Source organism: Podarcis raffonei, chromosome 1 (genome assembly GCF_027172205.1).
Source record: "Podarcis raffonei isolate rPodRaf1 chromosome 1, rPodRaf1.pri, whole genome shotgun sequence".
NCBI lineage: Eukaryota > Metazoa > Chordata > Lepidosauria > Squamata > Lacertidae > Podarcis > Podarcis raffonei.
Genome location: NC_070602.1, coordinates 31,093,203 through 31,162,705, shown reverse-complemented (window position 1 = coordinate 31,162,705; position 69,503 = coordinate 31,093,203). Strand labels below are relative to the sequence as shown.

Genomic DNA, 69,503 nt, shown 5'->3' with positions numbered 1-69,503 from the left:
ACCACTGTATAAACACATGTCTGGCTAGAACACGGGAGAAAGAAGAACTCCAGCAGGCCACAATGTGTTGGCTAAACTTTGCCAGCTGTTTTAATGATAGCAGGACCTATCACTGGAATGTGGAATGCTTAAGCATCGGATTTAATAACTGAGTGCAAGGTTAGTGCATTTTGTGCATTTTATTTTTTTGTATTCCTTTTTATTTGTCCCTAATTTCACAACATCTCGGACAACCTCTTGCTTCATAATAACATCCCGCTCATCCTGTTTATTTTATGATAAACTGGGCACCAAAGCTATACAATTTAGGAATGATAAACTGAAACTACAGTATATAATGTCAGCAAAACCTAAGGGATAGAACCGGATACTTCTAATGGGCTTAAAGTATGTTTACTGCAACTTCCAGAGAAACTGAGGAAGAGTGCTCAAAATTATTCTGCCTGACAACACCAAGGGGCACATTAGAAATACACAGACGAGACTAATAACAAGCTACATTTGAATATAAGAAAAGCAGTGCTAAGTTACTTAAGGGTTGCAGTCCTATCTATACTTAATCAGAGCAAAGCTCCATTGAATACAATGGAACTTACCTCTGAGTAAACATGCATAAGGCTGTGGGCTGCTCACAGGCAAAATTGAAGTTCTTGTGAAGGTTTACAGAAGCTTTTACGAAAGTTTATTTACAGGCACACAGTTTGGGGTTTGGAGCTTTAGCAAAATGGGGGGTTGAGACTAGTCAAATAGCAAACATAAGAGGATACAGCTGGGCTTGTGGAAAGCTTAGCTTTTCGTGTAGGGGGCTTGGCAAGGTTTACATCAAAGGGAACTAACCTGTGACATCCAGACATTGCTTGGCTACAGCTCCCAGCATCCCTTCTTACTGACAATGCTGGCTGGAGCCAGTAGAGGTTGGGTCCCTTGGCAGAACAGTCATGTATAAATATGATAAATAAAAACCTGGAGGGCTCCAGGTTAGCGAACCCTGGATCAAATTGTAGGTCACCCTTCATCAGCCTAGTGTGGTCCAGATGTTTCCATCAGCCCCAGTGAACATGAGAGTAACACAGCATGTAGAACTGACAATGGATATAGTGGCCATTTAGGAATACCAACAGATGGAAAGGAGGAGGTTCCCCACCCCAGAATAGTGCCTTTCATATACTTTACTCCATAAAGTAATCAGCCTATTGATGGTACTATGTGCTCTTTACAAAGTCCAATCTCAATCATTACACTGGTATGTAGTGGAGATTTGATGTTGACATTGGCCAGCCTCTTCCTCAAGCGATAGCTTTGTTTTATAGTCACATGTACCAGTTGCCATGATAACTGCGCATTAACCTTGGTTCAGCTCTTTGGGGCAAGTGGAGGATTTAAATGCATCTGGTATTTCCCTATCTAGTTTGGAAATTATTTTGTAAATCGGCTTTTTCCAGGACGGGTCCGAGTCCTTCCCTGCCCTGACAGCACTAAAGAACTCCTGAAGGGTCAGACTAGCAACATCCAGGAAACCATCAGGAACCTACAGACAGAGAAGAAGAAAGTTAGGACTATGAAGCAGCCACTGGTCAGTTTGACATCTGCATAGGGTGGACTGATCTTCATCAAAGTGAATGTCCTGCAAAAAAAGTTTGTTTCCTTGCTTAATTATATTAAAACACTAATTGAGGAGAGGGGAATAAAGAACATTGCTGTGCACTAGTTTGAAAAAAAACATGTTGATCTGTGTGTACAGACAGATGTACACGCTGCCGCTTTAGATGACACGATTGTACAAAGGCGTGTACAATTGCCACCTGCAATGTACAAAAGCATATCGTGTGAAAAACAACAACTCCAGTGTGCTCCAAAGACTAAATTTCTGAACAGCCTAAAGTGTTCTGTTTCACTGTTTATTTCCTAATGTTGCAGGGAGTTATCTAGTTCTGGTAAAAAGGGCATTTTCTCATAAAAAATGCCACAACAGGCAAAATAAAATGATTTGGCAAGTGTAACCTCACCTCAAAATCATTCCCTTTGTTGTAGTGCACATTGAGGATCCGGAAAAGCTCAGAGTCCCTGGTAACAATGAGGTGACTGGGATCTGTGACATCCTCCAAGACGGCTTGCCTGGCAAACTTTTCCATCTGGATGTAATAAAATTCACGGAAGTTGCTAAACCACTTGATGAGCTGGGAGGTGATGCAGCGGGTGAACTATGGAAAGAGCATGTAACATGGTATTCTTGGATATGTACATCCTAACAAGCACCTCCCACCTGTGTGGATGGGATATATTGAGACACATTTTGGAGGCATAACAATGAAAACACCCATGGTGAAGGAGCATGAAGACATGAGCAGAAACAGTGAGTCATGGGCATATGACTCCCCTAATGCAGACAGCTTGTCTTCTTAATTAGCAGGTTCCCCCTTGCTCCTTTATTTTGGAGCAGAAGTCACTTTAAATGAAAGGCGCAATGGGAAGAAACTCCCAGATAGATTGTGTGGCTGATGTGATCCTCTAGATTTTGCTACGCTACATCTCCCATCATCCCTGACATGCTGGCTGAGGTTGGAGTTCAACAATACCTGGCGAGGCCCATGTTAACCACCCCTGAACTAAAAGAATAATTGCAGGGAAAAACACGTCCTTTGCTAATCAATACATAGGTAAAGGGACCCCTGACCATTAGGTCCAGTCGTGACCGACCCTGGGGTTGCGGCGCTCATCTCGCTTTATTGCCAAGGGAGCTGGTGTACAGCTTCTGGGTCATGTGGCCAGCATGACTAAGCCGCTTCTGGCAAACCAGAGCAACGCACAGAAATGCTGTTTACCTTCCCATGGGAGCGGTACCTATTTATCTACTTACACTTTTGATGGGCTTTCGAACTGCTAGGTTGGCAGAAGCAGGGACCGAGCAACGGGAGCTCACCCCATCGTGGGGATTCAAACCGCCGACCTTCTGATCAGCAAGTCCTAGGTTCTGTGGTTTAACCCACAGTGCCACCCGTGTCCCTTCAATACATACTTTCAAGCAAACATATTAGTAGGTCTTGCCCACAAAGATAAGCACTGCCAGGTTTTTACTGGGAATATATGCATTATATCAAAAACCAGGTCAAACCTCTGTTTTAATTTCTTCTTCAACTTCTTGTGGAAAACAATGCCTCTATAAGTCTATAGCACCAATGGGCCATCCATTCCTCCCCTCCCCCTGCCATCCATTGTGAATAAGCATAATAATGTTGCTGCTCTGTAAACTGTCACTAGGGACCACCAACGCTACACCACTGATCTCCAAAGAGGCCTTGCGCTTCACTCATGAGAAAAGGCAGGGAAATTCTGTTTTGTGGTATGCTCTGATTCCAACCTGACACCCACAACCTTACGGAGGATGTACTGATCCAATCCAATGTATTATTTTAATTATTTACATTCCACCTTTCTCCATCAAAATCAAACCTAATATAGCTCACCAATAAACAAACAAACCCCAGAATGAAACATTTTATCCAAATGAGAGGCTGGGGACTAGGCAGACAGGCAGGAGTGGTACAGTCTAAAATTATTATTTATTTTGTAAGTATTAAATTTGTATACAGCCCTTCATCCGTAGATCTCGGGCTGCTTCACAACATAAAACTACAATATAAAAACACAAATACATAATAAAACAACAAACAAACAAACAAACAAACAAACAACAACCCCTCACCCACCCCCCAATTACAATTATTTTGTACACACCAGTATGCGTATTTGCTAGCTGGTACTTCTTTCTTGCAATACCTTTCTTCCTCTTTCAGTTTCTTGGAACAATGCATAACCTGGTATGTAATAAATTAACACCTGCACATATTTTTACATTAACTTTGGAATAAAAGAAGCCAAATACTTTTACCTGGACATCTAGGAAGTAGGTTTTCAGCAGAGAGGATGTGGGATAGCGAGAGAAGAAGAACATCAGCTTAGCCTTTTTCAGATGGCCAGGCGTCAAAGCTTCCTGGATGTAAATCGAAGTCAAGGAAAAAGTTGCTTGCTGTTCCCAGTCCCCCTAGCTAACATTAGTTGGGGCTGTGTAACACTCTACCTTGCGGAACAATTGCTGAACAATGTTTAAGGGCTGCCAACTCCTGATGCAGAGTTATTGCTGGCAAATGCTGTTTCTTGTTGTCACTATATAGCAGTGATTCCATGTCTATCAATTGTAGCGGGCAGGAATCAACTTGTCACAGCAAGAGGAAGGGGAGGAAGCTGAGCAGTCAAGTTATTGAGTGCAGGTTCTATTGTCCCTGTTAGTTTTCTCAATGATCAAAGCTATTACAATGCAGGATCTCACCCTAGGTCAGGAGTTATTCATCAGGAGTAGGATCTAACCTAGTGTGAGATCCTGCATTGTACCAGTCACTTGTTTGACTTGCATTTATTTTTCTGGAAATCTCTCTTGTTCCATAGGCACATGTAGTGCAGTTAAGCTTCCCAGATCCAGATCCTAAAAGAACCAATCCTAAAAGGAAGGCAGAATTTGTTTAGGTGTGTCTTTACTTGAAATGGTGAGGGAAGCTTCACCTGAGATAATTTTTCCTTCTGCACAGCTCTTAAAGGTGTGATAGCTCTCTAAAGGTTTGGGCATGATGAGAGCCCTTAACACAATGTTGAATCTTGGATAGTTCAGATGCTGAGGTCAGGCTTTTATGGGCTAATCTGACAGAGAATGTTTAAGAGAGACAGTGCCTTTACTAAGGAGAACTAGGCAGAGCTAGATGAGCTGCAAAGCCTGTTTTTTAGCCTAGTGTTACATTGCTGTTGCTAAGAGATTGAAAAACCAAGTTGAAATATATGGTACTTACATATAAACTAAGGACATTAACAAACCAAGATACAATTAAGTTAATAAAACCTCTTTATGGGCCTTTGCAGCAGAAAAGGGAAATCTAACAAGTATTTTTGCTATTATTTTGCTCGCGTCAGCCAATAACTAGGTCCTTCCTGGGTATTTTAGCAGGGTGGGAGTAAATAATCTATTTTGGTCACCTCTATACAAGTTACATACAAAAACCCTCATGTGTTAATGTTTCTGTTGCTCCATTCCTGCAAGGGCAGAGCCATTTGATGAATGAGATAAACTTTTACTTACTTCTTATTAAATTCTATAAATTTATTCAGAGCACAAAGTAGCGGAGTTGTCCTGCTTCTTCATGTAATGAGGGAAACCTGTAAGATTCTGGTTACAGAATGTCAAAAGACGTTATTTCCTGCTCAAATATGCTAGCTCAATGTGATGTGAAATGCTACAGTCCAAGTGTATGAAAAACAAAAATCTCATTGGGGTCATTTGGTTAGAAACTGTTTTTGGAGGACGTATTTTGGAGTGGGGTGATGAGTGCACAACCTGTTTTCCCCTGCTGCAATGCCCCTGATGCTGCTTTCTCTCCTGAAATAAAATACTTTTGACTGGATGTCTGAATCTCAGTAAGGATGGTGCCAGTATTAGTGGGGGGAAACAAAAAAAGTGCATTACAGTGGTACCTCAGGTTAAGTACTTAATTCGTTCCGGAGGTCCGTACTTAACCTGAAACTGTTCTTAACCTGAAGCACCATTTTAGCTAATGGGGCCTCCTGCTGCTGCCACGCCACTGCAGCATGATTTCTGTTCTCATCCTGAAGCAAAGTTCTTAACCTGAAGCACTATTTATGGGTTAGCGGAGTCTGTAACCTGAAACATATGTAAGCTGAAGCGTATGTAACCTGAGGTACCACTGTATAGTTAGAAGTAATATGCACTGGAAGGCTGGTGAATTTTCCTGAGGATAAAAAACAACAACAACCCAATGGAAACTGAAAAAATAGTTAGAAACTAGGAGAAGCTGCAATGAACAGATTTGCCTACTACTAACAGATGCTGATGATATAGGAAGGATATATGTGTTGAAGGAAAGTACATTCCATCCATCATAGCTTGCATTTCAGCCAACTCTGCATTTGAAGCTGGAAGAGAGGCCAAACTTTCAATTTCAGCAGATTTATAGGGTGTTGGACATCGTTGGTGTCTCATGACAGATGACTTCAATTTGATTGGTCGCCATGGCCTATCTAAGCATTCTGGAGAAGGGACCATTTTTGGAGACGGGCTGCCCCAAGGGCTATTCTGACCACATAGCAACATTTGGCTAAAAATACTGTTTCCTTGAACTTCAGAGGTCATGACCAAGGGATAATTCACGGGTGGTACTTGGCAGGGTTTTCTCTCCATTTTTGAGCGGATGGGATAGGAAGGAAAAGCAGGAAGTTTTTCTGTGGCTACTGAAATGGTGCTTTTATGGGAAGAAATCTTAGGAAGCCATTTGCTGGATGCACTTGCTGCAGCACCTGTAAATTCTCTCCCAGTAGAGGATGCTGTTACTGTGGGACTACTTGGCAGATGGGGCTGAGGGTCTGGGGATTCAGGCAATACTTGCTTCAAAACAGAGTCCACAGCCTGTGTCACCACCTGTATTAACTCACGTTTCAATATCTCTGAAAGAGCTCTGTCTTCTGAAGTCAGACTATGCGAATCTGCTGTTCTAGTTCCTTTCTCTGACCATTCAGATCCTCTCGTCTTGGGGATGCTTCTACAAAAACGATCTCTGCGATGGCCGCTTGAAACACCTTGACTACTGCTATCCAAGCTTTGTCCAAACTTCTCCTTCAGCAAACCCAAAGTCTTCTCCATACTTCCTTGGCTTGGACTGGAATCATTCAGCTCATGAGGCTGAGCAAACTTCTCTTGTAGTTGCTTCAGCTGCTGCTGCAAAATGTGGAGCTGTTTTTTCAGCTGGAGGCATTCTTCCGCTTGAATACCATTTTGGCCAGCTCTTGCCAGAGAAATATCGTGCAGACTTTGCTGCTGAGGAACTCTCTGCTTTCTCTTGTTCTCTCTATAGCTCCCCTTTACTTTCTCTAAATGGTTTTGATCTCCTTCCACTTGGATACCAGGCACTAAAGGGTTTGGTGTCAGGCTCATTCCCCGGATAATATTTTCCACCCTGGCCCTCTTAGCTTGCAGGTGTTCATTATGGAACTGACTAGAGTTAATCAAGCCACAGTCCGGACTCGGGGAGGAGGCTTCCCTGGAACATGTGCCATTCCCAGCACTTTGGAACAGCAGTTCAGTTTTCTGTGAGGAAGGGAGAAGAAAGCTAGGATCTAGTTCACCGTTAGGTTCTGGCTGGCTGAGGAGATGTGATATTATGGATGCATAGTAAGAAGCAGGGGAAAAGAAACAGTCTCTTTCAACACAAGTGTCTCCTTTTTGTCCACCAGCATGTCCAGAAGTAGGTCTGTAATCACAATGATCAGCAATAGGATTCCCATTCATATCTATTTCTCCTTTGAGATGCAGGGTTAGTATCCAACAAAATAGTAGGAGTTATTTGGGTAAGGAGATTGTAATACAGGCACAACTTATGAATGCGACACAATAGGTGATGACTTTTCTTTTTAAAAAAACACTTTTGAAGGCCAGAAATCTGGAGCGGCAAAAGAAAGGAACAGAATATATACTATCTAGTATTTTATAAAAATCATAAGCCTTCCATATGTACGGAAATGATTCTTTCCTTTATTCATCTTCTATCTCTGTTCAAATACTACAGTCTGTCTAGAGAAAACAAACAATAGAGCTGGAAGAATTGGAAAATTTTACACCCAGCCCCAAAGTAGTATATCATATATTCTAAGAAGCATCCCCCAAGAGATCCTACAACATTCCCATTAGCCTATAACACTGCTAAACTGTTCATATAATGAGTAAGAATTTCTGAACATTTAACTGAAATCTACCCTCCTATCTAATCACAGCATTCTTTCTGGCACTCTTTTGCACCTTCTGTGCCTATTTTGGCTGCAGTGAATATGCCAATGTTGATTGAATTTCAGGAGTCAGATGTACACCAGGGTAGGTCCTTTATGGATTGAACCCCCACATTTGTGCCAATGCAAGCATGCTCACCAGTCGTGATCATGTTATATCTAAAGTTACTATCTGCATCCTTATAGTCTCCTCCAGAAATCTCTAAAGAAAGAATGTAAAAACACAACTACAGCGCTGTGAGAAACTATTTCCATCAGCTGCCAAAGGTACTTTATCAAACAGCCAAATCTCTCACTGCATACAGAAGACATTGAACAGTAAGACATTATCTCAAGATATTGAAAGAATCTGATGCCCTTTCCAAAACAACCTTTCTCAAAATTTTCTCAAGAGGAATCCTGACAAATTCATCATGACTCGGTCCTGAATTCAGACCCAAATTTCTCTGAGACACGCACCAAATGTCTGGGTACTTCATCAAACTTTCTTAAGATCTCTGCAAATAGTCAGAGTATTGACACTTCTTAAATCCTTCTCAGCAATCAGACGCAACCCAAATAATCAAAGTTGCTTTTTCATACCCTCAACTGCAATTGGAAAGATTTTCAAAGGAGATTCTAAAAGAAAAAAGCATGATAAAAAGGTATTGTCAGAGATATTTTAAAAACAAGTTGTTTCTACAGTCTTTCTAACTAAAATCTGCAATTAAACCTTATGGGGGGAACCCCACAAAATCTCTCCACATGGAGATTGTGTAGCATTGACCACTTACCTTGGCTGGCAAAGGTATATGGAATGCTACTCTGTACTTTTACAGCATCTGCAGACCCGTTTACTGAGAAAGAGGGCACTGAATCACTGGTGTTGTCATTAAAGATCCCTCTAACTGCAGCACCAGTCACAGGGCTGTGAGGAAGGCCAACAGCAGCCAACCAGCTTGAGGAAGCCTATGAATATGTAAAACAGAAATGCAACCCTCAGGTGCAGTTCACATGTGGGATTTAACATTTACACCATGGTTGCTCTCAGACAACCTGTTTATTCAGTATTCATTTTGATTTGCTTGCAGGGAGATTAGATGGCAGCTATTTATTGAGCATTCTTTCTTATTTGTTTGTGTGGAGGTTAGTTCAAGCAAAAGTTATCCTACACTTTATTGCAAAAAGCCAAATTTAGGGGACATGGGTTTGTTGTGGAAGAGCTCCAATAGCACAACCTTCATTTGATGGTATGTGAATGAATTTCACCTCAAAGAGTCATTTGAACAATAATTGCTCTTTCAAACAAAAAATGGAAGTTACTCTCAAGTATTGTCAGCCAAATGAGGACTTGACTGACCAATTGATCAGTGCTGAGTCTCAATAATTTCTGAAACCACCTTCTTAGCTTTAAATATAATAAAAAGATACAAAAAAATTATTTTTAAAAATCCTTAATTCACAGTAAGGTGGCAGATGAGCCAGAGGATTCACTTCATTGAGTCTCAAACAGCTCTGCTTCCCTCTACCAACCAAATGTGGTTTTCTGCCCACCAAATGTGTGGGTGGGGTGTGGAAAATCCCAAAAGGTTTTTGTTTGCCTCCCACTTTCTGCCCTAGGCGTCATGAGTGAGTGATGGGGCTGAGGATAAACACTGCTCTTCTTCAAACCTCACCACTTCCCAACAGGGGTTTGTATTGCTCTACCTTGCAGGGGGCCCCATAAACTTTGCCACTTTGGCTAGGTGAGTGGCACTGCTAGCCTGCCATTAGGCAGGGGTGGGGCAATCTCTTCAGGTGGCAAGTGTGGGGCGGCAGCATCCGGCCATTCCTCCTGACCTTTTCCTCTCTGCTGGAAGTCAGAAATGTGGGTGGCACAAAGCCTGTCCTGAGCTCCCTAAACAAAGCCTCCTGTCTCAGGTCAAATGAAAGGCTCTGTCCTGTCCTCAGTGCCATTCCAGTAAGGTTCTGCGTGTGAAGCAAGGCACAGACTTGTCCTTCACCTCAGGCTGCAAAACGTATTGAGCCAACCTTGGCGGAAAGACTATCCTGTCTCGCTTATGAGCTCTCAGGCATTGGGCTGCCCACCGTTGGAAACAGAAGGCTGGACTAGATGAATCCTGGATCTTACATACAGCAAAGTAACTGTTGCGTTTACAGTGTGCTTGTGCATTAAATCATGCTGCAAAGAAAGGGCAATGACTTAGATCCAAAAATAAGGAAGGTCGTGGCAGGAAACTTGCCTCCCTTTCCTTCCTTTTTGCAGCCGCCCACGCAAACCGCGAAGCAGACGGGGGTGCGGGCCATAGCTGTCAACTTTCCCCTTTTCTTGCGAGGAATCCTATTCGGAATAAGAGAATTTCCCTTAAAAAAAGGAAAACGTTGACAGCTATGGTCCAGTGTGGTTAACTTAGGGAAGTTCTCAGAAGGAAAGTTTCCTGTCCAGTTCTGCCCCCTGCAGCCCCACTTCCCAGAGCACAGCCCTCGTTCTTCGGGGGCTCGCCTCTGCAAATGCTTTTGAAGGGGTCGCACACGACTGCAGGAATGGAGGATGCAGGGCAAGATCTGGAGCCCACAGAGATAGAAAAAATAGAGTGACAACTTGCTTAATGCAAATATTCTACAGTTAGAAAGATCTTTCTTTGGGGGGTGTTTTGCTTGAGGGAGGAACAGCATGCTGGCACAAGCACAGCCGCTACTGCTGCCCATTTGCTTCATTTGCGCTCCGGCAGAGGCTAAAAACGGCCTTTGCAGTCGACTCGGAAGCTGGACGCTACGTGCTCCTCTTCACTCTTGTAGGGTCTACGCCGGCTGCCGCTATCTTCGCCCTCAGGGCCGTTCCGCTCCCCGACTTCTCCTCGCCCCGCCCTCCCTTTGTGCTTCGGGGAGCCGCGATTGGTACAGCCCGCCGCGCCCTGCCCCTTTCTCGAGCCGCGGTTGGTCGATCCCAGGCTGCATCCGGCCTCCGCCGGGCCTGCTTCCGGTGTGCGCCCTGGGGTTCTTCCTGCCGCCGCCGCCTCCTCCGCGATGCTGCTTCTTTCTCTGGCCCGGGCTCGCTGCCTCAACCGGGCGCTCGGGCGCTCGTTCTGCGCCGCGCGGCAGGTACTGCCTCCCTCAGGGGAAGACGGAGGGGCAGGTCGCGGGCTGGGGCTGCCGCGAAGGTGCTGACGGGCACCAAGGGCAACGGGGGGACGCGGGGCGGCGGGGCGGGGGAGGCCGCAGTCGTGCCCGGGGGAAGGCTGCCCTGCCTCGCCTCGCCCCGCTGCCTCTTGCCCGTGGCTAACGGAAGGCCCCGAACGGGCTGCTGAAGGCGAGCGGGGAGCGGCTCTTATCTTGGGGCGCCTCCCGTTGCCTCCGGGCCCTGCCCGTTTTCAGGGCGAGGCGAGGTCAGGCATGGAGCTCAACGGCGGCCGTCGGCCACCTCAGAGCCCAAGGCCGGCAGGGGATCCTGCCGGGCGTGAAGGTGGCTCTGAAGGTTGAAGCGCAGCGCGACAGCTTGGCGACGCCTAATATCACGCGTGGCTCTTGTGCCTCTGTATCGGCGGGTGTCGTCCCCCTACAGCAGCCGCCTACGCGGTAACCGCGAAGGTTTGTTGAGCAGGTGTGACCCCGGTTGACCTCGCACCGCGGATGTCTGCAAACGATGCCCCTCTCCGCCCGGCCCGGAAGCAGGGGTCACCTGCTTCAATGCCGCACAGCGCATTTGTCTTGTCTAGTCGGAATGTTTATGCATGACGGGATCCTCGTTAATGATCGTTGCAAATAATTGCCTTGTCCCCCCCCCCTCCCCAGTTTTTACTTGTATGGTAACGGGCGCCAAGATAAAATGCCACTGTCTCATCACCAGTTGGCATGGTACAATATATCTGTTTCGCAGCAATTATCTGGTGACATCCTAATTAACTGTAATTAACATTCAGCCATCACAGTTTCCCCTCTTCTTGTTTATTACTCTTTTTGGGATGGATAGATTTGAGCAATTTTTTGAGCAGCAACAAAAAGTAAAATACCTGTTGGGGCATGGTAAGTAGGAACAATCCTAACCAGGCAGGCACACTGGCATATTTCCAGTGTAAATGAAGCTGCATCATAATTGCTGTTGGCTGGATCATTTTCTGCCCTTCCATTGACTCGTATGGGCTGGGTTTTAGGCACACCTGCAATTTTGGTGGTGTAGGTACACTGAACCCTATACAGGATCAGTGATTGGAGGGAATTAGGATGCAATGTTTGCCCCTCTTCCTGACCTTGACATACCCTTTTTTGGCCTCAACAGTGGTGTAACTTCTGCCAATTTAACTAACACTTTCAGCTAATGTAAGTAGATATGCCAGAGTAAGTCCTTCATGTCAGCTCATTTGGACAGCAGGGAGGGAGTGTTGGGAAATATGCCACATCGTAACCTCCTCTATCCAGTATATCTGTAAGTTAGGATTGCACAGTCAGTCTGACTGAAAGCATTTGACTTTGAAACACAGTTAACCAAAAGGCCAGTGGGAGAACTTGAGTAAAAGATGGAGATATGGATCAAGAAAGGCTGTTGTAGTTACAGTATGTCAAATAAGGAAGAACAAAGGCACTTGAAAGGTCAGATGTGAGTGTTGGGGTTAAAAGAAAGAAGAACTGAAGTAATGGACAAATTTGGCATTGTTGTAAAAACAAAAGGCAGGAATATAAGATGAATTCAAAGTTATTGATTTGAATGATGGGAAGTTTGGATTCAGTATATGTCCTGTTGAAAAGAAATGTATGGGAAACGTTTTTGCAAGATGAGTACTTCATTCCAGAGAAGAACTATGAGGGTGCTGAATTAGTGACTACCTCACTATTGAATCTTTGACGAGAGGAGCAGCAAAAATGTATCAGCGAGCTGCCTACGCCTAGAAGGAACAGCTGAAAGGAGTAGCTGAACATGGAAGGTCTTAAAAATTTGTGGACAAAACATTATCAGAAAGAGAGAGTGTATAAAGCTTTCAAGGTAGCAGAATAAATGGGGAACTTGCTGTGCAGTAAATTGGGGAGGAGGTAGCTGAGAAGGAAAAGACACAAGGTTTTAATTCACAATAATCAGGTTATCATAGCATAAGAACATAACAGTCCTGCTGGATCAAAACAGAGTCCCATCTAGTCCATCATCCTGTTTTCACATTGACCATCCTGATTCCTATGGGAAGTCTGTAAATCAGCCGTAAGTGCAGCAGTACTCACAAAGAATTGTAAAATATGCTGACAACCAATGTCATTGAACTATTTCAGCAGAGTTCAGCTTTCTCCTACTAAGGTTTTTAGGGCATCTCCACTTTCACTGTCACTATCCAGAGAGAAGTGTCCCACACTAGTTCTCTCTATCCCACCATGTTTCCATTGTGTCCACCATATCTATGTTCTCCCTCTCTGGGAACGGGTCCCTTTTAAGGAATAGTGTTTCTCTTTACCAGAGTAATTCTCTGAACTATTCTCTGTGATAGCAGAATAGCTGTGTGTACAACACAGTTACCCTGCCGTTGAAGGCCTTGCCCACCAACATCACTTCCCTCCCTATGTTAGCTACTTTGGCCATGAACAAACATATTCCCTGAGACCCAGGAGCTCATCAAAAGATTTAGTTTAGTTCCTGGGAATGAGGATTTCTGTCAGGAATGGACAGTGTGGAGGTTAAGTGGGGATTGAGGTGAGGATAGGAGTAGATTTTTAAAAAGAACTGAACCAAAAACTCAATATTTAGCTTGGAGTGAAGATGAATAAGGTTAGGGGACAAGCTCAGTGTTTCATTAAAATGCACCTGTTGCCCCCATTTTAAGGACCCCATAAGATCAGCCAGCTAGAACATGACATTACTTTACTGCCCCTGAACCAGGCATCTTTACTTTTGCAATATCTATAGAAAAAAACACATGTGGCATCTGAACAACAAACAGAGCAGTGACCTATATTGTATTTTCCTCATGTATACCACATTCTAATCTGTCTCCTTGCTAATCATGTATGCAACTTATCCACTGCTTTCTAGACTTTGCTTCATCTAGGGCCAGAAAACTTTTTTTTCTCTTAAAACGATTATATTTCAACTGAGAAATAAAAAGAACTGACATGTATATGTACACACAAGCATTGCTATAGAATTTGTGTATTCTAAGGGTGGGTGGATGTGTCTGTCATGTTGCATAGGGTAATCATAGCCTTTGATTCAGAATGCTATGTGATCTTGGAAGTTTGGTGTTTGGAATAAAGATTACATGGATAACAACGGGGTCTGAGATTGATCAGAACCTCGCCATTTAGATTTGTGTCACCATATCCACTCCCTCAAACAAACATTTTAGAAGTGTTTTAATGTGTGAATAGCAGTGTAGTCATGTTCATTTTGTTTCTTCTATGATTTGTTGGGATGATATGATGTGATATTAAATGATCTGTTTGTTACTCCTGGTGTGAGTAGAGTTCTTTGGTAGAATATAATATATCTCACAAGTTTTTGTCACAGCCAAGTGTATTACTTCATGAATGCAGGGCTGGTTTCTTCCAATCTCATTTTTGTTACATTTTATAAGTTTATAACGAGACTGGGAAGCCATATAACATGAAGGTTCAGTTCCATCAAGGAGTTCTGGTGGGTATACTGAGAAGGATAGAGTAGTAGCCACTACTATTCAGTCTCCTTGTGCTGTGCACTGCTTGTCCCATATTTCATGTTGTAAAATATATCTGGGCTGTGACTTTTCTGAACCTAGGAATCTGGGCTGTGCAGTCAGGATAATACTGAAAAAATTGAACTCAGTGTAATAGCCAGAAGCTAAAATCATTAGCTGAAAATGAGTTTACAAATTATGTAGCTCATCAGAATAGGAATTTCTGCCTCATTACAGTTAATCATGCTACTGTGCTCAGGGTAGTCAGTATATGTCCTCTCAACAATCTTTTGAAGTAAGCTATGATGATTTCCATTTTACTGACATGGGATTGATGCTGTTTGTGGATAAACAAGGATTTGAACGCATGCTTTCCACTGCATCACACTCACTGGGTGATATCCAGCTATGTCATGCACAGAGTAGACCCATTTAAATCAATTGACAAGATTTCAGTGGATCTACTTGTATGACTAGCATTGGCTATCATCCATTTCCCCCCCCATTACATCCCATTGTTTGTACAGGCTTACCTGATGAAATCAAAAGATGAAATCAAAAGCCAGAGGCAGTGCTCATCTTAATTAAACCATTAGGCTTCATAGTAATTCAAATGGGAAGACTATGCATATTAATTGCCCGTAATCACGAGCTTGATCCTGTTACCCCATTTTGCAATATGTAGCTGTCATACCTCAATATTTAGCCATCATATTATATAAGAGAGAGGCATACAAGGTTTCGAGAACCTTTCCCTCTTGCTTATTAAAGTTGCAACCCTGTACACATTTACATGGGAATAAGTCCCATTGAACTTGGTGGGGCATATTCTAAGTAGGTGTGTAGGATTGCATTGAAGGCTGTGCATTTTGGAACATAAAGGAGAACAGCAAACAAGCAAAAAAATTGATCTCCTGTATTAAACTTTATGGATGCCTTTTCCTGTGGATGAAAAATATTTGAAAGCGTAAGGCATTCGTTGAGATTCCTGCATTGCAGAGGGTTGGATGAGATGAACCCCATGGTCACTTTCAGCTCTACAGTTCTGTTATTAACTTGGGGCTACTTTCTCTGACAAACTAGGGTAGTCACACCTTGCTGATGAGAAGGGGTGTCATTATAGCCTACTGAATCTGAATACAGTATATTTATTCTCTACTTTGGAATGTAGAATAGTGTGGAAAGGTGACTCTGCCTTGAGTTACTCATGACTTATTTTTTTGTATTGGTGATTGTATAATCTTTCTCTTCAGCAGGGGAGCTGTCCACAGGGGAAACATTCACTCTCCGGTGAGATTATTATTATTATTATTATTATTAGGTGTCTGTCTGTCTTTCTTCTTCTTATTATTATTATTAGGTGTCTTGTCTGTTTCATAATCACCGTGACAAGGGAAATCTAATGAAAACCTGGTTAAAAACTATAGTACATTCATACTTTTTTCTTTAAAGCCACAAGTGGGTTTAAAAGTAGTTAAAGATTAAAGAAAGTGAGAAATGAATTCCATGTTTACCTATGATATGTTAAAACAAGCTATGTAGCATAAATGACCAGCTCACTCAACCAACAGATTTGTGTACAGATTAGAATATTTGAAAATGACCATAATGCAGAGTCAGCATAACCACCAATGAACTCCATTTTTAACCTTCCTTGGCAGTTCCCACATTAAAGGATGGATAAATGATTCCTGTTTCCTGCCCAGATACTCAGGATATGTAGGTGGATGAGCACAGTATTTTTAACCTACACCAATTTGATAAGTTTGAAAAAGTAGAGATGCTCTGATGCATTTCCCATTCACTTAAGTAGGTTTGTGCCGAAGGAGTTTTGTATGAATTATGTTCAAAATACATAATTTAGAGAACTGTAGGTTGCCTTGCAAGAGATCTTGGAGGTGATTTTGATGTAACTTTTTGGCTCAGATAATAAGATGATCCCAAGCGCCCAAACATGTTAAAACTCACATCAGAATAAGTTAGCCCATATGACTTTACAGGGAGAATTTCTAAGATGGAACCAATAAGTATTTGGAGTCTTGCTCATGAGGATTGTTCTGGAAAAAAACCTCATGGGATCGCCTATTCTGGCATAATTTGACACTGTATAAATTATTTCAAGAACACTGTGCAATTAATTGGAATTAATTGAGCACTTCCCAAAAAATGGCTCCTTTTAGAAATCATATGTTGTAAACATTTTTGTTCTTTATAAAAAAAAAGGGAAGGAGCACAGGGTATGCAAATTTTTCTAAACATTTTTCCCCAGATGCAGATGAATTGAATGATTCTGGATGTTGTGGTGGTGGAGGAAATGCTACAAAATAAAGTAAATGAATGCAGATATCTTATGTTAGTGTCTTTTCCATTTCTTGATAGATGTTAATCTTGCCCACCTCACTGGTCAACACTTAGCTTTCGGATACTGGGGCTGCTATTAATCCTTTATAAAAAACAGATAAAGGACTAGGTTGTTGAGGACTAGGATAATGGTGTGGAGACTTTTACATGCCAATGATAATTGACAGCTGCTATTTTTACCTTTATAACATTTATTAAACTAATTTGTCTTAGTATACGTTACTGTAATAAGCGATATAATGTAAACAGATTTCTAATTGAAGTGCTTTCTGTTTCCAGGTGTCTCTCGATGCCAGGGGTTAGCTTATGCCAACAGCAGGAAGCATTTGTAAGTATTCAACTGTAAATAGTCAATATGTTGTGACTATTTGCATGGATGGAGAGTAGTTTCTTCAACCCCATTTCCTAGTTACAGGATTGTCAGAGAAGGGTAGCTGCATTCTCTGTGTCCAAATTATCCCAGACCAGAGTAATCCACATTCTGCACCAAGCGTAGAAGAATTCTTGAACTGTATAAATGACCTGATTTGAATCAATTTATATATTTGCATATTTTGCATAATTTGTTCTGGAGGGGGGGGACAAGCTAGGTAGCATCCCAGAAATATGATCTTCCTTGATTGTTGAATGCCTTGAAATAGACTCCCTTAGGTGCTGTGCAAAATGTCATCTGCCCCGATGAGCGTGTTAATTGTCAGGGCTGCTGATTGACAACCCAATCAAGTCAGGCCAACAGATGCAAAATCTCTACTGCTTCTTGCTGGCCTTTAGTTGATCTCTTGTTTCTTGCTCTCCAGGGTAAATGGCTCCCGTGTGTTCACTGTCCGTTATTTCAGAACCACCACAGTGTGCAGTAAGTACCTGAGATGACTGCAGCTGGGGGGAGGGCTTCTCTGCCTGCACATTCCCTTCCAACCTTGTTCCCCAACTGATTCTTAGTCTAAACTAAGGAGTACAAAATGCAGGAATACAAAGTAATAGACTGGAATTGTGTTTTTTCTTTGTTTGTCATACTACAGGTGGTTGTGATGTAGTGTAGGTTGGACTCTGATATATTATGTCCCTTACTGGTCGCTCCCCCCCCCCAGGTGTCTCAGTTGAAGCATGATGATTAGCATGTCACCTATGTAAAAGATGCTCTGCAAAATAATATAAACTAAAAAAAAGTCTGTTCCCTGTCCTGAGAAGCTTATGATTTGTTTCAACAGTTTGGGAAATAATGGAGAGGCAAGAGTAAGTACATAAATATGTCCTGAATCTACTGCAAAATGACCACAATGTTCTACTTTTATGGAAGAGGGAGAACAGTCTACCTGAGGAGGCAGATTTTAAGGAGAAAAGAGAGGTGACACTGTTCTGGTTTCCACATAACGCTAAACCACGACTTATTAAACTATAACTTGGCCTTAGGTGTGAATCCAGCCCAGCAGCTTCTGTGGTTTACTGCCAACAAACAACAGTCTAAAGCCATTGTTTGTCATTGGCTTACAAACCTTGGTTTCTTTCAATTAAGTTTAGTGTGCTGTGTGAACCCAGCTCCCTTCCTTAACCATGGTTTGCTTGACCACCCCACCCCAAATGCTCATCAAAGATACAAGGCAAGAGCAGCTGGGAAACAAATCAAACTTCAGAGAAGAAAACCACGGTTTGTTTGATCATCTGTGGGACAACAAACCATGGCTTTTGTGTGAATAGGTCAGTGTAGATGTTCTCGGAGGTATTTCTAGATATAAGAGGTTTCTAATAATGCTGTTTGTCCATAGACATTCCAGAATCTAAAATGACTGAATGTGAAGGCTTTTACTACATGCAGATATGCATTTCTTCTACAGGGGAAGAAGTTGTTACAGTGAACACACCAGCATTTGCAGAATCAGTCACAGAGGGAGATGTCAGGTGGGAGAAAGGTAAGAGGCAGCTTTTTTGTCTTCTATGGTTTTCTTGGTCTGTTGTGGGAATACACTAAAGTCGTAATTGGTGAAAGGAGCTCTGGACACACTTATTCAATAGGTGAAAATTGACCAAACTAATTAAAGATTGAAAGGTCAATGTAAGTCCTCTATGAGGTATGTAATGTCCAGACCCTTATTATGATCTTGCAAGTCCTCCGGCATATATGTAAGAATTGAGACTCTCTACGAGGCATTGATGTGAGCTTTAAGAAAATGAGCTTTAAGAGTTTCCTTACTTAGGGTGGTTCTTTTCATTTTTAGCTGTGGGTGACACAGTAGGAGAAGATGAAGTGGTATGTGAGATTGAAACAGACAAGGTAAACGTCCTATTTTTCTTGTATAATTAGAAACGCCAGATGATGTATTCAGTTATGCGTGGTGTGCGGAAAATAGAGAAAATGCCTATTGTGGGAAACAGGATGCCAGACTAGATAGGCCTTTTGGTCTGATTCAGCAATGTTGCTCTTATGGGGTAGTTTCTTGATGCTCTCCAGAGAGGAGGTGGGTAAGCTAAAGACAACAGAAGATCACAAAACCTAGGCAAGGGGCACTCTTCTAGCTTTTGACTCAAAAAACTTGCTTGTTTTCAACTATGCCTGCTGGGAGCTTGCATGTCCTCCACCATTCACAGATTGCGAGTGAATCAGTTTTTATACTGGAGAGGGAGAGGCTTATTAGCAAATGCCATACCATTGGCTTCCTCTGGGGGCTCTGGACTTAACAAGCAGTACAGTTGATACAAATAAATAACTGTACTGTTCCTTCTTGTGATGAAATGCAGAGTTGATTTCCAGTGAAATATGTATACCCCCAAGATGTGATATCTCCATGATGCTGTTTCTTTGCATGATTTCTGCAGAAAGGCAAATCCCATTCATGTATCATTCATTCCTCTTCAAGGGATAGTCCCATTTGCTTAACATATTTCCTTTTGATGATTAGAGGAGAGCTCATCTGTGTTTTATCTGCAGACATCTGTGCAGGTTCCAGCTCCGGCAGCTGGCGTAATTGAAGCACTTCTAGTTCCTGATGGGGGGAAAGTGGAAGGAGGTACACCTTTGTTTAAACTCAGGAAAACCGGAGGTAAGTTGGGACCAGCCACGTCTGTTTCTTACACTGTCACAGCTGCGACAATGATGGGCTTTGCTGCAAAAATAAAAATTTGGTATCTGAATGCTGTAACTGGACTAAATTGTCCAAATTCAACTTGCATAATTTGGCAGGGAAAAAATGACAGTAATTCCCTGCAAAATTTTATGAGCAATGTGTAAAAATACAAGGGTTTGTGATTTATTGAAAGATATAGAGAGAGAAGCAGGTTCTTTGAGGAGGGGTGGAAAGTGGGAACAGGTGACTCATATGCAGTTACTACATTTGTTCCCATGGAAGCACCACATTGGGTAACCCTGCTCTAGACTCTTGCCAGTCAGACCTTAGTAAATGTTAGACCTGGGAACAGGGCCTCAGTTGCTAATCTCAAAGCCTCGAGCAAATTAGTGTGGGTATACACGATGCCAGATACAACAGGTAGCAAACCATTTTAAGGCTTTAAAGGTCGTCACTAGTGCTTTCGGTTAGTTTCCAAACTCAGCTTTTAAAAGAACCTAATCTATGGAACTTGCTGCCTCCTGAGCCCGCTGCCTCTGTGCATAGCTATACCATTTCACAAGTTTATTTTTGGGTGCTAGCAGCCAATGAGACAAGTGAGCGCCGTCTTATTATATTAATATGGGCTCCTGACTCAAAAGGGTACTTTTCTCAAAGATACTGAAAGAGCCTGCTTGGATGGTGTGTGGAAAAAATGCACCTCTTGGATTCTGTCTGCCTGTGCAACTGCCTTTCTCAATTCTTCTGTTTAGCTGCACCTGCCAAGGCCAAACCAGCAGCAGCCCCTGCACCAGAACCGGCAGCACCACCTCCTCCTCCTCCTGCAGCAGCACCTGCCCCTGCAGCCCAAATTCCCACTACGATGCCTCCAGTGCCCCCTGTGCCATCACTCCCTGTGGATTCTAAACCAGGTGAGACCAAGACCATCTCTAATCCCCCTTAACCAACCTCCTTCCACCTGCATAAGCAGGGAGTTATTCCGAACTGGAGACTGCAGAACTGTCCACAGGAGAGTGTTAAAAAATGTCCGCCTTGCTACCTAGCATGCCTTAGGTATCATCTCCCAAATGAGTATTTCATCTCTACTTCAGATAGCCTTCGTGTTCATCCATTGCTTGCCAGGACATAAACCTTCTTCTCTCAGTCCCTTGACACATTTCTCTCCCCCCCCCCAATTTTCTTTCAGTGTCTGCAGTAAAGCCAGCTGCAGCTGCTCCTGTGGCGGAACCCGGGGTCAGCAAAGGAGCCAGAGTGGAGCAAAGGGTAATTGGAAACTTCTTGCACTTATGGGGCAGTGGATGAGGGTGATTGAGGCTGAGCAGAGACCATTCTTTTGCCTGTAAAACTTCCAGTCTAAGCCTCATGAGATGCGGTGGTCAAGTTGTGTTGTACAATTCTGTGAGCAGTGGCTGAATACAGCAAAGTTTTTAGCTCATGAGCACTGCCTTTCCTACTTGTGTTATTCCTGGTAGTGATAGTCAACAATGTGAATCCTTGTCAACGTCAGTTTGCAAAACTACCTTTCCCCCATTACAGTGAAACCTCAGTTGTTGAATGTAACCCGTTCCAGAAACCTGTTTGGCTTCCGAAATGTTTGACAACTGAGGCGTGGCTTCTGATTGGTTGCAGCAGCTTCCTGCACTGAAGCGGAAGCCGGGTCGGACATTTGGGTTCCGAAAAACATTCGGAAATCGGAGCATTTACTTCCGGGTTTTTGGCGTTTGGGAGCCGAAACGTTCCAAAACGGAGGCATTCGGGATCTGAGGTTTGACTATATCTCTTTTTGTCCCACTTCAGGTGAAAATGAACAGGATGCGTCAACGCATTGCTCAGCGCCTGAAAGAGGCTCAAAATACATGTGCCATGCTTACTACCTTCAATGAAATTGATATGAGGTAAGGACCATATCTTCAGTATGTGCAGGTAAGCCGAGATATTTCCATGTTGCACTAAGAACAGGAACTTTGGCTCATTGATCTTGTGTGTTTTGTCCTGGGATGAAGCGCTTTTAGCCAGCTCCTTGGTTGTATAGAGTTGAGGCTATTTCTAAGCAAGGACTCAGCTGTGCAACCGGCCGAAAGGCAGGTCCTGGAGCTCTCGCCCAGCCTTAGCATCTCTCCTTGGCAGTTGAAGAACCAACTGTGTTCCATGAAGTGCGTTTGTGGGCTGAGCACTAATGGATTTGGGGAGGGGGAAGCTTATGTTTCAGCACATTAAGGAAAATGGTGCCCAAATCAAATTGCTCTATGAAATCCTATCCTGCTTCTTAAGACAAAACACGTAAATATTTGGTGCTTGGAATAATAAGGTTGGCAAAATAATCGTGATTGGAGAGGAAATGCTGCAACTTACCTCATTTTAGAGGCTAATGGAGGTGTCGCTTTACTCTGGCCTTGGGCTCTTGTTGCAGTCAGTAATCTGCTTTGGATTGATTGCCCCCCGACTTGCAAGGGCTTAGGCCAAGGCCTTTTGCCTCCCCACTGGGTGTCAGTGTCTGCTGTAAAGGCTTCTCATGATGGCTTCCTCCCCTCAAACCCTTGTATCTTGGGAGGCGGTAATGTCTTTGGACGGTAATCCTAGCTCTAAACAAGATTAGGCAAAGGAAAACAAACAGTCTAAACCCAAAGGGGCACTTGTACTTGCTAAAAACTGCCTCTCTAAAGCCATATTGTCTGGGAGGGGGAAGATGAAGGCTATTACTTCAGTGCCTGCCTAGAATTGTCAAGACAAAGCTATTCTGTTCAATTTGGGTGGCTGGCTTCTGTTCCAGTAAGTGAATGATGGTAACTGCTACTTTCTGTACTCTGATTGAGGGCATTTTAGAGTCATTGCATCAGAGGTCCTCCAAAGTATATAGCCCCAAATTCATGTGCTTGTTAAAGTGTGGCCAAAGGAACTGGAGACATGGTTTACTTTTTAGATAGTCATAAACAACGTGACGGTCAAATTCTGTCAGGATGGATGGAGCCTGTTGGAGGCACAAGGTCCCCCCTCATTTCCCATTATGCTTATTCTGAAGTTTGCTTTCACTGTGTCAATATTGAACCCAAGAGACCTTCTACTCTGGTTTTGTGGAGCTCTCCAAGGTCTTGGGAAGAGGTCTTCTGTACTCTCATTGGCCAAACATGTGCCTATTGGAAGCCTTCAGACAAGATATGAGCATTCTGCCCCTTTATGATCACTAGGAACTGGTATTAAGAGGCATTCTGCTTTCTGTTACTGGAAGCAGTAGATAGCTGTCATGGTTAGCAGCCACCAGTAGCTTTATCTTCCATGTCTCATCCTCTTTTCAAGCCATCAGGGTTAGTGGTCCTCACTGACATCTCGCGAGTGTAAAGTCCATAGTTTTGCTACGTGCACTGTGAAGAAGTTCCTCCTTCTAAATCTCCCAACATTTTAGTTTCATTGTATGACCCTGTAGCTCTAGCGCAGCAGTGAAGAACCTATAACCAGCAGGCAAATCTAACATTTTATTTCTCCTTTGATCAGGTGTGTGGTGGTGATCCCCATAATTTAAATATCTATAGGAATTTTAAAGTGTTCAGCTGCCTGAAAGCTCATTGTCACATGGGGATACTTTGAACAACCATGTGCATTTCAGCATAGTATGCAGTAGCTTACTTTGGTGACACCCTGAGGGTAACATTAGTAATGGTTGTAAAGTAATTGGCTGTTGTATACTTTGGGGAGGGAGAGAAAATATTAGTAATTTTTCCACTCCTGATACACTTCTCAGAGATCAGCCAGTCTATACTGCAGTGAAACTCTTTGTTGAAACTCTGATAACATTTCTTTTAAAAAAAAAATTAATAAATTGCAAGCCACTTTTGAAATAAGGGTTGAGCCACAAAGTAACTCTAGTCAGGGATGTGCTGCAGATCTGGTGCTTAAGTAGATACAGGAAGCAAGAACTTTCCTTTTCCTAGTAGTAAATGTTCTTCTGGTGGCTTTTTCAGTAACATCCAGGAAATGAGAGCCCGGCACAGGGACAACTTCCTGAAGAAGCACAATATGAAACTTGGCTTTATGTCTGCCTTCGTGAAAGCTGCAGCCTTTGCCTTGCAAGAGCAGCCTGTTGTAAATGGAGGTGAGAACAATGGGGCAGTGTTTCTGAGATGCCTGAGTGTCGTGAGCAAGCCTCTGTGGAAGGTAGTACTATCAGACCTCATGATGAAGTCTCTGCACTTGTGCAAAGAAAAGCAACTGTGTTGTGACAAACCCTTTCATAGCAAAAGGATATTCACTTGGGCAGAAGTTGGTCTATGGAAAGAAATTGCATGCCCAACTCCTGCTGTTTCTTACCTTTTCCATGCGTCTGTGTAAATGAGACAAGACTGCCTATTCCTCCAAACACAGAGGACTTGAAGGAAAAAGAAAAGGTCCAGGCACTTGCTCCTTGCAAGGTGGTGACTGGCGGAAACCTCGTGTTTCCTTTACACTTGGCAGATCAGCTTCCCTCCATTACTAATTTTTAGTGAATGGAAGGAAGAGGTGGACTAAATCAATAAAGCTTGATTTGTGCTCCTGATTAGAGCCTTGACTCTTGATGCTGCTGTATGTAATGGCCTACTTTTCTTTCTCCATCTAGTGATAGACGATACTACCAAAGAGATTGTGTACAGGGAATATGTGGATATCAGTGTTGCAGTGGCGACTCCTAGGGTATGTATAGTGGGAACATGCATCTGGTTGATGCATGGGACATCATTTGGTTTGGTGTTCAGCTGTAAGAAATAAAAATTCAGAGACAAGCTGCTTGGCCTTGTGTAATCCTACAGCAGGGGAGGGTGCTTGTTCTTGTCCAAACTTCCAGGATGGCATGGGGGATCAGTCATAGGCCTAGTGAGATACAGAGGGCATCAAATTTGACTGGGGAGGGGGTAGAGGAAGTAAGTCCCTCAATCCTGTTTTAGATACACCCATCGGCGCCAACTCCTAGGGGCCAAGGCAGTTCCACCCCCTCAGTGTTCAGAGGGTGTTCGGCTTCGCCTCCTGGCTCCTCGTGATGTTGGGCTGCCTCAATCAGTTAAAGAAGATGGTACCTCTGGATACACACCTCTGTCCAGTGATGGCTTGCTCTATATTTGGCTCTTGTTGTCATGTTATGTATGTTGTGTTTGACTCAGAGATCTTTGTTTCTTTCAGGGTCTTGTGGTGCCTGTAATCAGAAACGTAGAAACAATGAACTTTGCTGACATTGAGCGAGCAATCAATGAGTTGGGGGAAAAGGTAATGTTTCGAGTGTAAAGGGTGCTCAAGGGCGAAAACCAGACACACATCTTTCTTAAGGGGAATCAGAAGGGGGAAAGGGGAGTGTGACTAAGACAGTGGCAGGATGAAGGTTCTGGTTCAGTAATTTGACAAAAAGCTAAAGCCAACTGCAGAGTCTCCACTTCAAGAAGCCTTAAAATTCCAGGCCCAGATATATATCTAGCATTCAGTGCTCTGTGATACATCACCTGAAAACACTTGGCCGTTCTAATAGATGTTGATCGACAAGTTTTCTGGAAGAAAAATCTAACTTTTAAAAAAGTGATCTAAACTAGCAGCCATCTCCATATCTGGTTGCAGAAAAAAACATTGTTTATGGTAAATTTGCAAATAACATGAAACAGGCTAGATTCAAGTTTGTCAACAGTAATGGGGAGGGTGTTCTCAAGGAAGCATGATTTATTATTGTGGGGGGAGACGGAAACTCATCCTGCTGTGTCTTAAAACACATAGCAGAGTGAGGTGGCAGAGTGGCAGAGTGAGGATAGTCCCTTCCAATGCATTGGAACCATGTGTACCTGTATTCCTTTTTTGTACACCCATAAATAATATGTTGGACAGTGCTGTGGCAAAATAAGAACAACTCAAGTTAATTTAGTCTTAACTGCCATGTGTTGAAAAAGGCACATTCTGTTAGTCTTAAGCTACCCCGGCAAAAACCTATCTATTGCTCTCTCTGTCTTGTGCTTTGATCATTCTGAATTTGATAGCACCCTCAACCTTGAAGATATTTATATGAACTTCAAAGGACTCCCCTTGTAACCTCAATATTTTCACTAGTCGTTGGGGATTCTGATAACTTCTTGCCTTTGCTTAGTGTGGGGAGCTTTCTGAGGTGTTCACATGCTAGTGATACTGAGAGCTGGGGAGCAGCACCCTATTTTCTCCATTACCATCTTAAGCAATTTTTAAAGTTTGTATTTCTCCCCACCCCCCTCATTTCAGGCCCGCAAGAATGAGCTTGCCATTGAGGATATGGATGGCGGTACATTCACCATCAGTAACGGCGGTGTATTTGGATCCCTGTTTGGGACGCCCATCATCAACCCCCCACAGTCTGCTATCTTGGGCATGCATGGCATCTTTGACAGGCCTGTTGCTGTTGGAGGCAAAGTATGTACTGTATGGAAGGTTAAGGGGCTTAATGGGGCTTTTAAACGTTACCTTAGCCGCTGGCAAGCCACTTTTCTGTGACTGGCTCCTGCACAGTTGAGATGACTTGTAAATTACCAGGCTAGGTAGATAAGTCATTATTATTATTATTATTATTATTATTATTATTATTATTATTATTATTCCGCCCACCTGATTGGGTTGTCCCAGCCATTCTGGGGGCTTCCAGAAAAACATAAAAACCCAATAAAACATCAGATATTAAAAACTTCCCTATACAGGCCTGCCTTCAGTGTCATATAGTTGCTTCTGTCCCTTGACATTGATGGCTGGGTGTTCCACAGGGCGGGCGCCACTACCGAGAAGGCCCTCTGCTTGGTTCTGTGTAACTTAAATTCTTGCAATGAGGGAAATGCCAGAAGACCCTTGGAGCTGAACCTCATTGTCTAGGCTGAATGATGGGGTGGAGATGCTGCTTCAGGTATAAAGCCTACCCATGCTGAAGCTGCTCATAGCAAAGCATCTTCCACATGTCTAGAGTAATGTTTAAAGGGGGCCTTCAGTCTAGTAAAATAGAACCATAGAATTGTGGAGTTGGAAGGGATCCTGGGGGTCATTTAGTCCACCCCCCTGCATTGCTGCCCCATACAGGGCTTGAACCTGCAGCCTTGGCATTATCAACACCACACTCTAACCAACTGTCTAGTCTAATGATGGAGGAGAAGGAATTGAATCAGGCTGAACTAGGAGCCCTGACAAGTGCAGTAGAAAAGGACCAACTGGAAGTTTTGACCACTGTAAAATTATTCTGAGAAGATAGGGGAGTATTCTGGGTTTGAATTAGAGGGTGAATGTGTGAGGGAAAGGTTTGAAGAGTTTGTGTCAAATTATTAAGACATAAGAAAACTCCAGCTTGGGGTTTCGCTTCCTTGGTTATGCAGGGCAAATGTTACAAAGCTTAAAATGTAACTTGCTTAGGCTTTGAGGTACAGCGCCAAGTTGATTACAAAAGAAAATGTTCAGCGTAACAATCTCTTTTTTCTTCCTTAGGTTGAGGTGCGCCCAATGATGTATGTGGCCCTGACGTATGACCACCGGTTGATTGATGGCAGAGAGGCGGTGACTTTCCTGCGCAAGATCAAGGCTGTGGTGGAAGATCCTCGTGTGCTGCTGCTTGACCTGTAGAGAACAGCAGCCCCCACCTGCCCCATCCAGTAGAGCAAGGACGCAGCAGCAGCAGATGGAACAGAGGACATTCAGGAATCAGCAGGGCTTCATTCCAGTCATCTCCTCCCCCTAGTGGCAGGAGGTGCTTTGAAAGGAACCCCCGAGGGCAGTGTGCCACCCACCTTTCCTGCCTCTTCCAAAGATGGTTCATTTTCTTCCCAGGGCAGACAAGCAGGTGTCATTACCTGTTCAGATGTAACCTACCATTTCCCCTCTTCTTGCTCCAAACAGACATAGCCTCATCCGTCTCTCCCTCTCGATCTTATGGGAACAGAAGCTGCCTGCTGTTTAGCTAGAGCTTCCCTCCCGAGCAGCTCTTGCACAGAAACTCAGCTTTAATTCAGTATCATCGCGGCAGCTGTCCGAGGGGAAAGGCTGGTCTCTGCTCCACTTGAAGGCTCTAGATCTTTGGAACAGCGAAGCTAGCCTGAGGCTCTCTAGGGCGATTCAATTGCCGTGCCTGATCTTACATGCTCGAGTAACGGAGAGTAAATCTGCACTCCAGCCACCTTGTGGGTTTTTTGACCTTAACGGGATGAGGCACTCCCAGGGGATACTGCCTCCCCAGCCATTATCTAGATCCTCTCCTAGTAGTGAGGGGCAGTTCTAAGGATTGTTTTCAGGGACCTTCCTCTGCCTCATCCCTTCACAAGCAAGGAAGTGGCAGTAGCAGCTCTCTCCCTCTCCCACTTGGAAGTTGTTTCTTTCGTTCTAAGCCTCTGGTAGGGCAGAATTGGGTGTCCCATCTCGCTGTCAGGTCCACTTCAAGTTGACTGGCTGCTGGGGATTAGGGGGAGATGGCAACCTTCGGTGGCTGTCCTACGTTCCATCTAATCCTCATTGAATGGTTTTATCAACTTCGTGACTGCAATGGTATGGTAATGTAGGTTGGGACTAGGTTGTCTTGTGTGGCATGTATCCTAGCCTAAGGCTTGCTGGTTCATGGGGACATATCCTTAGTACAATAGCGTGCACATATATTGTTGAGTGAGAGGGTTGCTAGTGCCTGCAGGGTTTATTACTCTTGTTCGCCGCACAGAACTTGTAATTAAAGTATTTAACATGACAGATTTTAAACAAAATAAAACAAGGAAATTATGTGTGTGTGTATGAATGGGAGAAATGAAATACAGTGGGATGACACTTTGGGTAAGATGTTGTGTTTATAAGCAATTGAGGAACGCCTTCAAAGGAACAGAACCTGAGCTGAGTTTGCCCAAGTTTTTCTGAGTTTAGTATAAGGTAAAGGTAAAGGTACCCCTGCCCGTATGGGCCAGTCATGTCTGACTCTAGGGTTGTGCGCTCATCTCACTTAAGAGGCCGGGAGCCAGCGCTGTCCGAAGACACTTCCGGGTCACGTGGCCAGCGTGACGAAGCTGCTCTGGCGAGCCAGCACCAGCGCAGCACACGGAAACGCCGTTTACTTTCCCGCTATAAAGTGGTACCTATTTATCTACTTGCACTTAGGGGTGCTTTCGAACTGCTAGGTGGGCAGGAGCTGGGACCGAAAGACGGGAGCTCACCCCGCCGCGGGGATTCGAACCGCTGACCATACGATAGGCAAGTCCTAGGCACTGAGGTTTTACCCACAGCGCCACCCGCGTCCCTGAGTTTAGTATAGATGGCGTAAATTAGGTAACTCACTTCTGGGTAACAGAACTGTGAGTGTATGTGATCTGCCTCATTCTAGATCAGTTCAGATGTAATGCCAAATCACGGGGGCTATGTGAACAAGCTCTGTCTTACCTGACCCCCCCCCACCGCCCCAGACCATTCACTGTTAAATAAAAAGCCATAGCTTGACATTACAGCCAGGGCAAGAAAACTATAGTTTGCCCACAACCCTAGTTCAGACTGATTTGTCATCTTGGTTTGCAAGCAAACCATAGTTTGCCTGGTTTAGATGTGATAGTAAATTATGACTTCAAGCTCTGCATCTGTTGGGAAGATTTTGGAGTGTGCCTACATTAGATGTTTTAAACGTTATGCTGTGCCCTTAAGGGATTTTGGTAGCCAAAAACAGGAAAGAGATTGGGATCTTTGAAGGCAGCAGTCACAATAGTCTGCCATGGTTATATTTTATGTAGCAGGGAAAGACTACTTGTTCCCCACCCCTTCAAGGCAAAATGGCTTCATACAACTCGAAACACACAGTATTATTTTTTAGTCAATTCCCCCAAATGAAAACAGTTCTTTTTTAAAAAAATATGGGAGAGATAAAGGAAGATGTCTGAGGGTGCTATGGTACCCACAAGAGTCATGTTCCTAAACAAAAAGCAGTCTAGGTGTGTCCTTCTCAGCTCCTCTCCCCACAGTTTGAGTGCTCTCCAGATTGGCTTGAGGTGCTGCAGTTGGCAATATGTTCACGGGGTGCCAATGCAGATTTTTCTACTCTTGAAACATTGGATTGAAGCACGGATGCAGTGGTATATAGGTACCTAAAAAGCTCGATTTAAACCAAAGCAAAAGTTAGCTCTGTGACTCATATTGTGTTGGCTGATGTTTGGTGTATTTTCTGCCGTGCCTCTGCACCTGCTCTCAAGTTTTAATGGGAGAGAACTAGAAAAGATTTTATTAGTCAAAAGCATCTCATAGGAGGAAGAGAGCAAACTCTTAATAGTTTGAAGAGGTACCTGGAGGTCTTGAGCATCCCAAGGAAATTAAATAATCTAGGTTCTCATGCATGTCCTCCTATCAATCTGGGTACCCTTTCTAGCCTGCAACAGGTGAATAACACTGGTAGCAACAGGGGAAGTAGTTTTACAATCAGCTTCTCTGTATGAAGGACTGTGAATCAGGCCTACTTTCTTTACCAAAACTAATCACCATCCATAGCAGACATACTAATCTCAAGCAGTTGTCTTGCGAGAAGTATATACAATGTTAAGTGCTGCTATAAAGCATCAGTATTGAAACACCTATTTATTATTATTAAGATCATTGGTTCTGGTCTGTTTGTTCTATGTGAGCTATACACTTTCTCACTGTACAGCTATGATGTAAGAGGCCTGAAATGTTTTCAGATGAGAAGTCAGCTGCTGAATTTGTCCTGTGTCCATCCTATACAGTGGTACCTCGGGTTGCAGACGCTTCAGGTTACAGACTCCGCTAACCCAGAAATAGTACCTTGGGTTAAGAACTTTGCTTCAGGATGAGAACAGAAATTGCGACGGCAGTGGGAGGCCCCATTAGCTAAAGTACCTCAGGTTAAGAACAGTTTCAGGTTAAGAAAGGACCTCCGGAACAGATTAAGTACTTAACCCGAGGTACTACCGTATATGCTCATTGGGGATTGATTTGCAATTTCTACTTGGGCTAAAGATGCAAACAAGTTTCTCAATTTAAGTTTAGAAATGTGTGTTGGAGGAGTTGGGCTACTGTTGAGAACAGCTACTGCAGCTGCCCAGAAATCTATTTATACATACTATACAAAGAAAAATTGTATTGAATGGTTGCAATGTTTAGCCATTGGAACCTAGAATAAGTTGACTAGGACCTAAACAGCTCAGTGTGTATGACTCACATAGGAAGTACAGTGGCTGCTTCCAGGAAGGCTTATCTGTTCCTGAAAGAAAAATGGGCTACATATTATTGCCATCAAGTATTTTAGAATAAGGCTGAAGGGTGTTAACTCCACTGTTCCAGAGCAATTCTCAGGATGTGTGAAAGACTCCTGATACCTCTTAAAAAAGGGTAGACAAGTCCACATTTTTTTAGTTGACATACACAGCCTACAACAACAGTATTTCCCATCCTTACACTTACAACCACACACAGTGCACCCATCACCTTTGAACCAGTTCTGAAGATCGTGTCGTGTGGATATTTTGTGCCAGAAACCAGTCGTATTTTACACACCTTGGCTTACATGCTTTTCCAGCATACCTTGCATAGGAAGGTAAATCATCTACCTGTAGTGGTGAGCTGCCTCAGCTGGTGGAAGCCAAGGTACACCTTTGCATGGGCATTACAATAGAACCAGCTAGCAGTGTTGCTAAAGATCGCACGCAAGTGCTTGGTTGTGCTGAGAGTCTTTTATTTTAAAACGTTCATTGGCAAGAACATGGAAGATCCACAGAGAGCAATCACAAGAAGAGCATTTTGCTCACTTCCCCTCTGCATAAGAGCTCGTCTCCATTCTGCAGAAGAAGCCAAGTGCAACATGCAAGCTGTGAACTATACAGAGTGTAATCCAAGACTTCCGCCTAGGGTACTGAAGCAGAAAAGCACTGGTAAGCTGGGGACGGGGTCAAGCAGGTACAGGAAGAAGATGCTTCGAGGTTAAATTAGGGAGGAGACACAGCTGATACGTGATAGAGTAGATACTGCTGTGGCACGAGGAACATCGCTGGAAAGCTCAACTGAATTGATGGGGAACAAGCAAGTAGAACGTATGGGGGGAAGATACCTTTGGCCATGTCTGATTTGGGGAAACTGATCATGTAGAGCAGGCATGTCCAGCTCCCGAGAGACTGTGATCTACTCCCACTATAAAAAACTGCAGTGATCTACCCATTGGATTGACCAAAGTTGTTGAGCAGGGATGCCCAGAGATTGACCAGTTGGACATGCCTGATGTAGAGTAAGCTATGTTGAGAGCGTCAATAAAGGGCTTGATGTTTTGGTTCTGCAAGCAAACCATACCTAGACAGTTCTGTTCGCTCTTAATCTTAGGGTTATGGGTTCCAGCCCCATGTTGGGCAAAAGTTTCCTGCTTTGCAGGGGGTTGGAACCCTTGTGGTCCCTTCCACCTCTACAATTCTGTGAATCTATTGCAGGGGTAGCCAACATGACGCCTTCCAACTGCTCAGAAGAGCTGTCTGGCATCATCCCTGACTTCTGGTCATGCTGACTGAGGATGGTGGGAGCTGGAGTCCAGCAACATGTGGAAGGGAGGATGCTGGCTACGTCAGCCTTACAAGATGCTCATAATCTTTGTTCATGCTTTGAAGGTTAACTCCAGCAGGCTAAATCTTCCAAAGCTGAATTTGATCCCTTTAGCTGCTATTGGCATATAGCTAGGAAGCAGAATAGGAGCAACTCAAAGCTGAAAAATCTACAGCCAAGCTCTGTGGATTTTCCCCCTGAGCAACAGCGCTATTGGCACCACCCAGGTCCACAAGACCCGGGCTATTTATTTATTTATTTATTTATTTATTTATTTATTCAGGAGGCAAGTGCTTCTAGAAGGATTTGGGTTTTCCATCTGGCAGGGACACAATCCAGCAGTTAAAACAGCCGGGTGCTGCACTCTGGAAGCACAGCTCCACACCATCCCCCAAATCTCTTTGGTTCTTATTATGCAACTAACTTGTTCCATTGGATGGTGCTGAAGAAAGGGTGTGCCTTGATCCTGTTCACTCCCTCTTCGCCAGAGCCTAAACGTTGCTTGGGATCATATTGCAGCAGCTGGGAAGGGAATGAGAGATGGTAGTTCAGACTCCAAATGCATACTATCACAGCCATCCTCCAATTCTAATGCTAACTGGCCAGCATTCTCACCTCGGAGACTAGGGATGAAGCAGACTGGCTGAGCTTTTCTGGAAGATGAACCTTGGTGTGAGGATGAATCCCTGAGGGGTGATTCTGGGCTAAAGACTAAGAGATAAACAGAGCTATTAAAACCAGGCTATCCTGCAGCAAAGGCTGCTAATGCTAAGGATATCTGTTCTGAAAATAACCCAGTTTGCCCATGCCAACTAAGTAAGCAGTAGACTCCATGGTGCAGTCGATCCACGTCAACAAAATTTACACTTTGCAGCAAAGAAGGGAGAGAGAACAAGGTTCACATACTCCTAGTCAACATCACTTTTGTAGCACCACTATCACCATTAGAACACTTTCTGTTTTCCTAATACTGGCTTGCCAATCTAGATATGACAGTTTTAGTTACTCACAGTTCCACTCAGTAACTCGTAGAGCAGCGCCCCAAAGCTCCACCAGTCGCAAGCTTCGGTCAGCTTAGAAATTCCACCCACCTCTGCAGAGAAAAGAGTGTGAATTACAGCGGCAGAAAGACCATGCCAGAAGTCCTTGTCTCCTATAACCATCTGGGCAAGATTCTTTAAAAGGGGGGGGGGAAGATTCTTTAAAAGGACTGTATGTTGGCTGTTTGCAGTATGGTAGCGCTGCAGAGAGCTTGCTGGGGAGACCATGCATTAAAAAATAAAGGACTAAAAAATAACTTAAACAAGGTTTTAATAAGAAAAACAAAAACTCCTTTTACACTAAGTACATTAACAACCAAACCAGACCCAACCACCAACCCATCCCCCAGGGTAATGGGAGAGCTAGGTGCTGCTCCTTATATACTACACCCAAATGCTGACACACCTTAATCAAATACAACTCAGCAGCACCTGCTACGTTTCACAGCTGTAAAGCTGGGTCTCGTTATCTTACTCTGGCCCTTGCTCTGGCCCCTTAAAGACATACACATCGGGTGGAACAATGATGAACCTTTACATTTAAATAAACCATTCAACACTGTAGTCACAAAGAGGGGTGTCTCAGGTCAGGTCAGCTTGCCTGTTTTATTGCATTTAAGAGCATTTATAAACCACTTAATATCTAAACATTTCCAAATGGGGTATAATATAAAAGCAGTATTATGAAAACAAAAATACAAACCAAAACCAATAAAGCAGCATAAAATGACATGAAAGCATATAAAAGAAATAAATGGGGGGGGGTGATCTATCTTTCTTCTTGCCCCCATCTGTCAAGGGAAGAGCAAATGTCTTCATTACCTGGAGCACAGTATAAGTCTTCCAGCGCCTCATTGCAACACTGTGGTTCCACCTCGGTCCACTGGCCAAAGTATGTGAGATGGATGTGACCTACGAACCCACAGAAATGGCAAGAGCAGTTATGCAAGGCCAAGAAAAACAGGAGGCATCAGAAGCCCCTAGTCACCTTTCTAAACACTGACAAATCCCCATTTGAGTTGCGGATCTCAAAAACTGCCCTCGGGTTTAAGTCTTGGGCACCTGTTTTATTAAATGACAATATGTGCTGTCTATTCACAGCTCCCCTGTAAGCCGAAGGAAATAAACAGGAAATCTAAACAAACATGGTTCCAGTGATGTTATTTAGCAGAACCAAAATGCTGATTATGGGACTGAACTGAGATATAGACCTGAGGAAAGGGAAGCTTTTCTCGCAGTACAGAAAAATGACATGCTCAGTTGGTAAAGCACAAGACTTAATCTCGGGGTCATGGGTCTGACCCCATTGGACAAAGTTTCCTGCATTGCAGGGGTTGGACTAGATGACCCTCGTGGTCCCTTCTAACTCGGATTCTAAGTTCATTCTCTCTTCATCTCTTCCCTCGCAAGTGTATGTGAGAGTGTGTTTTGGTCTCCACCACTTTTCTCTGAGGGAATTTGGCCCTGGGAGTGTGCTCTCCCTGCCCCTCACAATAGTTTGTTTTTCTGTAATCTCACAAAACATAAGGGAGAGGGAGCTGGAATGTTTTCCCAATGAAACCAAATGCTCCACAGCTACCAAATACGACAGACTAGAGTTTTCATTCAGCCCCTTCTTGGGAGAAAACTTACCAGTATCATCCAGCAGTAGGTTTCGTGGGTTGAGGTCCTGGCATAGGATCCCCTGCTGGTGGAGACCCTCCAAAGCCAAAACCAGTTCAGCTGCCCAAAGTTGGATCTGGTCCTCACTTACATCCCAGGCCCCAAGGCTGTCCCTGTGTGCAGCCTGGTGCGTTGCAGACCCATATTGCCTTGGTGCCAGCTGGTTTATGTGCTGTTTATGCTCAGCAGTCAACTCTTCCTGCAAAAGGCTCCCTTCTTTCATTTGTGTCACATTCTGTTGGTTCTCCTGACCACACGGGTTCTGCTGAAGAATTCCAGGATGCACCTGTCTTTGGCCAGCTGGAGAATGCGCAAGCTGTGCTATTCGGTGACATGGAGCTTCTGTTTTTGACATACATCCTCTTCCTGTCTCTGAGACACGTTGGCTAGATCTCTCCCCTGCATGTGGTTTTGGCTCCTGCTGTGTGGTAGCTCTCTCAGATATGCTGCTGATGCTATCAGTTCTGATAAGTGAGTCACACGACCTGAAAGTCCTTTGGTTGACCAAGCAGCGATGCCCCCAGTGCGCTGGTTTTAAATTAGATTGTGTAGACAAAGTGTGTGTTGCACTTAAATGCTTCCCTCCAATAATGCCCCATGGTCCAACTGCAGGTCCAACATGCCACTTCTCGTTACTTGATGTTCTCACATGAATATGGTCAAGGGACTTCTTCCGAGGCAAAGAGGGGTCACCACTTCTGAACAGATGGCGATTTACAGCAGTAGGGATCTGGCTAGCGCTGTTTTCAGGGCAGAAATTGCAGCTCTGCTGGGACACAGAATCGGCTTCTTGAGGGTTTCCTGTGACCGCTTCTTCACTGGTGTGATTCAAGACCAAGCTGAGCTTTGCATTCAATGTATTGGAGGTGCTGGAGGATTTATGATGGAAACTATTCTGTGAGCGCAGATGGGACCAGAGGGTCCCCCCTGTGGGAAAAAGGAAGAAGGGCTTCTCAGAAACATGCCAAATCCAGTTCCCCAACAGCTGCGCCTCCTCTTCCATTATCCCTTCTACTACAGTTCCCTACTAGCCTGATACCAGGCCGCAGAGAATAAGAGGGTTGAGAGGACAGAGAGAAGGCAAAATGGTTCAGTTGATCTCTTACTGAACCAGCTCTATTGGGAGGATCAGGCAGCAAGCTTTCAAACCGCACAGAGAAGCTTTTCCCCCCTGGCAGGATTAACAAAAGCTTAAGTGTTCCTTATTTTATTCCTGCCTGAAGAAAAATGATGTGCAATTCAAAAGGCTGCTAACCTACTCTATCTCTGCAGTCAGGCCGGCAGAGGTATTAGCTAAATTTGGAATGCACAGGATAACTATTCTTCAAACAACTCTCAGAGGAAGAAGCAATCAAAAGTTTCTGGCAAGATAATTTCTCAGACGCCACATGCCCAAAAGTTTCCCACCCACCTCACATTAAGAAGGATAGAGTGGATGACCTGCAACCATAAACATGTGTAACAAGCTGCTATAGGGTGACTACAAACCACAAAGCCAGCTGGGATTTAATGGAGAATAGCAGAAAAGAAATCACACAAAAAACCCAAACTGGATGGTTCCAATGTTACATTTCTGTAACTTGCAGAAATGCTGTGGGGGAAAGCTAAAAATCCTGTTCCTCAGACTAGTGCCTGATAGAATTGATCTATTAAAAGACTTGCATAATGGGTCACTTTTCATCCAGATCTGTTCTAGCAACAATAAGTTGACCTGATCTGCAGGAAGTGAAATACTGTATTTTTCCATGTATAAGACTATATTTTTTCCTAAATTTTTGAAGTTTAAAATAAGGGGTTGTCTTATACACGGATAGTGCACAGTGCATTTTCTTAATTTTGGGATAAAAAAATAGAGGGTGTCTTATACATGGGGGAGTCTTATACATGGAAAAATATGGTATTTTGTACAGGATGGCTGGTACTCCAATTCCCTGCTATCATAAAACCAATCTGCTCTACGTGCAAGTGCACACAATTCCCAGTTCCCTGAAGGAGAAATTAGTTGACAGTTGAGTTATCCTCTACAATTAATTTTTCATCTTCCTGTACACTCAAGGTATCTCAGAGGGTTATTTGGTTCACGGACAGAAATAATTCCACTCTTTCCCCTTGCTTGCACACTGATAAATCTTAGTCCGACTTAGTCTTAATACTTTGCATGATCTCCAATTTGTCCGAAGGTCTCATTTTGTATTAAAAAGCAAATGAAGCCATGTTGGCCCATGATAAGAAAAACAACCCAAAACTCACAGTTGGGCAAGACTTTCATTAAAGGTAAAGGTAAAGGTACCCCTGCCCGTACGGGCCAGTCTTGACAGACTCTGGGGTTGTGCGCCCATCTCACTCAAGAGGCCGGGGGCCAGCGCTGTCCGCAGACACTTCCGGGTCACGTGGCCAGCGTGACAAGCTGCATCTGGCGAGCCAACACAGCACACGGAACGCCGTTTACCTTCCCGCTGGTAAGCGGTCCCTATTTATCTACTTGCACCCGGGGGTGCTTTCGAACTGCTAGGTTGGCAGGCGCTGGGACCGAGCAGCGGGAGCGCACCCCACCGCGGGGATTCGAACCGCCGACCTTTCGATTGGCAAGCCCTAGGCGCTGAGGCTCTTACCCACAGTGCCACCCGCGTCCCCTTTCATTAGGGACCAAGACTTTCATTAGGACCAAGTAAATTTAGCAACAAACGCAAAACTCAAGCACTCAAAAGATTTACCCCAGGTGAGGCTGGGAAATAGGAGGGGGGAAATGGCCAATCCTTTAACACTCACCTTTCACGTGCTCCAGGTGGAGGAAGACAGAGTCCTCACTTACAGAGTAGCACAGCAATTCAACCATAAAGGGGATTCCATGTGGGATGATTGTCTGCCTTTCACGGGTCTCCACGTGCGATTTGGGGAGGCTCTGGAAGGGAACACAGAACCAAGAGATGTGGGTTGGCTGTCTGAATGCCGTTCGGCCAGAAGAGCCCAGCAGCCTCTTCCAGTGTGGGAAAGGCCCCCTTACCACCCACTGTATTATAGAACACAGTTGGAAACTAATCTGTAAAAGTCCAAAGCGTGCAGAATGTACAGGAGCCCTGCATGTTTTCCATTTAAGGACTCTGGAGCAGCAAATGATTAGCTGAGAAATATTTTTCTATAGACTCTGTGCCTTTCCAGCATTGGCCCTGTACCCGAGTTAGGCAGTTCATTATTGCTGAAGAATTTCATTGTTGCCCCAAAATACCTCTGGTCTTATTTGCAAGTGATTCCATACTGGAAAACTTTGAACTGAAAAGGAAGGGCATGATTTAAATACATTAAAAGTGCTTGTTTATTTCAGGTATTAATAAATTACTTAATGTTCAAAATTCCTAAGTGGGTTTAAAACAACAACACATATACAAGAATAATAAGAATTAAAACTGATCCTGGAAATAGAAAACTGCCTGCTGAAATAGGAAAGTCATTGTCAAGCACCAAACTTCAGCAAGAGACGCCCTTTTACTGCAGCCAAGGTTCCCCCTTATTTCTTAGCATTCCTTTGGTGCAAGTGCTTCTGTAGCTTAGGAAGAGCAAAGGGACTAGTAGAGGCCTGACGCTATAAAGAGGCATTGGCCAAGCAACTTCTCAACAGTAAACAGAAGGGGGTGGCAGATACATAGAGTCTGTGGAGAAAAGGCTCTACTATCTTGCCCTCTGTTTAGCCTGAGTGAGGCAAGCACATGTTCCAGCTGAGCTGAGTCCACAAGCTCAGAATAGGTTTGGCCTGGCAGGTAGAAGGAGAAATCCCAGTAATTTCCACCATCTTCACCTGCTCACATCAGGTGCTTACATCTCCTCAGCTCCCAAAAAGAGGTTACACTAGTTACCTGATTGGCTGAAAGAGTGCCAGATGTCACTCAGCCCAACCTGGGGTGGAAGTCCTTAAAAAAGGGACTAGTAAAATAGTCCCTTTGTCCCTCACATTCCATCATGAGTTCCCTCACCTCCTCAGGTTTCATCGTCCATTTGGATAACCCTGTAACCGAGCACCTTTGCTTTGTTACTTGTGAGGAGTCCAGAAATCTGCTTGTAAGTAACTAGGTCAGCATAGATAGATTTGAGCTAAAGGGTTCCTATTGTTTCCCAGCCTGCTTTGTCCTCCTGTCTTCATTTTTATTCCTAATAAAACTTGGCTGCTGGAGTCTGAAGTGTGTTAACACCAAACCCAAAGATTCTCAGCAGTTTGTGATTTTACGCACGAGTCTTTGATTCATAAATAGGCTGCCAATTCTTTCATTTAGATATTAATATAATTTACAGCAGCACTTTAAGAGAAGAATAAGCTTTGTTCTTCTAAAAGGAGAAGAGGGCTAGCAATGGATTTGTAAAAGGAATTCCTCAATAGAAAAGGACATGAGCAAAGCTTCACAAATTGGACAGTATAGAGAGATCTGGGCTAGCTATAACCTCACAGATACTAAAGAGAACAAGGTTGAGCCCAGGAGGGCTTTTTCAAGGCTAGGTTGGTTCTCCAGTAACACCATGTCTAGGATTGCCAAAAGGAAGGGATATAGAGGAAACGAAGGGAGTCAGAGGAAGGCGGATGCACATACCTTCAGTATAAAGGTTCCCCCAGTAGCAGGGTCCTGCACTATCTGTACCTACAAGCAACAAAACCTCAAGTTAACCACAACAGTGCAATGGTCTGCCTGGTACCCATATGAACCTCAAGGTTTTAGGGTTGGGGAGAATCTTTCTTTATTCTCTCAGGCATTTTAAATCAGTGTTGTTTTTAATTTCCTGCAGCTTTTTAGAGCTTCAGTTGTGTTTGTGTGTGGTGCTGCTGTTGTTTCATAGTACTGCTCCTTTTCGTTTTGCTTCTTGTTGTTTTACATGATGAAAACTTGTCTGATGAGGCACAGTAAAAATATGATTAACAAACCAGCAGAATCCTGAAGCAGCTAAAGACTGGATTTCATAGGCTGGAGCCAACTCAGTTTGCTGCATGAAGTCATGAGGGTGCTCTAACACAAGGATAAGGAACTTTGGGCCCTTCAGATGCTGTTGGACCACAGCTGCCCTCAGCCCCAACCAACATGGCCAGTGGTCATGCACTGCAGCAACATCGGGGGCGGGGGAGATTAATCTTTAAGGTGCCTGGGCTTCTTCAGGCTTTTGCTACAATTGCCTGACATGGTTACTCTTCCAGAACACCATCTCAGGTGCAACTAGTTACCTTGTCAATTATTCCTACAACCTTACAGTGCCTCAGGTTCTCCACTGGTGCGCTGAGTGTCCTAATTGGCCGAAAGCGAAGGCTGCTGTAACCCTGTCGATCAATGAAAAATTGAGAAACGTCTTAGTTTGAGAAACTAGGTGGAGTAGAACAAAGGAGACAGTAACAGTACTTGGTGGTTTTGTTTTTTGTTTTTTAAACTGCTGGGAATCCAGCTGCATGTCCCCTATTCCGCCCCCCCCCCCAAAAAAAATTCTCACCGTTTCAGTGGAGCTTCCATTTCCCAGAGTTCGTTGCAGATGGCAGTTGAAGATCTCTTCAGCACGTTTCAAGTACTGGGTGATCTTCCTCTTCACAGCTTCACGGCGCTCCTTATTAGGATCCACTGCATGAGAATCATGGGCATTACTCATTCTTAGCTCTCATTTTATGTAGTTCTTTTTAGATCCTCAGCTCTTCCTGACATCACAACATGCCTGGCCCAATAGCCAAGGCTGTGTGTTCCCCACACTTTTATAAAGCTAGAATTCTGCACCTACAAGCAGTCTAAATTCTGTGCCACAAAAAATGAATTCTGTGACATTTATAAATTCACAATAAGAAATTACTCAAACTTAAGGGTTAAAAAAAGAATGGGATTGCTTTAAAAATTATTTGTGTAAACATGGCTCCCAAATCAAAACTTGGATGTGCCTGGAATAAATTTCACAAAATGAAAGACAATTAGAGGAGATATTCTATATAAATAGAATGTTGAAAGTATATTAGAACACAGTGCAAAAGAAAATGAAATAAAGAGAGATGATGAAGCTGTTAAGAGGTAGAGAGAAGTCAATTATGTAGAAGATATGAACATGTATAGAAGAATAGACTATGTTTATGTAAAGATGACGTTTATCTGTAAATTTTAAATTGCTCTCTCTCTATATATATATATTCACATAATTTGTATGATTTCACATATATTTTGCAATTTTTTTCCTCATCTAGTCAGCTGGGTGGGCAAGAGCCTATAAAGAGCATTCGTAAGTTAGCCATGCACCTTTCATGCTTCTATGCTCCACCTATCCCAGGGTCCAGAGGTGGACCTTACAGTCTCAAATTCCAGCAGCACACTGTGTGGTGTCTAATCTTGCCCCATAACCACCACCTCTGGCCTTCCATTCTACATCATACTTGCAGTGCCCAATGCAGCATCCTTGAGGCTCCACACCCAGTACAAATGAACTGGTTGCCCTCCCCTAAATCCACTTCTGCCAGGATCCCTACATCTTTCACAACCACCCACTCCACTTCCCCACCGTACCCTGAACCCCGTTGAGCAGCACATCCACGCCATTCTTGTAATGGTTGAAAGCTTCTTCGTAGTCCTCGCTCACATCCCGCTCCAAAGCCAGGCGGATCTGCTTGGCCGCGTCCACCAGGTAGTCACGCTTCCCAGTTCCGTGCGCGTCAACGCCCCCTGGTGCAACCCGGCTTCGGATTTGCTCAAGATATACTCGGGCCTGGGAGAAGGCTCGAGTGCAGGATTCGGAATCCATGCCCAAACTGTTGCTCAGGGGGTCACTCTGCTTAAAAACTGGCCATTCTCAATGAATCCTCACCAGACTACGTCCTGTAATGCTTGAGACAAAGGCAGAATTAGAGGGAGAGAAAAAGGAAAGGTGAATTAGCAGGTTAGGGAGAAGATTGGGGGTGGGTGCAAAGGGCTACAAATCGGAGCTAGAAAGTGCCAGCACTCAAAAGAGTGGAAAGAGTTTGCAAGTGAGTTTGCAAGTCTCTGCAGGAGGGCTGTCACCTAACGAGAGTTGCCCAAGTATGAGAGTTTTAAGTATTTTGTCAAGGATTAAACACTTGCTTAATCCTTTTTAAACAGGCCTTTGGTTGACCTGATCAACATTCTATACCCTTTTAAAATGTGGCTCTTTTTTGGGGGGGGGATATTATTGGGTTACAGTCATACTTCGGGATAAATGTCCTTCAAGTTAAGTATTTTTGGGTTGCGCTCCGCGGTGACCCAGAAGTAACGGAGCGTGTAACTTCCTCATTTCGCCACATGTGCATGCGCAGACGGTCAAAATGACATCACGCGCATGCGCGGAAGCGGCGAAACGTGACCCCCGCACGTGCAGACATGGGTTGCGTTCGCTTCAGGATCCCGAGGTACCACTGTATTGTTTTTATTTTGATTTAATATATTGTGATTTTTTTGTGAACTGCCCTGAGACCTCAGGGTATAGGGCAGTATATAAATTCAGTAAATAATAATTGTAAATACAACCATGGTATTGAATAAAAGGCACATGCTCATGTCGCAGTAAGCGCCCTCTTAGAAGAGGCTTTCCCCTCCTCCTCTAACAGGAGAAAGCCTCTTCTGAAATTGTGCCAACCACCTGTTGTTTCCATAAGTAGATAGCACTAAAAACAATTTAAAAAAAAAAGAATCTAAGAGTTTAAATCGATTATTCAGACCACATCAACCAACCCAAGGCTGCAGCCCTGCTTTTGCCCAGGCCAGGCCTTGGGAAGCAATAGATAGGTGTGATTAAGGTTCACAATAGGTTTCTGCCTCCACCGTTTTTCTGCAAGCGAAACCCAAGAGGCTGTTTAAGCTCTTGTTCCTCTCGGAGGCAAGCAGACCGGAAACAAAACGGCGGGTGCTAACGGTATGCCACTGGCTGCATGGTTAGCCTCGGGGCCTTTGGACGCTTAGGCCAGGCGGAGCCACAGGCCCGGGAGGGAGCTGCACAGATTCGGACGCTGGACGAGCCACACGGCCAGGACTTGGCTCCCCATTCTCCCTCCGGCGCTAATAAAACTACCAGTGCTGGCACAGCCTCAACTTGGAGAGGGGCAGGAGAAGGGTCGGTGCAGGAATCCCAGAAGCCTTGAAGCAAGGTGCTGTGCTGCTAAGAGAGGGCCATTGTGTGCGGGCATCCGCTGCCGGCCTTAGAAAGGGGGGAAAGGCCTCGCTAGGGAGATGGCCGCACTTGCAACCCCCCCCCCGCTCCATGGTTGCAGCCAGGATTTTTATTAGGGGGGGCAGGACTTTTGTTGGGGGGGGCAGAACCGACGTGATTTGGACAGTTACGTATTTCCATTGTTTTACTCGATCTGGAGGGGGGTTGCAGCTGCCCCCCCCCCGTTACGCTTAAGGAAGCAGGTAGTGCAAAAGATAAGCTGGAGTGGGGGGGGGCGAACCTGGCCTAACCCCCCTCGCCCCCCCTTCTCGGCGAAGAACGCGCTGCAACAACCTGCCCGCATCTTTCCCCGGGGTGTGTGTGTGTGACGTGGGCAGGGCACAGGTGCCTGCGGGGAAGGGGCATCCCGTACCTAAAGAAGTCGTGGTGCCTGAGATGCTGGTCGGAGATGAGGGCGAGGCACGGAATCCCCGGCGGCGGCGGCGGCGGCGGCGCCTCCTCCTCCTTCCATCTCGGCTCGGGGATCCGGCTCGCCGGTGGAAGAGCCAGGTGTCGGAGGATGCAACTTGCGGGGGCTGTGTGGGTGGTCCGCGATTGCAGCGATTGGCTGCGGATGAGCTCACTAGCCGGCCTTTAGAATAAAGCACCAATCCCCGGGCAGCTGGCTCGAGAGCTGCCTCTTAAAGAGCCCGCGTCCCTGTCTGCAGAGCCAGGCTGCGGAGTCCAAGTCTGTCTCCGGGGGTGGGGTGGGGAAATGAAATTAAAACTGTTGGAAATGAAATTGGAAATATTCCTTGGGCTACCATTTCCCCTAAAGAAGTACAAACAAAAATTTTTTTTCCTTCCAGTAGCACCTTAAAGACCAACTAAGTTAGTTCTTGGTATGAGCTTTCGTGTGCATGCACACTTCTTCAGATACACTGAAACAGAAGTTGCCAGATCCTTCTATATAGTGAGAAGGTGGGGAGGGGTATTACTCAGAAGGGTGGTGGGAATGGGTGATTGGCAGATAGCTGTGATGAGCCTGTTGACGAGCCTGTTGTTGTGCTACTGGAAGGAAAAAATTTTTTTGTTTTGACTATGGCAGACCAACACGGCTACCTTTCTGTACCTAAAGAAGTACGTGATTGTATACATGTATTCACTTTCGATCTCATTTCACTTTGTCCTCCTGGTTTTCGATAGGGTCAGAGGACTATGCCAATAAATTCCGTCCCGTTTCCAGAGTCGGTGTTATGGTTTTAGTCCGTGGTAACTACCTCGATTCTCGTAAGCTTGCCATGCTATCCAAATGACTGCTGGGAAAGGACTAGTGTATTTGTGGGGTGGTGGTCGAAGCCATGTGTTAAATAGTGGGTAGACATGGCAGACGACACAGCGATTTCTCCAAAGCAGCTCTTTATTTTGTAAGCTGGAACAGAAACTGAACAGCAAACAGCTCAGCCGGCCTGCTTTTATAGGCAGCCAGCTATCAACATTGTAGCAACAACAACCCAGGGTTTCCCTGCCTAAAATAACTGACGTGGACCTGAGTGAAAACTACCTACAGTATCCCCCTGCTGGCCCAGGGTGAGAACTTCAGTACATAACACCATGTTTCTGCTAAACCTCTCCGTGTGGAACTGAGCTACTGGAAAGGCAATGCACCTAGTGAAAAACGTTTATTCTTTCAACATTATTTCACATGACCCATGCTTTTGTCTGTACCATGAAGAGCGCAAGATGGTGCCTGCTGGGTCCTGGGCAATGGTCAATACCAGGGGTCAACAACCTTTTTCAGCGGTGGGCCAGTGCACCATCCCTCAGACCATGTGGTTTACTGACTATATTTTTTTTGGGGGGGAGAAGAAGAATGAATTCCTATGCCCACAAATAACCCAGAGAGGCATTTTAAATAAAAGGACACATTCTACTCATGTAAAAACACACTGATTCCCTGTCCATCCGTGGGTCGGATTGAGAGGACTATTGGGCCAGATCTGGCCTTAGGTTGCCTACCCCTGGTCAATACATTCCAGCATTCTGTTCTCATAATGGCCAGCCAAATGTGTGTAGGAAACCCACCAGCACAGGAGCCTCTCCCCACGTTTTTATTAGGATTTTTGGGGTGGGGTATGTGTGTGATGTGGAGAAAGTGGACAGACAGGTGTGTTTCTCCTGCTTTCAAAGTACTAGAGCCCAAGAAAGCTGAAAAATGTAAGATTCAGGGCAGACAAAAGTACATCATACAACACATGGTTAAAATGTGGAATTCACTGCAAGATGTAGCGAAAACCACCAAACTGGATGGCTTTCAAAGGGGTTTAGACAAGCTCATGGAAGTGACCTTGCTGGTATTATCTGGCTGCACTAATGTGGGGCACTGAAATATTATCCAGAGCTGCAATTGTTAAGCAGAGGAAACTTCATTATCTCTGAGAAAATGGTTTAAAACGAGAACAACACACGGAGTACTCATCCAGATGGGGAAAAGATGCCAACTGGATAAAAGAAGAGGACATTGTCATAGATCCTTGGTTGCCATAATCCTAATCATTATATCCTCTATAAAGCCCAGCATAGATGAAGGGGCTGCTTTCAAGCTTGGAGCCATCTAGTGAGCACTTGCAAAAATATGTTTGGGTGTACTGCATTCCAGTTAAATACTTCTTGTGATAACCAGTCTGAAGTCTCGAAAGAAAAAGATACTAAAGGAAAGCAGACAAGAACTGTGTTTAAACAGAGTCTTTCAGCTACCACATCAATATAATTATCTGGTTCCTCTTGCCACAATAGGCCAGCATTCCAACAGTTCTGTTGTAATTTTCACGTCTTCTCTGTTGTATAGAAAGCCTAGTAGTCAATTATATCCATTTTGCAGATGAGAAACAATTACTTGCCCCAAAATAAATGTGACAGAGCAAAGCACTTCATTCTTCCAAACTCTCATTTGACAGCCCAGCATGTTGGCTCACGCTTTCCCACCCAATGGTAAGGGATTCGGCAATAATGATGAATTGCAATGGCAGTTAATGCCTCACACATCCTCAGAAGGCAGACAGTGTTTCTGGGGAGAGTGTTTTTCCCCCCAGAAGAGATAATGGAATGAGCTGACAAAAATATTTTCAGAATCTGGAGCTGTGTTTTAACCATAGTAGTATTATATTTAGAATTCATTTGGAATGTTGCTTCATTGCACTGAACAGAAAGCAGGAATCTTAAGTCCCACCACACCCCATAAAAAATAGACTCTACCACAGGATAAAGATCAAGACCATATTGCAATCAGGTTGTCATATACAAGAAACAGCAAATCCATTGTGTCATATAAATGGTCCTTCTAGTCCTGTATCCAGAAGAAGCCTATATTGGATATTGAGATTTCCCAAATGCTGAGAACGTTGGGGAATATTTCATTTCTTGTTTTCCCTATGAACCTCTAGCAATTGTAGATTCTTGCACAATCGCTGCATGAGGGTGCATGTCCTATCCTGATTAACAGCTACTGGTATTTCGCAGTTTTGTCTAGATCACTTTGAACATCTATATGTCACGTCCCATGGCATTCTGGAGAACAGATGTGCTGCATGTCGAAATGCATCGTCATCCATATTTGAAATGACAAGTGGTCAATTCATATTCTACTTCTTCTGCAAAAGGATAAATAAGGCACTCTCTTATGTGGTTCTTCAAACTAATTTGTCATGCACCACCTCATTGCTCAGCCATCACTTTTACAATCTAATACTGATCTGTAACATACTCGGCCGCACTGTAGCATGTAACTGATTTATAGATGGGCAACATTATGCACCCTAAAACGACACAATGACACCGATATTTCTTCAAACAGTGAGAGCTAATTTAGAATGCCTATTGCTTCACAATTATTCATTCAGAGTTTGGCTATTGTTATGCAGCCAAGCTACAGTTACTTACATTTTGCAACCCTTTCCAATAGGACTGACTGCAAACTGACTGTGCAATGAGATACAATAGTGCTAATAAACCGGCAACAGCCCCCATTCCCAAAGGTGCCATTGGCATTGAGATGACATAGCCAGCTGTTAGATGCGACACAATTTAGCGGAGAGAGGGTGGGAAGAAAGATAAGAGCTGGAGTGGCACCATCCAGCCCCATACCTTGTCGCTGTCTTTTCCAACCACCACAAAACCAGCTATATCAACAAAACCCTGCATAGTTAATTATGTTACGATATGGATGCAAATGATATACAGCAGCACAAGACAGATTTGCCAAGGACAGGATTCTGCTACAATTTTGTTGGGAAAAGTGACTATGTGCGCTTTACAGATACATGAACCTTTAGATTTGGGGGATACTCTCTCTATTGTGTATTTTCCAGCACTAGTTTTTCGATAAACCAATTACTTATGCAGTAAAATATGATATTTGCGCACTAAACCCACAGCAACTTGAGCTCTGCATAGGCTGTCTCTCCAATCTCATGATTCCCTTGGCTCCTCGCCTTTGTGAGTAACGTGCTGGAGGCTTCTTCAGAATAGGATCTGCTGCCTCAGAACACAATTACTCTTTCCACAGCTTCCAAGATGCTACCTGACAAAGTACTCTTCCAGCTTTAGTTCATCCAGGAAGAAGGTATTTTAGATGTATCGGGCTGACGAAGCATAGTTTCTTCTGAGACACGAGTCCTTGGCAAGATAAAGAGAGTGTTTTCAATGCAACGGAATTGGTGGAAAGCAAAAAGACTTAGCCAAGGGCTGATGACACTGCTCAAACCACTTGTTTTGTTTTGCCACCTCCCTGCTCAGCCAGACTGTAGCATCCAGACAATTCAGCAGGAAGCACCTGCTTCTGTTTGTGGCCAGTTTGTTCTAAGTTCATGCTGCATAATACTGTACCTGCCAGTTAGGCCAACTGCTCTTTTCTTGTACTTCCATTCTGATTCCAATTCTGTGGATGTCAGTGTGAAATATTAGCTATATACGAAGGCAGGGAAAGAACCTAGACAAACGTGTGGCTTCTTCTCTTCACCTGGCCCCCAGTCAACCTCCTATTATGCAGTTAGCATCTCCTGTTCACGTTGGCTTGATCTGCTCCCGCTGTGATGTTTTCTTGGTTCTTCCTGGTTTGCTCAGGATGGTTTGAAAGTGGTTGAACTGCTGCAGGCCCCTCCAGAATTCATCAGTCAAAAATGCGATGGGCTTGTGTGTAGGGGAGTGTTGAAGAGGACAGAGTAATAAATACAGGCACTGTGGCGCTGCCATCTGCTAACAAAGCAGCCACCTTCATCAGAAATCCCACCTGGAAAGAGAGAAAGGGACAGGATGAACACCAAGAAGGTGGCTGGGTCTTGTGTTAACAGGCATGGAAAGTGGATGCAGTAATTTTCAGCAAATTAGGAACCTAACAAGGCCATGCTGTCAAATGTATTTAACAGCCTTAAAATCCAAATATCCCATAAAAAGAACATTTATACTTGTATGACAAAGGACTTTTGGATACTCAGCTTGGCTTTTTTTCTAGGATGTGACACACTTTTCACTGAATGCATTGCAGCCCAGCCCATCTATGTTTATGCAGAAGAAAGAGCCATGTTATTCAAGTAAGTATGCATCCAACTGTGGCCTTAGTTCAACTGTCTCTCTGACAATTCATAAACATTACAAATCCACTACTGCTGCCACACCTAAAAAGCATTGCATAGTAAAACTTATCATGTCTAACAATAGCTGCTTAGTTTACAGTGCTGTGAAAAAGGCTTAAGGCTAACCATGGACCACCAAATAGAGGAATTGCTCAGTTTTGAGTTGCTTTGTTTTAAATAGCTTCTCTCTCAAGGTGACCACTCTGCTGAATAAACACAAGACTTCAGATTGGCTGCAAGGCTGCTTTGGAGTTAGTCTGTCAACAGCTCAGTGTTTTGAGAAAAGCAGTCACTTTGTGGGGCTCCAATCCGCTGCTTCATCCTCTGCTTCAGGGTCATATTAACTGCACTGTACAGGGCTGCCAATAAGGGGGCACAGATGTATCAGGTCCCATTCAAGCAGTGCTCCCAGACTCTTAGCTTCTAAAAAATAAGTCAATCAGACATTTCTGAAGAAAGTTAGAGCACAAAACTTGGAGGCAGCTCTAATGCTTTGGCACTTGGCAGGTGCTACTGTTGCTAAAGGTGCTTGATCAATTTATCACTATTGCTAAGCAATCAGAGGAAGAACGGTTGACCACTCCCATCTGGGACTCAGGAGGGACCCCTCCCAGAGCAGCAGATAAAGCAGGAGAAGCTGAATACATAAGAATGACCTGCTGGATTAGGCCAATAACCCAACCAGACCAGCATATTGTTCTCACAGTGGGCAACCAGATGCCTGTGGGAAACCAGGGATAACATGAGCACAAGAGCTCATGAATGGTGCAGAACACTGGGGTATGTTTACTTAAGTACCTTCCTTGCAGGCACATTATTTCATTTACTCCCCAGGCATGTGCTGCCTTTACAAAGTAAAACACAACTGACTGGGCTTGGTGTGTTTGGCTTGCAAGTAACTCCTCTGAATTGCCATGTCCCCCATGCAGCCCCTACTGATCTGTTGTCATCACTAGGCTGCTATTTAGTAATAAACAGCAACTATAAAACAGAAATAAGAAATGAAAAATGAATCTGCAAATACAACCATGAAATAATCAAACACCTTGTAACTGCTGCAAGATAATATTCCTATTTACTGTATTTTGACATAATAATATTTTATCGAGGTTGGCAAAATGTGTTTTGCTGAGACTTGTGATGCTGACATATTTGTTCCTTGTTGTATATCTATATCTTGCTTTTCCTTCCAGAAGTTCAAGGATTAACAATCAATCCCTCTTCCCAGGCAACTCTGAGAATTGTAGGTCTGTGAGGGGGAAAGGGGCCCCCTAACAGCTCTTAGCACCCTTAACTACAACTCCCAGGATTCTTTGGGGAAACCCAGGGCTGTTTAAAGTGCTTTAAATGTACAGGTATGGCCTGAGGGTGCATTCTGGCCTGTGATGTCTGCGCCCCAAAGGGATCTGCACATAGGTTGAAAGCCACTTTGATGAGGCCTATGTAAGTCATTGTCTAATATGTCACAATATTCTCTGCCATCTGCTGTGGTCTTATCAAACTCTTAGAAGGAAAACTGTGTGTTCTTTAAACCGCTCTCTGTTTTGATGGTTATAATATCCCCACTGAAGACGATGATCACATTGGGCTTGGCAACACCAACAGCCTCCCGGGTGGCTAAGCCCACACCCAAGTTCTTTCATGTAATAATCACATTTCTCACTAGAATCCAGCTTCCAAGTTCCCAGAACAGGCCACACATTACGTGGGATTAAGCATGTCTCCTGAGGAACCTCTTAAAAATCTGACTAGTTGCCACAAAGAGAATGCCAACTGTTTTAGTTGTCCTGGTCTTGTCTGCTCCGGGGCGTTCAGCTTGTGTTTCTTGAGTAACAGCCCCACATGCCACATGACAACCTTCTCTGGAAATGGAGATCTTTGGAAAATCTCTGTGTGTGAGAGCACGCATGTCAGAGAAAAGAGATTTTATTTTTGAAAAAATGTGCAGGATTAAGGCATAAGGGTCATGTGCAATGAGATTTTTAAACTTCTGACACAGACTCCCATGCTTTATTTTAAAAACAGTTTAGAACGACGCAGATAAAACGGAATTTTAATTAATAGCAATTATTAATGAATTAATCTCCTTCCTCACACGCCTCAAGGCGATGTAGAAATTGCAATAAAAACAGTTTAGGACAATAAAGAAAATAGCAGCAGATAAAAAACAAAGCTAAGTAAACTCACATGGCAGAAGCCTAGGTTGCATCCACACTAAACAGTTAAAGCACATTAATACCGCTTTAACAGTCCTGGCTCTCCCACCACCCCAAATCCTGGGAGCTGTAGGTTATACCCCACAGAGCTACAATTCCTAGAACCCTTAAAAACTACAGTTTATATATATAGGGGGGAGCCATGACCTTTATATGTGCTTTAAAGCATAGTGTAGATGCGACCTTCACCTGGGTAACAAATAAGGTGGTGCAGAAGTGAATTCTTACCACAATCCAGTTGGGAAGGAAGGTGAGGCATAGACATGTGCTATTTTTTAAATTAAATAATCTCATTGTACATGCTTAAGTCCTAGAGCCAGGGGAGAAACTAGGCTTTCTTTCACCCCAAAGACTTGGTTCGGCACCTCCCCCCCCTCAGGTCCGTTTGTGTACACATGCACACCCCACTTTCATATTCAACTCCTGAGGGTTTCTTTGACGTGCCTGTTATAGCAGGGGGAGCTTCCAGAGGCTTCACCTGAACTCATTATGGCTTACCCTTGGCCTCAGTGATTCTTACTTCTGAGCAGAGCATGCCTAGGCATTGTACTAGTCACCAGGGCTTACTTCTGAATTCAGTGATCCTTACTTATGAGTAAAGGTAAAGGGACACCTGACCATTAGGTCCAGTCGTGGCCGACTCTGGGGTTGCGGCGCTCATCTCACTTTATTGGCCGAGGGAGCCGGCGTACAGCTTCCGGAAAATGTGGCCAACATGACTAAGCCGCTTCTGGCGAACCAGAGCAACGCACGGAAACACCGTTTATCTTCCTGCCGGAGCGGTACCTATTTATCTACTTGCACTTTGATGTGCTTTCAAACTGCTAGGTTGGCAGGAGCAGGGACCGAGCAACGGGAGCTCACCTCATCGCAGGGATTCGAACCGCCGACCTTCTAATCAGCAAGTCCTAGGCTCTGTGGTTTAACCCACAGCGCCACCCGTGTCCCTTACTTATGCATAAATGTTCTCACTGCAAATCCTTCCCCAGTAATATAAGGAATTATCTCACTTCCCTTTCCACAGCACAAGGTTATTTATTTCTCTGTCTGGTTTCAGTTCTCAGTGTCTAATTTCCCTCTTCCCCACCCCACTGCCCAGAGCACATCTAAAGTTGATCTTAGGTTCCTGGCCCTTATGCCTTAAGCCTGCACTTAAGCAAACAAAAATATTGCCACCAAATATACCTTAGTTTCTCCATCCAGACTAAGGGCTGTATCCAGCTAAGTCAAATTAAGAGTAAACCTACTGAAACCAACGGATGTGACTGATTTTAGTCCACTGATTTCAATGGGTGTACTCTTGAGAATGGCTTAGAGGAACCCTAAGGCATTTAACGGTTAAGTGCTGTTTTTATTAAGCATTAGTTTTCTGTAAAGCATTTATTTTTCTTTTTAGGCAAGAAAGATGGGAGGAGTCTAAAAGGATACAGATTTTTAGAAATAGGAGTTTCAAAGCTGGAAAAGGCAAAGTTGCACCCTCAGCTACAATCCACAGAAACACTGTATGTGCTCTCATCTACAAGGCACAATGGAAAACTTGCCCCACTTATCTCCTCAAATCCTCCCTTTCCCTGGAGATAAGGGCTCCAATCTGCTCAAATAAACAATAGTTTCACTTTTTCCTCCTGAAAGGTTAAAGTTTACTTTCTGGATAACAAAAGGCAAACCAGCTATTCAAGGCCTTAGTATTTGCTATTTTTGATCTCAAGTCCTTAAATGGGAAGGTTTTTATGGTGAGCTTTAAAAAGAAACACAGCAAGTTAAATGCATTTTAATTAGGGGTGCAACCTTTAATGGATGATTGAATGTAATCTGTCAGCGAAAGTTTTAGTCGCAAATTAAAATTTTTCTTCTGCCCTGACCAATTGGTGAGGTTGGCAAGGAGGAAAATCTTTGGGTCAGGGGAATCTTGAGGGGCCTGTCACTGCAAAGCCCATAGAAATGCATCCTCAACCCCCCTCACTGCTGCAAAATTGGTTGAATGTGGTGGGTTGGAGGCTACTTAAGTCCTGTTGAAATCAAGGGGGCAAATTAAACTTCACTGATTTCAATGGGATTTAAGGGCAATTTATGTTTAGGTAGATCAGGGACTTTTCCTTTGAGGTTATGGGGTGTTTCAAGATGGCGGTTTACCACAGACTCAGTGCTGCTCATGCATATAAGGTTTTTGCAGTGTCCACCCTTAAAAATGTCATCCCATTCCCCCCTCCCCTTTTAATCTGGATTTATGCATTCTGCAATTTATTTATTTTTTAATTTATCAGATTTTCTGCAGAAACTGTTAATCCATATGAAATGGGAAAATAATACAGGACACAATTTTGAAGAGGACAACATTGTGTGGACACTGCAAAACCTGTGTGCATGTGCAGCTTCAAGTTCTAATAACTTGTCATGTGAATTCTCCCAGATTACTGTTTAGTTCCAACAGCATGCTCACACATGCAAAGTCTGCTTCCAACAATGAGTGAAATACCTCCGTCAATCAGTTTGCCCGTAAAGAAAAAAAGAGCCAGTGTGGTGTTAAGGGTTAAGAGTGTTGGGACTATGACCTGGAAGACCGAACTCCCACTGAGTACTGAAGCTCACTGGGGGACCTTGGGCCAGTCACTGTCTCTCAGCCTAACCTGCCTCACAGGGTTGTTGTGAAGGTGAAATGGGGAGCTGGAGAACCACGTGCAGCTCCTTGAAGGAAAAGGTGGTATATAAAATGAAACAAACGCACCTCAGAAACATTTATGACAGTAGTAACAATGGAGGTTGCGATTCTGTGGCCCAAGAACCTGAGAGTTCCATCACCAAAAACAACCCACAGCCAGGGAGAAGATTATTACACTGGCAAACATGCAGTGAAAACTATATATATATTGATCTGTACAGATATTTAGAATACTGGTATGTTTTTAGTTTATTGATGGTGTCTATTTATTATTTTAATGTTTTAATTGTGTTTACTAATAATCTAACTTCGCACTATCCATGCCAGTAAGCTGGAGCCAACAGCAGGCACTTCTGGGAGAAAACATCTACAGCTAAACCATAACTTGAAGAATTATTCTTCCCCCCATTCCCTGGTATTGACACTCACCTAGAGGGTCAATCTTTGGGTCTCTGCTTTGCCCTCTTCCTCTTGCTGCGTCCCTTGGGTCTCCTCCTCCTTCAGGAGGGAAGAAGGAAGGAAACAGAAGAGATGGTGGGAAATAAGACACCAATAATAATAACTTTATTATTTATACCCCGCCCATCTGGGTCGCCCCAACCCCTCTCCACTATGGAGAGTAACCAACGTCCAGAAACCTTGCTAATTCTACTTACCTCCCTGACTTCACAGCATCTCGCCGAGGCCTAAGGAGAAGAGAGTTAGACTGTCACATTCAGAGTATGGGGCTGCAACGTTCATAGATATTAAGAGATCCAATGTGATGGGAATAGCAAAAAAACTCACAGATGGGCTTGCCCCCTAAATGTGATGATTTCCTTTTTATAAGGAACAGAGTCATTCAGAGCTTCTAGACTCATGTTCTGCTACCTGGCATGGTTCATAGTGACCAAGGATCCCAACCCCACCTCACACACCCCACTGTCTATCACTGAACCAGGCCCCATGCTTTTGCTCACACAAGGCCCAGTCTCCCTTCTTAGACCACCAAACGCAGGTGAGATCCCGTTAACAGTCTCATAAGCAACATTATTCAGTCGCACCCACTGAAAAGGTCTGTTGGGACAGAATTTCAAATATGTTATTGGATGTTGAGGGGGAGAATGGTAGGTAGAAATAAAGGAGAAATAAAGTGGCTTTCAGTCTCTCTACAGAGAGCCCTTCTGGGAGCAGGCACTGCAGGCAAAAATGCACCCTCCCTTACAGCACATGTTGTACACCAACAGGATTAGCCGAGGCTAAGAGGAGTTAGGAATGTTCTCAGCATCACTGCACATCAGCCCCCCCCCCCCACGTTGCCAGTCTGAGACCACCTATTTTGGGCATTTCAGAGGCCAGTGTATTCAGGGGCAATACACTGATTAAGCTAGGGAATAATTATCTTGGAAAGGTAGTTTTTGTTTTGTCTCTGCTTGTGAGAGCAAGGACACTAGCTGGAAGTGAAGGTTTGTATGATGCTGTGTGTATTCGTGCTGCAAGCAACAGGGGCTGTTTCTTTGTTCATTTTGGTAAAATGAGGATCCTATAAAGGCCCCGAAGGCCACAAATGGACAGCTGAGTTGGAACAGCTGCTACTTCTGTCACATTCTGTCACTTGGTTGGGTTGCTGGCTCATTAAGCATCAGGCATGTAGGGCACCCCCAGGGCTGTGTATCTGCTGCAATTTCACTGGTGTCTAGAAAGCATGTAGAATATGACACTGAATGTTGAACTTGGCTTCATAAGAATTTTAGCTTCCTTTCTGTATTTTTTTTTTAAGTTTCTAGTCCTTATGACTGTGAAGATATGGTTGAAAGAATATGACCAATGTCTGCTGAATTCTTCATGATTGGGGGTGACCTCGACTGTTCCTGCTCCTCCCAGTGACAAGTAAAACCATAATTAAATTGTGCAAAATGCAAACATTTGTGAAAAAAAGTATGAGCAATGATATACAATGGCATTGACCACAGGATCCAGCTTTTTCTGACACAGACTGTAAATTGTTGGGAACAACATTTCATTACTATGCTTTTTAACACAGATAACATACGGATTGTCAGGATCCCCCCCCCCACTTGTGTGCTGGCTAGGACAGCCATGCCTTTAGTCTGGTCAGCTTAAGGCATGGCAGACTTGAGGAGATTCAGTTACTCCAGCAGCCTTGCCTTTATGTAGCCAACAAATCCAAAAAAATTCTAGTCAATCAGAGTGAGAATTGTGCGTGGAGTTCCTGGAGCACAGCAAATGGTGGAAGAACAACTGTTTCCTGCTGAGGAGGGCTTGGTGTCAACAATCTAACCCCTGGGGGAAAGCTGGAATTTGATCTAAATGTGCAGAAGGAACGCTCCAAGCCTGAGGTGTCAAGGAACATGCTGAAAGCGACTGTCCTGCTTCTTCATTTTGGGGCTGGGAGGAGGTGTAGTGGACTTAACTGTAAATAATACAGTTCCCTCGCACTGCCCCCACCGGCCCAAATACATCCCATTGTGGCTCACCATGACAAGAAATGAGAACACCTGCCCCAGTTAGGCTTAGGTTACATTAACAGGCTGCCTGAGGCACCACCAGTCCAAGCCCCCTCACCTTTTAAAAAATATTTCTGCTGGCTCCCTTGGCTACTGTTTTTTGAAGGCTAAAATTAGAGGGAGTCAAATAGAGGGGCTTGTGGATTTCATTAATGGGTCTCCCAACCCCACATCATTCCCTCTCCTTCCAGGGATTACTTGACTCCTGTGAGGCACTGGATACCCAGGACAGCCAGAGTGCTGGACCAGGACCTGGGAGACCAGGGTTCAAATCCCCGCTCAGCCAAGAAGCTCATGAGGTGACCTTGGGCCAGTCACCATCTCTTAGCCTAACCTACCTCACAGGGCTGTTGTGAAGGTGAAATGGGGAGGAGGAGAACCATGTACACCACTTTGAGCTCCTTAAAAGAAAAGGTGGTATATAAATGTAATTTTTTAAAACAGAAAAATGCCATCATGAAGACACATACCTGCATACACACTTCCTATGCTCCACAAAGGACAGCTCCACATAGGGCGCTCGTTCTTCTGAATTCACCTTCAGGAGCTGTAAGGGTGAAACCTATGTAACTCTCAGAGCATTTGGGACTTAAGAGAATGGGCAAGTAAGAGGCAGCATGATAGAAATTTATATAATTATGCCCAGCATGGAGAAAGTGCATAGAGAAATAATAATAATAATAATAATAATAATAATAATAATAATAATAATTTATTATTTGTACCCCGCCCATCTGGCTGGGTTTCCCCAGCCACTCTGGGCGGCTTCCAACAAAGATGAAAGATACACTAAAATGTCACATATTAAAAACTTCCTTGAACAGGGTTGCCTTCAGATGTCTTCTGAATGTCATCAGATGTCTTCTGAATGGATGTCTACTGGAAGATGTGGACACCCAACAAAGAGAAATGTTGGAAGATTCAGGGCAGACCAAAGAAAGTACTTCTTCACACAGCATATAGTTAAACTATGGAACTCACTGCCACAGGAAGCAGTGATGGGCCGCCATCTTGGATGGCTTTAAAAGAGGATTGGACAAATCCATGGAGGAGAGGGGCTATTGATGACTACCAACTATGATGGCTATGTTCTACCTTCACTGTCAGAGGCATCGTGTCTCCGAATACCAGTTGCTAGGAATCACAGGAATCCATTGAGCTTCAGTTTCCCAGCTTTCACAGAAGATGTAAAGCAAAGAAGTGCTGACCACTACGGGGAAGGGCTGTAGCTCAGCGGTAAAAGCACCAGCTTTTAACGCAGAAGGTCCCAGGTTCAATCCCCAGCATGTCCAGGTAGAAATGGGACAGCGCCCTGTCTGAAATCCTGGGGAGCTGCTGCCAGTCAAAGTAGGCCAGTGTTTCCCAAACTTGGGTCTGTAGCTGTTTTGGGGCTACAATTCCCACCATCGCTAGCTAGGGATGATGGGAGATGGAGTCCAAAAACAGCTGAAGAACCAAGTTTGGGAAACATTGTTATAGACCAGGGTAGTCAACCTTTTTATACCTACCACCCACTAATGCATCTTTCTTGCATTACTGCCACCAGTGCTTGAAGGAAGGAGGATTCAGCTTGTGCCGTAGAACCCCCAACCGCCCACCTAGAATCCTGAAACGTCCACTAGTGGGCGGTAGGGACCAGGCTGACAACCCCTGGTGTAGACAATAATGAGGTAGATGGGCCAATGGCCTAACTTGGTATAAGGCCGCTTTCTATATTCCTAACAATTGCATGGAGAAACAGCTGGGAACAAAGTACCACAAAGCCCAACCTCTTTACCTGCATGGTGACGTTGGCTACCTCCGTCGGGACACACTGGAGCCTCTCGTCTCCGCAGCACCCGCTGCAGCGCTGCAAGAAGACGCAGGAAGGGCTGAACACATGCTCTACTTCACTGGGGTACTCGGATACCACATCAACGAGCTTCTCCAAGGGCTGGCAGGAGCTGCGGTTCCAAACGTCATGAAAGGAGACAACTGAAGAAGATACAAAAGATTTGGGGCAACAGGTTCAGAGCATGGACAACGGGAGACACGGATGCTTCAGGTAACTGATGGGCAGCAAGGATGTAGGAAGGTGCCTTGTATCAGATTCATCTGCCTTTGTCAACCTGGTTCTCCCCAGTTGTTTTGGACTACAACTCCCATCAGCCCCAGTCGCCATTGGCTGTGCTATCTGGGGCTGATAGGCAACATAGTCCACAACATCTGGAGGGCACCAGGTTGGTGAAGGCTACAAGGCCCCACCTGTAAGGTAAAGGTAAAGGGACCCCTGACCATTAGGTCCAGTCGTGGCCAACTCTGGGGTTGCGGCGCTCATCTCGCTTTATTGGCCGAGGGAGCCGGCGTACAGCTTCCGGGTCATGTGGCCAGCATGACTAAGCCACTTCTGGCGAACCAGAGCAGCACACGGAAACGCCGTTTACCTTCCCGCCAGAGCAGTACCTATTTATCTACTTGCACTCTGACGTGCTTTCGAACTGCTAGGTTGGCAGGAGCAGGGACCGAGGAACAGGAGCTCACCCCGTCACGGGGATTCGAACCGCCGACCTGATCAGCAAGTCCTAGGCTCTGTGGTTTAACCCACAGCGCCACTCGTGTCCCACCTGTACTAACCATTAAAAACAGTATTGTGCTGCTTTAAATAGCTAGGGCTTCCCCCAAAGAATCCTGGGAACTGTGGCTTGTTAAGAGTGTGGAAGGTTGTTAGGAGAAGGAGAACCCCATTCCCCTCACAAGGCCGACAATTCCCAGAGGCCCCTGGGAAGAGGGTTTGCCAGTTAAACTACTCTGGGAATTGTAGCTGTGTGAGGGGAACAGGGGTCTCCTAACAACACCATTTCCAGAGTAAGGCAGACTGCAGGGCAAGGACATGTTGTCCAAACCATCTGTAACTTAAAGGCAAGCCTTTCGAAAAGCATCTTTCCTAGGAGTGTTATTAATCCCACTGGCAGAAACTTCTAGATTCAGCGGTTTTGCAGAAAGCATCTCAGTTTCTCAGCCAGAACTTTGACATCTCCTTGCCAGGAAAATGGTGTGTTTGGAAGTTACAGGGAAGTCTGATTTATCCAGCAGAGTCTCCGACTTAAGTAAGTGCTGATTATAACACCATTTCATGAGCTTGGCGGAAGCTTCCAGCCTCCCATCCTTTCTTTCAATAAGCGAGACTGGAAATGCTTGGCTTTAGATCAGAAGGAAGTCAGAACATCACAGGCCTTTAATTTCAACTATAATATGGTCACATGGGGAAAGGACATAAATCCAGAACCGCAATCTTACCCATCTCCTTCACAATGTATCACAGATGTTGAAAACTGTGTGAAACTGTTGTAAGATTGGGAGAGGGTAAATGCAACCCAAAAAGTCTCCACATGTTCTTTAATGGCGTGTGGCAAAGTTGCAAGGCACATCTTCTGTTAGGAAAACTGTAAGTAAATGGCTCAGGAAGGCGAGGAGATGGTTGAATAATACTTGCCGCCGCCACCATCCCTGTCCAGACAAAGGGCGGGGGGAGCTAGTTGCCTCTGTCTGACTGCAATATTTGAGTGAGACACAGACAAAGAGGGAGACAGCTGAAATCTCGGCTCTACAAGCTGCTCAGATCTGACTGGGGACGGAGCAGTGAGAGTGGATGTTTTCGTGCTGTGTGCCTCCACCTAGGCTCAACCTGTATATCCGAAAATAAACTCCTATGTTGCAAAGCACCATAAGCCTCCAGTGTCTACCTTCCAATGAAAACCAAACCTAGGCAAGCACTGCACCTTTGGAATTTCTCTGTGCTCAGAGAGGTGGGGAGAGTGTTAGATTACCACCACCACCGCTGCTGATGCTACTAATACTACTGTATTTACTTATATAGCCTCATCGGTATGCACGAGGAGCACAAAAGGTCAAGGTCCCTGCCCCAAGGGGCTCACAATCTAAAATTTGACACAAGTGAAAAGACAGAGGAAGGGAAGACGGGGGGGGGGGATCAGGGAAAGAATGTGTAATTATTCAATTTGCATATGCTTAGGCTTCATTATAGGCTAAAGGCCAAATTAGATGTGCCATTAAATGTGTCTTTGCTTTTAATGCATAGGCATAAAAAAATGCTATAATTATCATGATGGAGGAGACTTAACCCTTTCATCTCCTACTGCAGTCCTGAGGAAAATCTCTCTTTCTCCTCTGAAAGTTGTCGTTGCATCGGGCGGAAATCCTGCACTGAGCCCAACAGAGGATTTCCTTCCAGTGCAAATGCCAGCTTCAGAGGGTGGAGTTTCCTAAGCAGAGGAAAGGGTTAATCTCCCACCCAGCCCACCTGCTGTGATCCCAATAATTATCAGCTCTCCCCCATCCCCCAGCAGCTTCTATTTGCATTTTTTATTTAAAAAAAAAATCTACACATTAAATACAAAGACACATTTAATATCATGGCTAATTTGGCTATTAGAAGTCTCACTGATAGCATGCAGAAAATACGTTTCATCTCTGAACCAATGAACAACTGCCTGGTGTGCCAAAACAAAGACAATGACATAATAGAGCCTTCAAGTCTCTTCCATTCACATGTGTCTTCTTGGAGGCCCTTTTGACATCATAAAAGAGGGACAAGCTTCACACTCACCTGCTGCTTCAGTGGTGCTGTTCTGAAGAAGCACATCTTGCCTCTAGGGAGAGAAAGGGGAGGGGAAAGTAATTTTTCCCAGGCATTCCCAACACCCTGCAATGAAATCTCTAGCAATTCAGCGTGGATCATTTCTGTAAAGCACAGAAGACAGTGGGATGATTCTCATGTGCTCAAACCTGTTTAAAGGTCGCATTTTATTTTCTAAAATAAGATCCATTGATTAAGATGTTGCAAGGGAGGTTTTTGGTCAAAAGGCGCATTGTCCCCATTCTGCAGTCCAGGGCTCAAGAGTACAGAAAATTCCTTCCTTCCTCCTTTTGTAACTGTGCAATCCTGTACATATTGATAAGCGAGCTGTGCATGGCAGCCTTGGTTAATGTATGTGTCACCTGTTATATTTATTATGATTTCTACAGCACTGGGTATTACAAAGTACAGGAAGTCAGGTCCCTGCCCTGAGGAATTTACAATCCAGAGTTTGACACAGCAGGGTCAACAGAGTGATGGGAAGAAGAAGCCCCCGCCTCTGTGACCGGTTCAACTCAGAAGCTCCCAATCACTTATCAGCTGGAATCAGTTCCATATGCTTGAATCCAGGGTATACCAGAGCCCAAAACATTTATTCAGCAAATTTAAATAACATCTTTCTTCCTATAATGGCTATGAAGATGGTTCACAATACAAATATATTATCGCTTCAGTGTTAAAATCAGCTGCACAGTCTTTACTTTGCCTCCCTCACCAATGTATTGTAAAATCAGACCCAGACATGGAAGTTGTAAAATAATCAAGAAGGGAATAAATATATTGCTGTTTTTTCATCCTTGTATTTTTTTAAGCTGATTTGATTTGCCTGTATTTTTATCATTCTTTATATTTTCTTTTTATCCTGAGAATTTCTTTACGGAGGTGGTGTAGAAATTTTAGTAAAGAACTATTTCTGCTAGGTTGGCCAGTGAAATGGATGTGTCTTGAATTATTTCATGAATAACTTGTTCAACTACCTTTGCCTGGATCCAACCCAATAACAGTATGCCTCTAAGCATGCGCAAAGTGCTTTTGCTACACCAATCAACTTGCACGTATATGAGATTAGAGAGAGAAGCTGCAAGTGAGAGAATGTGACATCAAGCCAAGCATTAGTCGGCTCCTCTCATTTCAAAATGAAGTCCTTTTCCAATCTGCTATGATTAATCTACTGATGATGTCATGTCTCTTGCAAGCCCCTTGGGTTACTGAGTTACAGAAGTGCTCTCCTTGTTCAGTGGGTCTACTCTGAGTTTGGCTACCACTGGATATCACCCAGAAACCGCAATTCTATTTCAAGCCAGTAGATATCAGTCTAGCAGTGCACAACTTCCCTCTCCAGAAAATTTAACGTTTTTGCTCGAAAGGATGAGGCAAGTAAATATTTGAGGTGGCCAGATAAATGGAATCGTAGAATCGTAGACTTGGAAGGGACCCCAAGGCTCATCTAGTCCAACGGTTTGCATTAAAGAAGAGTCTTGGGTCAGAAATTATTGACGTTTTCTCCTCTCAGAGTCTAGTGCCCACCTGGGCATGCTCAAGGTCAGCATGCTGGGGGAAGTGGGCAGATTCTTTCCAGGTCTTCTGCTCTTGACGGAAATCCATCTTAATCAAGGGGCTTTTCTGCTTCTTTGTGCCAGAATATAGGGACTGCTTGGCACTGGGGCAATCCAGTGGTCCAGGAGGCAGGTAGGAAGCCTACTCAACCTGCATTCCATTCCCGTTAAGAACTTCAGAAAGCCCTTAAGGTGCTTTCAGCCTGGGTGCCCTTGACTTCCATGAGCATATCTGCACGGCTTGGTGCCAGTCTTCTGAAATGTCTATCTGGGTGTAGCAACTTGACACAGGAGAGATAAGCAATATACCGTGGTGGATGCAGTATCCTTGCAAGGACATGCAGATCCTCAGAAATGGCTTTGACAATGCTTCACAAGACATGCACACTTTAATGCTCTGTGCTAATCTGGTTCTAGACTCACCCACTCACTGACAGGACTCTGGGGGATTGTTGCTGTTTTCAGGTGGGATTCAAACACATGCCAGCAAATTTGGGTAGCGCAATTAATAGTTGATTGGGAGCCATGCACAAGAAATCCACTTCCCCAAATGATTGAGGAAATGAACTAGAAAGTGCGCAATAATCTAACCTCCCCACAAACAAATCAGAAGTAATGTTCATTAAATAGCCAACGTAATCTAGTCTCCCTGCAAACAAATCAAGACAAATGCTCAATATACAGGCTGACTGAAAGCACCTTCAGTTTCACATAAAAGAAAGGGTAGGAAAGGATGAGAAAGAGTATCTTGGCTGTAAGAACAGGATAATTAAAATGTGTTTTTTTAAACCAAAACTAAAAAACAACACATACCGGTAGCATTTTCGCCTAATTGAAGCCACACACTTAGGCAATTTACCAGGTCAATCAATCATTCCTGAATCTGGGCTTATGCTTTCTGCCCCACCAGATCAAGGATTCCTCTGAGCCTTGTAAACCCACCCCCCACCTCAGTGCCAAGGTGCTTCCTGGGACCCCACGAGACGGTAGCAGTGCCTATGAGCATGTACAGAGTGCCTTCTTTCCCCACACCACTAAATAATTATAACACACCTGAGATTTGGAGATTTAAAAAACTTCCAGATCATAAGAGATCTTTCCCCCGTAGAGTACTTCCAGTTTTAAAATAAAGCCCTAAACACCGTGAAGTGTAAATTTCAAGAGTGTAAACTTGTGCCTGGGTTCACGTCTTTTTTCCCCCGACGCTCAAGCTCTGCACCTCGTGGGGCGCGCCGAGTTCGGCCACTGAACAACCACAGTCGTTTTCCACGTACCTGGGATCGGGACAAGGCTTCCGGAACAGAGGGCGTGCTAATTCCAGGGTTGCAGCCCGGTTCCTCGCATTTTAAGTCACGGGACGGCACGAACAGTAATCGGCTGCAGCCCCAAACCCACTCTGACACCCCTCTGCCAGCTCCTCTGGGAAGGGGCGGCCCCACCCCAGCCTCACCTGCCAGGGGCCAGGACAGAGGGGCTTCTGCGGAGCTCACCTGCGCGCCCACCACCCGCAGGGCGAGAGCCACCAGGAAGCCCCCGAAGAGCTGCATCGCGGGCGCCCGCTCCCTCCGCTTCTCTCGCGCGCCGGTCTCAAGTGCCGATTCGGAGCGGGAAGCGATGCCGCCTCGATTCCTACTGCACATTGGTCAGCATAGCCGGCGGTGGGGCGGCGAGCCGCTGCGTCGCGCCTGCAGGATCCCTGGCTGGCTGGCTGGGCGCGTGTGGTTCCTTCCCAGAGGAGCCTGGCGGGCGCCAGCGGGGGAAGCACTTCTGCGGGAAAAGCAGGCGCTCTTTTTCCCGGGCGCCAAGTGGAGCTGGAGAGGGAACGAACAGCAGAGGGACCGGCTCCCGGGCGAATCCGCTCCGCCGCGGGCTGCTCTGCGGAGCAAAGCTCTCTCGGCTGCACCTCCTGCTGCCCCGGGGCCACGTGAAGCGGGCGGCTGGCCGGCTCCTCCCCGCCCCCTCGGGCGCCCGCCCCCGCTCCCTGCATCCCCGCGGACCCCGGGAGGGCGCTTCCGGGCGCTGGCTTTGCGGGCCGGGCTGCCGGGTGGGCCAGCGTGGAGCTGGAAGGCCCTGCGTGACCTCCGACGGGAAGGGCCTTCCGAACCTCCCAGCGCGCAGGGTCGTCGAGGGCACCTCGAGGAGCGAGCGCGGGCTCCTGGCGGCGACAAGCGGTGCCCATCCGCCGCCCGAGCGACGGGCGGGTCTCTGGGCGCAGCTAGGCACGTCTGCTGCTCTTGCCTGACCTTTTCGCCTTACAGCACCGACGTCGTGCAAAAGTGACAGGCGGGGAAGGAGGTCGCGGAGTTGCGGGGGGGGGGGGGAGTTCACACGTTATCTCGGATCGTTTATGTTTATGGGGCAGAAGGATGCTGCCAGCCATGACGCACATGCACCCAGCTTTGTGTATGGGTGCAGTTCCCATAGCCAGGCTGTCTTGTGCCATAGGCAAAGCTAATTACTTGCACCCAATCCCAGCCACCCCCAACTGCTAACTTCAGTTTTCATAAACAGACAAAATTCTTCAAAATATTAAAGGTATCAGAAATGTATAAGATATGTATAACAAAAACTAACCTGTATAAAATTGGACACCCCCCCACCAGGTCAGTCTTGATGCCGTTGAGGGTCACTTTACACCTTGGGAAGCCACCTGACCTTATTATAAATGGAAATCTCACTATTGTGGTCACATGCTAGGAAGCTGCAGCTATTTGGGGCTTCCAGTGTGGGGACAAGCAGCTAAAACCTCAATAACGTTTTTATAGAGCTCTCACCCAAACCAACAAGACTGTCTGGTGCCAGGGGTTAGATTATCCATTAGCCGCCATAAGAGGGTGTTCAAACAAGTGCATTCAGATTGCAGTCACACATAATATTACATCCACTTTGGCCATGAGTTTAGTAATATGTCTTAGACCAGTGAGAGATGTTCAGTAAACACAAATAGTCCTTTGCGCTGGGTCTTTTGTGGTGAGCCCTGGATCTCTTGCCCTCACTCCCTTTTAAACTTTGTTCAAGTTTTTAACTTTTTGAAACTCTGAAACTTTTACAACTTCAAACTTTATTTAAAATTTCCTGGGCGTCTATACCTATAAATCAGCATGTACACATTTTATGCCATTCTATGTAAAGAACTGTGCTCCAGTCCTTTAAGTATCTGACAACTACAGACTTATAGGGGTGGAGGACCGGGGGGGGGGGGAGACCAACAGCCCATTTAGTCCAGCATCCTGTTCTCACAGCAACTGACCAGGAAGCCTACACAGGGGCAGACTTTGGTCTTTCAGATTTCAGCAGTGCCCTGCGAGAGGTCAAAATTCTGTACCCCCCACTTTCCGTTCTGCTCAATTCACTATGTTATAGTTACGACACTCTACAGCGCTCCCTAGGCTCCCTAGGTCCAGCAGTGGGGTAGCATGAGGGGACCACAGGGGTGGTTGCCCCGGGCCCAAAATTGCTAAGGGGTGCAAAATTTCAACCCCCAGTGCTGCTCTTCTGTTGCTGGGCTCAACTGGAAACAGCTTCTCCATGTAAACCAGGAAGTGACCTCTCCAGACAACAGAACGATGATTCTTCCGGTGCGGCGGAACTGGTTGCACTACCGTAAATCCGCCTCCAGCCTGCAAGCTGGACTTGAGCGCAGCAGCACTCTGCCCACCTGTGATTCCCGGCAATTGGTATTCAGAGGCACAAGGCCTCTGCCAGTGCAGGTAGAGCATAGCCATTGTGGCAGGTAGCCTTTGATAGCCTCATCCTCCATGAAGTTGGCAGCCCTCATTGCCTCCAGTGGGAGTGTATGCACCACATGAGGAAGTGCTTTTCTTTTACACATGTCTCCCTACCCTCCATTCAGTCAAGCAAGAGCCCAAGGACACATTGCAGCCAGGCAGAAACACTCAGGGGGCTGAGGACCAGATGGCCACATTTGGACCCTGGGGTTGAGGTTCCCAACCCCTGCCTTAGGATGTACTCTGCTACCGTATGCAGTAGAAGCACTGCCATTCAGAGTTTAAGATATACCATATTGGAAAACAGATTGTAGAAAGGAACCTGTCTCAGTGCCTGATGATTGACTGAATGGAACCATATAAGTGGGTTCAGTCTATAATTTTTACAACTCTCTACAATGTCCATTTAATCTCTGTTCCTTTTTTTTCTCTCTCTCCATGGCGCCTCTCTCTTTTTCTTTTGCTACACACCATTAAGATTAAGAAATCAAACTCTCAGAAGTCAGCATGAGCCTCAAGTTTGCTGCCCTTGGATGTATGCCTTGAAACGGAATTCGTTTTGAACATATTCATCACGGCTAGTTATAATCTCTATTACAGAAGTTGTACAAGGGCCAAATCAGGATTAGGGTTTTATTGTTGCTGTCTGCTGTGCAAACACAGATGTAGGTGTTGTCTTGGCTCAAAAGTATTTTTCTTTTCCTTCAAAAAACATTGTTTGCTACTTATCACAGTATATAATTCAGTTGTGGCTTGGAATTTCACAATCCTGTGGTCGTAGCATTAAATTCCACAAATTTCATGTGTGTATGTGAGTTGTGTGTTTAAAACATTTAAGTTTCCGCCTGAGGGTGAGTAAGTTGGATGCTAACAGTCTTGTTCCCTCCTCAAGAGCAGCTAGAAGAAACCTTGGCTTGTAAAGGAGATTCAGCTAGTTCAAACATGCTGTTTCTGATGTGATAAATTCCTTGGTGGTCTGCACCACACCAAGGTGCACATAGGGCATTTGCCCTAGTTTTCCCTGTAATGTATTAGCTTTCCAAATGCAGGGAAATGTTGACATGATGGCTTCATCAAGCAAGCGAAGCCTCATGTACATGCTGAAGTAATTATAGACTGCTGAGAGCAGTGCCAGGTTTATGCACAACCAGCTAAATAAACTACAGCTTAGGTTATCAGACCATTTATTTGTTCAGTTTATAACTTGCCCTTACTCCTTAAGGAGTTCCGGCTGACCAACAACAAGTGTTAAAAACATCTTTAAAACAATTCTAGTTCAGATGCAAAGTGGGAAAGATTTTAACTTAAAAGGCTGGTTGGAAGGGGAATGTGGTCTGTAGGCCTCAAAAAGGCAACAAAATGGCGTCTGCCTAATATTTAATGGGAGGGAATTCCACAGGGTAGGGGCCACAACACTGAAGGCCTGGATCCTATATTGTAACAGAATGAACCTCCTGATAAACTTGAATTTTCAGGAGGCTGTCAGCTGAAGAGTGCACTGATGGATTGGGCATATAACGGGTGAGGTGATCTTTCAGATTATGAGGGGCCTCTAAATAAATAAATAAAATGACTAAACATCACGTCATGAGCAGAACACACAGACTCCTCTATTTGGTAAGTGCTGAACTGTATGTTACTGATCTTGTATACATTAGATGTTTTCATATATGCTAAGTCAGAAATTGTAAGATATTTTTGTTTAAATGTATTTCAAATGCAGATAGGCTTATTGCAAGATACATGCTTTCATTGGATGGCTAGTTTTAATTTCCATCCTTACCTATGTACCAGTGATGTATGCAAATATGTCTATTATATCCAATAGCATTGTCTTTAAGGTTAGAACAATACACATTGTTTTGGTTATACTGTGTGAGAGAGGACCATCCCATATGTCATAAAGGAGCCTTTGAATCAAATCTGAACTAAACTACGGGTTGTTGCAGAGGCCAAAGGTGTGGCTTCTGGCATTTATGTGGCACAAGCAAAGCTTACATATCTGAGATGGTATGTCATGCACAGCATTTATTTATTAAACTTATACCCTGCCTTTCCTCCCAAAGACGTCCAGGGTGGCAAGCAACAAGTGATTAAAACATCTTAAAAACAATTCCAATTCTGATGCAGACCGAGAAAGATCTCACTATATCCCACTTTACAGCCCTTTTAGATGTGACAGTAAAGGCAAGGATTTGGGATCCAATGAAGTCAGGTGGCTAAGGTTAGGACATGGCTCAATGAGAACTTTAGAAAAGGGTTTGAAATAGTCAGAAAGATAAGAAAACCATGTCCTGATTTATAAGGGGGCTAAGTGTCATATTTGATTGATTGATTGATTGATTGGTTGGTTGGTTGTTTTCATTCTGCTCTTATCCAAGGTCACTGAAGCAGCCATCATCCCTGGCAAGCCCCCTCAAAGGCACGGAGGGAGAGAAATATGAATCAAGAGTAAAAACGCAAAAATACGAACAATATTTCAGCTGCTGAGTGGTTCTTGCGTACATGTCACAGAAAGCAAGCCCACTAGACTTCGGAATGTTATCAGTAAGTCTGTTGATTTATGCATATATGCAAGGATGAAGTTCTCTTCCTTTTTTGCTGGGTATCACACCGACCTTTGGTGGTGAAACTGAGCACTTTAATCTCCTCTGCATACCTCCCATTCCATTAACATTCTTCAGAAGCAGGAGGAAATTTGGAGGGAGAAACAAAATAAGCAGAGACTCAATAGAAGGTGCAGCAGAAAGCAATGCATACTCTTGGGAGACAGGAAGGCAGTGGTGTTTGTTTCAGGTCCCTTTTGGGTCTTCCTGACACGGTGTATCCAGGTGGGTGTTTATTGTGGGTTAGGTGCTTCTCATGCATGTCAGTATTTTGCAATCCCACATGACATTGTTGGCATAAAAATGCCAGCCTGTCTTTCCCCCTACACCCATTAAATCCAGATTTACCCTTTCTGGAGAAAATTCATCATTATTATAGTTACTCTTATTTTTAAAACTGTTGCCCATTTGCACATTGAAAGCAGGTACATATGGCATGTCCCCTCAACCCCCTTCCCCAAATTCCAACAGTTCATTGCAAAAAGTAGGGAAAAAGTGCAAGTTGCACATATTTTAAGGTGTCAGTAATTATTATTACCACCCATGTCATGTGGACAAGCGGGAGATTAGGAAGAGCCGAAACACCTTGCAAGACCATATATGGTGCAGATTTGATCCTCTGAAACTGTGCACCCAGTACTCTAATGTAAGAACAATATAGAAAGGCTGAGAGCCTTCTGAGTGTAACTGCACATTATAAGGCATGTTATATAGCTGTTTGGTAAGCATAAAGCTCCTTGTAGTTTCAAGAGTTGGTAAAAGACTGAGACAGAACTGCTCCTTTGGGAATACAAAACA

The 69,503-nt window shown here is 44.6% G+C and overlaps 4 protein-coding genes and 2 long non-coding RNA genes across 8 annotated transcripts in view; 2 read left to right on the top strand and 4 right to left on the bottom strand.

Annotated features, from left to right (window-relative positions):
• Positions 1 to 1,069: 1,069 nt before the first annotated feature.
• PROX2 (prospero homeobox 2) lies at positions 1,070 to 8,545 on the bottom strand. Its single transcript, XM_053379352.1, has 4 exons — positions 5,912 to 8,545; positions 3,890 to 3,997; positions 2,007 to 2,201; positions 1,070 to 1,528 (listed from the first exon to the last, which is right to left on the bottom strand). Exons 1-4 carry the CDS (start codon positions 7,343 to 7,345, stop codon positions 1,343 to 1,345), a joined length of 1,923 nt encoding a protein of 640 aa, XP_053235327.1. The 5' UTR covers positions 7,346 to 8,545; the 3' UTR covers positions 1,070 to 1,342.
• A 2,231-nt stretch (positions 8,546 to 10,776) lies between these two features.
• DLST (dihydrolipoamide S-succinyltransferase) lies at positions 10,777 to 28,576 on the top strand. Of its 2 annotated transcripts, none has more exons than XM_053379331.1 (15): positions 10,777 to 10,920; positions 15,704 to 15,737; positions 17,088 to 17,136; positions 17,606 to 17,661; positions 18,641 to 18,715; positions 19,022 to 19,077; positions 19,732 to 19,843; positions 20,620 to 20,778; positions 21,054 to 21,130; positions 21,665 to 21,762; positions 23,824 to 23,954; positions 24,456 to 24,529; positions 25,013 to 25,096; positions 26,084 to 26,251; positions 27,302 to 28,576. In XM_053379331.1, the coding sequence occupies exons 1-15, from the start codon at positions 10,846 to 10,848 to the stop codon at positions 27,434 to 27,436; spliced, it is 1,383 nt and encodes a 460-aa protein (XP_053235306.1). In that variant the 5' UTR covers positions 10,777 to 10,845; the 3' UTR covers positions 27,437 to 28,576. The 2 variants fall into 2 exon arrangements, with proteins under 2 accessions (XP_053235306.1, XP_053235297.1); XM_053379322.1 differs by having other exon boundaries at positions 15,701 to 15,737.
• Positions 28,577 to 29,084: 508 nt separating this feature from the next.
• Positions 29,085 to 32,011, bottom strand: LOC128409112 (uncharacterized). Its single transcript, XR_008329181.1, has 2 exons — positions 31,390 to 32,011; positions 29,085 to 31,151 (listed from the first exon to the last, which is right to left on the bottom strand). It is a non-coding gene; the product is annotated as an uncharacterized LOC128409112 (long non-coding RNA).
• A 133-nt stretch (positions 32,012 to 32,144) lies between these two features.
• RPS6KL1 (ribosomal protein S6 kinase like 1) lies at positions 32,145 to 43,773 on the bottom strand. 2 transcript variants are annotated; one of them, XM_053379300.1, is made up of 11 exons: positions 43,601 to 43,773; positions 41,574 to 41,890; positions 40,528 to 40,652; positions 40,268 to 40,360; positions 39,645 to 39,692; positions 37,837 to 37,969; positions 35,038 to 35,994; positions 34,228 to 34,317; positions 33,376 to 33,458; positions 32,981 to 33,076; positions 32,145 to 32,887 (listed from the first exon to the last, which is right to left on the bottom strand). In XM_053379300.1, exons 2-11 carry the CDS (start codon positions 41,806 to 41,808, stop codon positions 32,777 to 32,779), a joined length of 1,971 nt encoding a protein of 656 aa, XP_053235275.1. In that variant the 5' UTR covers positions 41,809 to 41,890; positions 43,601 to 43,773; the 3' UTR covers positions 32,145 to 32,776. The 2 variants fall into 2 exon arrangements, with proteins under 2 accessions (XP_053235275.1, XP_053235284.1); XM_053379309.1 differs by having other exon boundaries at positions 41,574 to 41,882.
• Positions 43,774 to 46,306: 2,533 nt separating this feature from the next.
• On the bottom strand, positions 46,307 to 64,311 carry PGF (placental growth factor). The gene is made up of 7 exons (XM_053379280.1): positions 63,862 to 64,311; positions 60,786 to 60,828; positions 57,957 to 58,153; positions 56,650 to 56,726; positions 54,329 to 54,358; positions 54,102 to 54,170; positions 46,307 to 48,454 (listed from the first exon to the last, which is right to left on the bottom strand). The coding sequence occupies exons 1-6, from the start codon at positions 64,009 to 64,011 to the stop codon at positions 54,110 to 54,112; spliced, it is 558 nt and encodes a 185-aa protein (XP_053235255.1). The 5' UTR covers positions 64,012 to 64,311; the 3' UTR covers positions 46,307 to 48,454; positions 54,102 to 54,109.
• Positions 64,312 to 68,252: 3,941 nt separating this feature from the next.
• The window catches only part of LOC128409085 (uncharacterized), a 5,204-nt gene continuing 3,953 nt past the window's right edge, over positions 68,253 to 69,503 (top strand). Inside the window, exon 1 of the long non-coding RNA XR_008329180.1 lies at positions 68,253 to 68,646. This is a non-coding gene — a long non-coding RNA (uncharacterized LOC128409085). The remainder of the gene's footprint in view (positions 68,647 to 69,503) is intronic.

Bases quoted from the DNA above. Each gene is read 5' to 3' on its own strand.
- PROX2 (XM_053379352.1), bottom strand. From the start codon at position 7,345: ATGAATGGGAATCCTATTGCTGATCATTGTGATTACAGACCTACTTCT. The intron at 3,998-5,911 runs ATATCCTTCCTA...ACTTCGATTTAC, and splicing joins TGTACTTTCCTTCAACACAT to ATCCAGGAAGCTTTGACGCC. The intron at 1,529-2,006 runs GTGAGGTTACAC...CTCTGTCTGTAG, and splicing joins ACAAAGGGAATGATTTTGAG to GTTCCTGATGGTTTCCTGGA.
- DLST (XM_053379322.1), top strand. From the start codon at position 10,846: ATGCTGCTTCTTTCTCTGGCCCGGGCTCGCTGCCTCAACCGGGCGCTC. The intron at 20,779-21,053 runs GTGAGACCAAGA...ATTTTCTTTCAG, and splicing joins CCCTGTGGATTCTAAACCAG to TGTCTGCAGTAAAGCCAGCT. The intron at 26,252-27,301 runs GTATGTACTGTA...TTTCTTCCTTAG, and splicing joins CTGTTGCTGTTGGAGGCAAA to GTTGAGGTGCGCCCAATGAT.
- RPS6KL1 (XM_053379300.1), bottom strand. From the start codon at position 41,808: ATGGATTCCGAATCCTGCACTCGAGCCTTCTCCCAGGCCCGAGTATAT. The intron at 40,653-41,573 runs GTACGGTGGGGA...ATTCTCATGCAG, and splicing joins GCTGCTCAACGGGGTTCAGG to TGGATCCTAATAAGGAGCGC. The intron at 39,693-40,267 runs GTAACTAGTTGC...TGTTGCTTGTAG, and splicing joins TTGTAGGAATAATTGACAAG to GTACAGATAGTGCAGGACCC.
- PGF (XM_053379280.1), bottom strand. From the start codon at position 64,011: ATGTGCAGTAGGAATCGAGGCGGCATCGCTTCCCGCTCCGAATCGGCA. The intron at 60,829-63,861 runs GTGAGCTCCGCA...TTCTCTCCCTAG, and splicing joins TGCGGGTGGTGGGCGCGCAG to AGGCAAGATGTGCTTCTTCA. The intron at 56,727-57,956 runs GTAAAGAGGTTG...TCACCCTTACAG, and splicing joins TAGCCAACGTCACCATGCAG to CTCCTGAAGGTGAATTCAGA.